General features: G+C 44.3%; 5 protein-coding genes across 5 annotated transcripts; 1 reads left to right on the forward strand and 4 right to left on the reverse strand.

Annotated features, from left to right (window-relative positions):
- The first annotated feature begins 10,216 nt into the window (after window positions 1–10,216).
- LOC120380117 (olfactory receptor 12D2-like) lies at window positions 10,217–11,164 on the forward strand. Its single transcript, XM_039497612.1, has one exon. The coding sequence runs from the start codon at window positions 10,217–10,219 to the stop codon at window positions 11,162–11,164; it is 948 nt and encodes a 315-aa protein (XP_039353546.1).
- A 14,546-nt stretch (window positions 11,165–25,710) lies between these two features.
- Window positions 25,711–26,664, reverse strand: LOC120380118 (olfactory receptor 6B1-like). The gene has a single exon (XM_039497613.1). It carries the CDS (start codon window positions 26,662–26,664, stop codon window positions 25,711–25,713), a length of 954 nt encoding a protein of 317 aa, XP_039353547.1.
- Window positions 26,665–33,322: 6,658 nt separating this feature from the next.
- On the reverse strand, window positions 33,323–34,267 carry LOC120380675 (olfactory receptor 12-like). Its single transcript, XM_039498634.1, has one exon. The coding sequence runs from the start codon at window positions 34,265–34,267 to the stop codon at window positions 33,323–33,325; it is 945 nt and encodes a 314-aa protein (XP_039354568.1).
- Window positions 34,268–42,720: 8,453 nt separating this feature from the next.
- On the reverse strand, window positions 42,721–43,659 carry LOC120380946 (olfactory receptor 12-like). Its single transcript, XM_039498887.1, has one exon. The coding sequence runs from the start codon at window positions 43,654–43,656 to the stop codon at window positions 42,721–42,723; it is 936 nt and encodes a 311-aa protein (XP_039354821.1). The 5' UTR covers window positions 43,657–43,659.
- A 9,569-nt stretch (window positions 43,660–53,228) lies between these two features.
- On the reverse strand, window positions 53,229–54,173 carry LOC120380925 (olfactory receptor 1009-like). The gene has a single exon (XM_039498842.1). The coding sequence runs from the start codon at window positions 54,171–54,173 to the stop codon at window positions 53,229–53,231; it is 945 nt and encodes a 314-aa protein (XP_039354776.1).
- Window positions 54,174–65,284: the final 11,111 nt, after the last annotated feature.

Here is a 65,284-nt window from a genome sequence, read left to right on the forward strand (position 1 = left end):
ATTGCTCAACAGTTTATGTTTTTCTATGTGTCTGACAATTTTATTCTTAACTACTGTTTCGACTAATTTGCCCGGTACTGATGTTAGACTTACCAGTCTGTAATTGCTCTAGAGCCCTTTTTAAATATTGGTATTACATTAGCTAACTTCCAGTCATTGGGTACCGAAGCCGATTTAAAGGACAGGTTACAAACCTTAGTCAATAGTTCTGCAACTTCACATTTGAGTTCTTTCAGAACTCTGGGGTGAACGCCATCTGGTCCCGGTGACTTGTTAATGTTGAGTTTATCAATTAATTCCAAAACCTCCTCTAGTGACACGTCAATCTGTGAGAGTTCCTCAGATTTGTCACCTACAAAAGCCGGCTCAGGTTTGGGAATCTCAGCCATGAAGACTGAAGCAAAGAATCCATTTAGTTTCTCCGTAATGACTTTATCGTCTTTAAGTGCTCCTTTTGTATCTCAATCATCATCAGACTGGGACTGTTCATCTTAGAAAAGAGACAACTAAGGGAAGATATGATAGAGGTCTATGAAATCATGAAAGGTGTAGAAATAATGAATAGGGAAGTATTTACCCCTTCACATAAAACAAGAAACAAGGTGCACCTAGTGAAATTAATAGGAAGCAGGTTTAAAATAAATAAAAGGAAGTACTTCCTCATACAATACACTGTGAATCTGTGAACCTCATTGATAGGGGATGTGGGGAAGGCCAAAAGTATAACTGGATTCAAAAAAAAATTAGATAATTTCGGGGAGAATAGGCCCATCAATGGCTATTTGTGGGCCCTACCAATTTCACGGGTGTGAAAAATGTGTTACGGACAATGAAATCTGCCCTTCCCTGTGAAATCTGGGGCTCCTAGCTGCTAGTCTGCTAGCTGCTAGTCTGGCCAGGCTGGGGAAGGAGAGGAGTTGTCCTTCTCCTGCATGGCCACTCTTGGTGAGAGATCAGACCCACCTCGAGAGGCAGTGATACACCCTCACTCCTTATTGAGGTTGCAGGAACAAACCATCCTGATGTGTAGGAAGAAAAGTAAATATGGCAGGCGACCAGCTTGGCTTAACAGTGAAATCCTTACTCGTCTTAAACACAAAAAAAACAGCTTACAAGAAGTGGAAGATTGGACAAATAACCAGGGAGGAGTATAAAAGTATTGCTCAGGCATGCAGGAGTGAAATTAGGAAGGCCAAATCACACTTGGAGTTGCAGCTAGACGGAGATGTTAGGAGTAACAAGAAGGGTTTCTTCAGGTATGTTAGCAACAAGAAGAAAGTCAAGGAAAGTGTGGGCCGCTTGCTGAATGAGGGAGGGAACCTAGTGACAGAGGATGTGGAGAAAGCTAGTGTACTCAATGCTTTTTTTGCCTCTGTCTTCAAGGACAAGGTCAGCTCCCAGACAGCTGCACTCTGCAGCACGGTATGGGCAGGAGGTGACCAGCTCTCTGTGGAGAAAGAAGTAGTTCGGGACTATTTAGAAAAGCTGGACGAGCACAAGTCCATGGGGCCGGATGCACTGCATCCGAGGGTACTAAAGGAGTTGGCCGATGATATTGCAGAGCCATTGGCCATTATCTTTGAAAAATCATGGCGATTGGGGGAGGTCCTGGATGACTGGAAAAAAGCTAATGTAGTACCCACCTTTAAAAAAGGGAAGAAGGAAGATCCAGGGAACTACAGGCCAGTCAGTCTCACCTCAGTCCCTGGAAAAATCATCGAACAGGTCCTCAAGGAATCAATTTTGAACCACTTAAAGGAGGGGAAAGTGATCAGGAACAGTCAGCATGGATTCACCAAGGGCAAGTCATGCCTGACTAACCTAATTGCCTTCTATGATGAGATAACTGGCTCTGTGGATGAGGGGAAAGCAGTGGATGTGCTATTTCTGGACTTTAGCAAAGCTTTTGATACAGTCTCCCACAGTATTCTTGCCAGCAAGTTAAGGAAGTCTGGGCTGGATGAATGGACGGTAAGGTGGATAGAAAACTGGCTAGATTGTCAGGCTCAACGGGTAGTGGTCAATGCTTCCATGTCTAGTTGGCAGCCGGTATCAAGTGGAGTGCCCCAAGGATCGGTGCTGGGGCCGGTTTTGTTCAATATCTTCATTAACGATCTGGAGGATGGTGTGGACTGCACCCTTAGCAAGTTTGCAGATGACACTAAACTGGGAGGAGTGGTTGATACGCTGGAGGGTAGGGATAGGATACAGAGGGACCTAGACAAATTAGAGGATTGGGCTAAAAGAAATATGATGAGGTTCAACAAGGACAAATGCAGAGTCCTGCACTTAGGACGGAAGAATCCCATGCACTGCTACAGACTAGGGACCGAATGGCTGGGCAGCAGTTCTGCAGAAAAGGACCTAGGGGTTACGGTGGACAAAAAGCTGAATATGAGTCAACCGTGTGCCCTTGTTGCCAAGAAGGCTAACAGCATTTTGGGTTGTATAAGTAGGGGCATTTCCAGCAGATTGAGGGATGTGATCATTCCCCTCTATTCAGCACTGGTGAGGCCTCATCTGGAGTACTGTGTCCAGTTTTGGGCCCCACACTACAAGAAGGATGTGGATAAATTGGAGAGAGTCCAGCGGAGGGCAACAAAAACGATTAGGAGGCTGGACCACATGACTTATGAGGAGAGGCTGAGGGAACTGGGATAGTTTAGCCTGCAGAAGAGAAGAATGAGGGGGGATTTGATAGCTGCTTTCAACTACCTGAAAGGGGGTTCCAAAGAGGATGGATCTAGACTGTTCTCAGTGGTAGAAGATGACAGAACAAGGATTAATGGTCTCAAGTTGCAGAGGGGGAGGTTTAGGTTGGACATTAGGAAAAACTTTTTCACTAGTAGGGTGGTGAAGAACTGGAATGGGTTACCTAGGGAGGTGGTGGAATCTCCTTCCTTAGAGGTTTTTAATGTCAGGCTTGACAAAGCCCTGGCTGGGATGATTTAGTTGGGAATTGGTCCTGCTTTGAGCAGGGGGTTGGACTGCTGAGGTCCCTTCCAACCCTGAGATTCTATGATTCTGCACTGAAGCAGCCCAGGCACTGGACTCCTGGCTTCTGCTCCCTGCTTTCCCTGGGCTCCTGCCATGGCTTGGGGTGCGGAGCTCAGGGCTTCCTCCCCCCAGTGGCTCCAGCTGGCTATGGGGCTTCTGTTCCTGGTAGCTGTAGCTGGGGTAAACCGAGCTCGGGGCTTCTACCACCGTGTCTCCAGCTGGGGCTTAGGGCTGCCCAGGCTCAAACTTTCCACCCCCAATGTCTCCAGCCGGGCTCAGTGCACCCAGACTCAGGACTTCTTCCCCCATAGCTCCTGATGGGACTTGTGGTGACCAGGTAGGGGGCTATAGCCTCTGGAGCTTCTTCCATGGCTGGGACACACATTTTTCATGGGGGCCCATAAATTGGCCATGGCCCCAGCCTTAATCTGCCACTGGACTGGACTAGCAGCTAGGAACCCTTGACACCTACCCACCTCCACCTACGGAAACCTTCTCTAGCCCAGCCCTGAAGGCAGCACAGAAGTGAGGGTGGCAATCTTGAGACCCCCTCCCCACAACAATTTTGCCCAACCCTCTCCGCTCCCCCTCCCCCTCATGATCTGATTTTTAGTCAGGAATCCCATGGTTAGAACACCCTGAAATTTCAGATGAATTGTGAAATTGACCAATTTGAAAACCTGCTGGCCATGAAATAGACCAGAATGGATGAGAATTTGGTAGGGCCCTAGCTATTAGCCAGACTGGGTAGCTCCATGTTCTGTGTCCCCCTACATCTCTGACTGTCAGATGCTAGGACTGAGTGCTAGGGGATGGATCACTCAAAAATTACCCTGTTCTGTCCTTTGCCTCTGAAGCATCGGGTGTTGATCATTGTCGGAAAACAGGATACTGGGCTAGATGGACCTTTGGTCTGACAGAGTATGGCCATTCTTATTTGTCTTTGCTGGGCTTGCCTTGGCCATCTCCCAGACCCAACACCTGGCCTCATCCACCCAGACCCATGATCTCTTGGATAAAACCCTTCTCCTGCATCCAGCTAATGTAATTAGTCCTGTAGTGGAAGCAGTAACAGGGTTTGCAGCAGTGCTCAGGGTTAAGCCCATTCTGATAACACATAATGTGAGGTTATTAAAACTAAACATGGTAGAATTTAAAAATAACATTTATGTAAATTGATCTTATTCAAGTTGCAAATTGAAACACTAACTCAGCAGTGAGAAAATGCCCGGTTTACAAGTAAGAACATAACAACATCCACATTGGGTCAGACCAATGGTCCATCTAGCCCGCTATTCTGTCTTCCAGCAGGGTCTGGTGTCAGGTGCTTCAGAGGGAATGAACTGGACAGGTCAATTCTTGAATGATCCATCCCCTGCAGAAAAACCTGAGCGTCTCTGGATTAAATTTAGATGTGTGAGCAACAAGGGTGATGTCGTGGTGGGAGTCTGCTATAGACCACCAGACCGGAGGATTAGGTGGACAAGGCTTTCTTCCGGCAACTAGCAGAAGTTACTAGATCACAGGCCCTGGTTCTCATGGGAGACTTTAATCACCCTAATATCTGCTCGGAGAGCAATACAGCAGTGCACAGACAATCCAGGAAGTTTTTGGAAAGTGTAGGAGACGATTTCCTGGTGCAAGTGCTAGAGAAACCAACTTGGGGCAGAACTCTGCTAGACCTGCTGCTCACAAACTGAGAAGAATTAGTAGGGGAAGCAAAAGTGGATGGGAACCTGTGAGGCAGTGACCAGGAGATGGTCGAGTTCAGGATCCTGACACAAGGAAGAAAGGAGAGCAGCAGAATACGGACCCTGGACTTCAGAAAAGCAGACTCTGACTCTTTCAGGGAACTGATGGGCAGGATCCCCTGTGAGAATAACATGAGGGGGAACGGAGTCCAGGAGAGCTGGCTGTATTTTAAAAAATCCTTATTGAGGTTGAACGAAAAAAACATTCCGATGTGTAGAAAGAATAGCAAATATGGCAGGTGAACAGTTTGGCTTAACAGTGAAATCCTTGCTGATCTTAAACACAAAAAAGAAGCTTACAAAAAGTGGAAGATTGAACAAATGACCAGGGAGGAGTATAAAAATATTGCTCAGGCATGCAGGAGTGAAATCAGGAAGGCCAAATCACACTTGGAGTTGCAGCTAGCAAGAGATGTTAAGAGTAACAAGAAGGGTTTCTTCAGATGTTAGCAACAAGAAGAAAGTTAAGGAAAGTGTGGGCCCCTTACTGAAAGAGGGAGGCAACCTAGTGACAGAGGATGTGGAAAAAGCTAATGTACTCAATGCTTTTTTTTCCTCTGTCTTCACAAACAAGGTCAGCTCCCAGACAGCTGCACTGGGCAGCACAGCATGGGGAGGAGGTGACCAGCCCTCTGTGAAGAAAGAAGTGGTTTGGGACTATTTAGAAAAACTGGATGAGCACAAGTCTATGAAGCCGGATGTGCTGCATCCGAGGGTGCTAAAGGAGTTGGCGGATGTGATTGCAGAGCCATTGGCTCATGGTGATTGGGGGAGGTCCCGGATGACTGGAAAAAAGCTATTGTAGTGCCCATCTTTAAAAATGGGAAGTAGGAGGATCTGGGGAACTACAGGCCAGTCAACCTCACCTCAGTCCCTGGAAAAATCATGGAGCAGGACCTCAAGGAATCAATTCTGAAGCACTTAGAGGAGAGGAAAGTAATCAGGAACAGTCAGCATGGATTCACCAAGGGCAAGTCATGCCTGACTAACCTAATTGCCTTCTATGAGGAGATAACTGGCTCTGTGGATGAGGGGAAAGCAGTGGATGTGTTATTCCTTGACTTTAGCAAATCTTTTGATACGATCTCCCACAGCGTTCTTGCCAGCAAGTTAAAGAAGTATGGTCTGGATGAATGGACTATCAGATGGATAGAAAGCTGGCTAGATCGTCAGGCTCAACGGGTAGTGAGCAATGGCTCCATGTCTAGTTGGCAGCCAGTTTCAAGAGGGATGCCCCAAGGGTCGGTCCTGGGGACGGTTTTGTTCAATATCTTCATTAATGATCTGGAGGATGGCGTAGACTGCACTCTCAGCAAGTTTGCAGATGACTTTAAACTGGGAAAAGTGGTATATATGCTGGAGGGTAGGGATAGGATACAGAGGGACCTAGACAAATTAGAGGATTGGGCCAAAAGAAACCTGATGAGGTTCAACAAGGACAAGTGCAGAGTCCTGCACTTAGGATGGAAGAATCCCATTTACTGTTACAGACTAGGCACTGAATGGCTAGGAAGCAGTTCTGCAGAAAAGGACCTAGAGGTTACAGTGAACGAGAAGCTGGATATGAGTCAACCGTGTGCCCTTGTTGCCAAGAAGGCTAACAGCATTTTGGGCTGTATAAGTAGGCGCATTGCCAGCAGATCGAGGGACGTGATCATTCCCCTCTATTCGACATTGGTGAGGCCTCATCTAGACTACTGTGTCCAGTTTTGGGCCCCACACTACAAGAAGGATGTAGAAAAAAATTGGAAAGAGTCCAGCGGAGGGCAACAAAAATGATTAGGGGGCTGGAGCACATGATTAATGGGGAGAGGCTGAGGGAACTGGGATTATTTAGTCTGCAGAGGAGAAGAATGAGGGGGAATTTGATAGCTCCTTTCAACTACCTGAAAGGGGGTTCCAAAGAAGGTGGATCTAGACTGTTCTCAGTGGTACCTGATGGCAAAACAAGGAGTAATACTCTCAAGTTGCAGTGGGGGAGGTTTAGGTTGGCTATTAGGAAAAACTTTTTCACTAGTAGGGTAGTGAAGCACTGGAATGGGTTACCTAAGGAGGTGGTGGAATTTCCTTCCTTAGAGGTTTTTAAGGTCAGGCTTGACAAATTCCTGTCTGGTATGATTTAACTGGGGATTGGTCCTGCTTTGAGCACGGAGTTGGACTAGATACCTCCTGAGGTCTCTTCCAACCCCGATATTCTATCATTCTATGATTCATTCACTCCCAGCTTCTGGCAGCCTGAGGTTTAGGAACCCACAGAGCATGGTGTTGAGTCCCTGACCCTCTTGGCTAACAGCCATTCATGGACTTAGCCTCTATCAACTTATCTAATTTTTAACCTAATTTAACCTTTGCTCTTCACAACATCCCCTGGCAATGAGTTCCACAGGTTGTCTGTGCACTGCGTGAAGCTGCCTGTGAAACCAGAATTCTGCACCATTGTGTGTGCACATTATGAGACAGTCTTTAATTACATCTACACTTGGAGCTGGCGGTGCAATTCCCAGCTCACCTAGACATCCTCACACTATCTCTGCTTCAGGTAACACTCTGAAATAGTAGTGTAGCTGCAGTAGCCTGGGCAGGGACAAGGAGCGGCATGGGCTTGCCTCCACTGATTCAATCCTGCCCGGACCCTTTTTATATGTTGTGACAAAGTGGGGATTTTCCCTTGTTATGTTGTATGTAAGTCTCTGTGGGTCTTACTGTTTTGCATAAATGCTGTGTGTGTCTCAGTTTCCCTGTGTATTGCACCAGTGTCTAGGTGGTGGGAATAAGGGTGTGTGACTTTTGTGGGGCTGCTCCAGTTGCCTTCATGGATGCTATGGCCGCCCCTTTGTAACCTGAGTTCCAGGAGGGGGATGCGATCCACTTCTGTGTGGCCTATCAGAAGCTCAATGCAATCAGCATGTCTGGTGCCTGCCCTATGCCTAGGCCTGATGAGATCCTAGACATGTTGTGGGGGACTCGGTACCCCATGAACAGTGATCTCACCAAAGTCTACTGGCAGGTGCCTTTGGATCCAGATGCCAGTTTGAAACCTGCTTTTGTCACCTCTGTGGGGTACAAATCCCTGGTCCTACCTTTCAGCCTCAAGGAAGCACCAGTCACTTGCCAGTGCCAGGGGGATCAGTTACTGAGGGGGAAGGAGAATTTTACCCTAACATACATTGATGATATTTGTGCCATTAGCCAGACCTGGGAGGACCGTGTGTCCCAGGTGAAGAAGGGCTGAGTCACCTCCAGGATGCAGGGCTGACTGTAAAAGCTGGGACGTGCCAGGATAGGGATGGCAGAGGTTGTACCTGAGCCACAAGGTGGAGAGTGGCTGCCGAAAGCCAGAGCCAGCCAAGGTGGGGGCGATCAGAGACCGGCCTTCTCCCCAGACTAAGAAACAGGCCCAGGCCTTTATTGGGAGGGGGGGCACTACCGGAGGTTTGTGCCCCACTTTAGCTCTGTGTCAGCTCCCATCACTGAGCTATGCAGGAAGGAGAAGCCAGACAAGCTCGTCTGGACCGGGCAGTGCCAGAGGGCTCTCTGCACACTGAAGGAAGATCTGGTCAAGGGCCTGGTGCTGGGAAACCCAGACTTTGACAAGAACTTTGTGGTGTTCACTGATGCCCCACACACAGGGCTGTATGCAGTGCCATGGCAGGCCGATTCAAAGGGTGGCGGGGAGAAATATCCCATCCTGTAACTAAGCAGGAAGCTGCTGCCCCAGGAGCAGGGCTATGCAGCCATAAAGAAGGAATGTCTGGCCATGGAGTGGGCTCTTAAAAGGCTGCAGCTGGATCTATTTGGGCGGCGCTTCACTGTGTATCTGGACCACTCGCCCTGCTGTGGCTGCACCAGATGAGAGGGGCCAATGCCGAGCTCCTGAGGTGGAGTCTGTCCTTCCTGGATTATGAGATGGAGGGGGCCACGTTAAGGGGAGTTCAAATGTTATAGCTGATGCATTGTCCCAGAGAGGGAGGCCTGAACTTCCCCAGGTCACTGGCTAAAGCGACTCCGCTCAGTTCGGTCTCGAAGGGAGAAGAGATATGAAGTGGGGCTTTTCCCTTGTTATGTTGTATGTGAGCCTATGTGAGTCTTACTGTTTTGCATGAATGCTGTGTGTGCCTCAGTTTCCCTGTGTATTGCACCAATGTCTAGGTGGCGGGAATAAGGGAGTTTGACTGTTGTGGGGGCTGATCAACTGGTGGTAAAGGTGGGATCTGAACCCATGCCCTGAGTTGTTATGGAGTCACTGGGGCAATGCTCTGGAATTACTCCATATGAAGCCAGTCAGGACTCTAGGGGAGCCTCCTCTCTCTGAGCAGACTGTCTTCAGGGCAAGAAGCTTACGCAGCTTCGACCTTCCTGGGTCTGATCTTGGAGAATTCAGCATCCCCTTCCACACCGTGCACTTCCCACAGCGAGTCTGCCCGGGCGGGGCTTCTTGGGAAGCCAGAGGGCCCTGCACCCCCACTAAGCAGTCAGATGTGACTCTCAGCCAGCTGATAAAACAGAAGGTTTATTAATTGACAGGAACAAAGTGTAGAACAGAGCTTGTTAGTACAGAAATCAGTGACTTTCAGCCAAGTCCATCTTGGGGGGAGGGGAACCCAAAACCAGAGCTCTGGTCCTCCCCCTGCACCCCAAGCAGAGACTGACTCGCTTCCAGCTGCCTGGCCCTTGCCCTGTCCTACCCGTTACTCGTCCTCTGGCCTTTGTCTCACTTCCTGGGCCAAGAGTCACCTGGTCGCAGCCCCCTCCTGGGTCTCAGGTTATGAAGGGGCGGCGATAGCGTTCATACAGGCAGCTGGAGCAGCCCCTCAACAGTCAAACACCCTTATTCTCACCACCTAGACATTGGTGCAATACAGATGGAAACTGAGGCACACACAGCATTCATGCAAAACCGTAAGACTCACATAGGCTCACATACAACATAAAAAAGGAAAATCCCCACTTTGTCACATATGTACTTGGGGCAGCTAGCTCATACTGCTGTTTGCCCCTACCTGTGCTACCATGGCTACAGTGCTATTTTTAGCATGCTAGTTTAAGCAGAGCTAGCATGGATATGCAAGTTGGGAATAGTACCCCCCAGCTCCAAGCACAGAAGGAGCCCTTCTGTTTTCTTCCATGAGATCCTTGCTTTGTTGAGTGCACAGGACAGCTGCACAAGGGGCAGAATTAAGATTGCATGGGCAACTGTACCTTATCTGCCATCTCCTTACATTCAAGTGTTCACCTGTGCAACCAATGCACTTTTATAGCTATAGCTATGTAGATAACATATCGCCCCTCTCCAGCTCCATTTCCCCAACTGTAAAATGAGGGTGCTAACCCGCAGCAGCACTGGAAAGGTTAAATTAATGACTCACAGGCACTCTGAGACTTTGGGTGGAAGGTGCTTACAGAAATACAAACTGCAAGGAGAGTTGCAACTCTTTTTGCTCCAACACAGCTCCCATTCCTCCCCAGTGATGGAGAACCAGACAGAGGCGAGCAATTTCATCCTTCTCGGCCTGACCAATCTCCAAGGACTGCAGCACTTCCTCTTCCCTCTCTTCCTCCTCCTCTACATGACCAGCCTGCTGGGTAATGGGGCCATCTTGGCTGTGGTGCTGGCTGAGCCCCGGCTCCACACCCCCATGTACTTTTTCCTGGGTAATCTCTCCTGCCTGGACATCTGCTACTCCACAGTCACCATGCCCAAGATGCTGTCTGGTTTCCTGTCAGAGCACCAGACCATCTCCTTTGCCGGCTGCCTGGCCCAGCTCCACTTCTTCCACCTCCTGGGCAGCAGTGAGGCCATACTTCTGGCCGTCATGGCCTATGACCGCTATGTGGCCATCTGCAACCCGCTGCGCTACAGGCTGGTCATGAGCCCAAGGGCCTGCTTGCTCCTGGCAGCAGCCACCTGGTCCACCGGCTTCCTGCATGCCCTGATGACCACCGTCTTGGCATCCAGGCTGCCCTTCTGTGGCCACAATCATGTCCCCCACTTCTTCTGTGACATCAAGCCCCTGTTGAACCTGGCCTGCGGCAGCACCCGCCTCAACCTGATCCTCGTCAACGTAGATGCTGCAGTCCTCGGTCTGAGTTCCTTCATCCTCACACTCCTCTCCTACGTGTACATCATTTCCTTCCTCCTCCTGAAGGTCCAGTCTCGAGAAGGCAGGAGAAAGGCCTTCTCGACCTGCGCCTCCCACCTCACCGTGGTGTCTCTTTTCTATATACCAGTTCTTGGCAACTACATAGCTGCCGCCCCTGGGGTCTCCTCTGAAAGAGACATGATACCCACCCTCATGTACAGCATTGCCACCCCAGTCCTGAACCCCCTGATCTACACCCTGAGAAATGAGGAGGTGAAATCTTCCCTGAAGAAATTCCTGAACAGAAAACCCTGTTCCTGGAAGGACATGCATTAAATGAATCCAAAATGTCCACAATTATGTTTAAGGCATTTCAGTCTTTGTAGATCCACAGATTTTTTAAAACATTTTTTGTCGCTCATTTTGTCACTCTAGGTCAGCTTTCTCTACCTGTGTGTCTGTCCTCACTGGGTTGACTTTTCTCTATCTGCTCCTTCTCTTTGGTTTCATGCCACCACCTTTGGAAAGCCACTGTGAGAGGGAGATGATAGTCATCTTCATGTACAGGATCTTCATCCCAGTGCTGAACCCCTGATCTACATCCTAAGGAACCAGGAAGTGAAATCCACCTTGAGGGAAGCAGTGAGGATAAACCTCTTCCATAGGAAATAGAAAGTCAAGTGGAGAGAATTCTCATAAAGTGAATGTTCTGTCTCTGATGTTGTCATGGGAAGTGGAAAAATAGACAACATAGTGTAAAAATCACAGACTTGATAAAGTCACCGGATATGGCTCATTGCAACAATCTGTAACCCACTAACCCGCCTTTGTCCTGGGACCATAGAGGTGTTAACTTCTCACTTCACCTTGAATGGTCTCTTGCAACATGTATTCACTTCTTATGCTTAAGAATCTGTTCCAGCTTATATTTAGCTGTCACTCTCTGAGTATCTGTCCCAGAGCTGAAGAAGAGCTCTGTGTAAATTCAAAAGCTTGTCTCTTTCACCAACAGAAATTGGTCCAATAAAAGATATTACCTCTTATCTCTCTAATGTACTGTAAGGGAAAATCCTGCTTGGGACACTTGAAAATACACTCTAGGGAACCATATTAACTATGATTATAATTTTTTTATTAAAGTAGTGCTAAGAAATTACACTGTAATTCATCATTCTTATTGCTATTTGTATTACAGCTGTAATTAGGAAATAGACCACTGGCAACCGTTCTGAGTATCACTGCTATCAATATTTTTGTTGCATCAGTGCATAAATAAAACACGATTCCCCTCCCCCTCCTCCCCCAGGAAAGGACCAGTTGGTCAAAACTGAACTTTTCATGGGAAAGAGTTGGACTTGAGAAATGTTTCTAGTAGAAAAAGTTGAAAAGCATGTCCAAAATTGTTGAAACATTTTGTTTTGACATTTTTTAAAATGAAAAATGCCAATTTTCCATAGTTTAAAATGCCTTTTCTTTCAGAAATTTATTCTAATTAGGGCACTTTTAAAAAAGTCAACAATGGCTAAAATGTTTCTAAGTTATGTTGGTCTAAGGTAGAAAGTTATACTGATTTAATGGTGTTTTATGCCACTGTAGCTTATTCAAGTACAGGAAGAGGAATGAGTAATACTACTAATATAAAGCATCTTTATACCAATATAGCATCATCCATACTGTGGTATCAGTATAATTATTCCAGTCAAAACAAAAGCAAACAAACAAACAAACAATCCATGCCCAAGATCATTATAAAGACAGAAAACACCATGTGTAGATCAGTGTTGACATTTTGAGCTTGAGTAAATCACTTGACCCATTTCCTTTCACCTTCTGTTTGACTTGTCCATTCTGATTGCAAACTCTCTGTGTTACAGCTGATGGGGAATTTCTTAATATATATTTTTAAATCAGAAAATGCTGGTTTGTCAAGATCCAAACTGTTTGCCAAACAGGGTCAGGTATGACAATTTTAAAATGGTCAGAGTGAAACATTCTGATACTTTTAAAATCAAATTTTCCAGTTTGAAACAAAAATTGGTTTTCAAGAGAAGTGGGAGGAAAAATGCAAGTGGTGAATTTGCATTGACTAGATGCTGACCTGGGATAAAAAAACCCGCAAACCCATAACTATTATAGTTGCCAGATGCACACCTAAGATTAGTATACATAAAAAAGTATTTAGGGTGAATTGTCTTTTCCTCTATTGATTCACTTTGTCTAATACATGCATTGGATCACACTTTGGATGAAATTCACCCAGGCTGGGATTTTCAGTTAAGATATCCATTCACATCCTAATGAAATGGTCAACATGTTTTTTGTAAAGGGAAATCATGCCTCACCAATCTACTAGAATTCTTTAAGGGGGGTCAACAAGCATGCGGACAAAGGAGATCCCGTGGATATAGTATATTTAGATTTTCAGAAAGCCTTTGACAAGGCTCTTAAGCAAAATAAGCTGTAATTGGTAAGAGGGAAGGTTCTCTCATGGATTGGTAACTGGTTAAAAGATAGGAATATAAATGGTCAGTTTTCAGAATGGAGAGAGGTAAATAGTGGTGTCCCTGAGGGGTCTGTACTGGGCCCAGTCCTATTTAACATATTCATAAATGATCTGGAAAAAGGGGTAAACGGTGAGGTGGCAAAATTTGCAGATGATACCAAACTACTCAAGATAGTTAAGTCCAGGCAGACTGCGAAGAGCTACAAAATGATCTCACAAAACTGAGTGACCGGGCAACAAAATAGCAGATGAAATTTAATGTTGATAAATGCAAAGTAACGCACATTGGAAAACAGAATCCCAACTATACATATACAATGATGGGGTCTAAATTAGCTGTTACCATTCAAGAAAGTGATCTTGGAGTCATCGTGGATAGTTCTCTGAAATCATCCATTTAATGTGTGGCGGCAATCAAAAAAACAAAAAGAATGTTGGGAATCATCAAGAAAGGGATAGATAATAAGACAGAACATATCATATTGCCTCTATATAAATCCTTGGTACGCCCACATCTTGAATATTGAGTGCAGATGTGGTCGCCCCGTCTCAAAAAAGATATATTGGAATTGGAAAAGGTTCAGAAAAGGGCAACAAAAATGATTAGGGGTATAGAACAGCTTCCATATGAGGAGAGATTAATAAGACTGGGACTTTTCAGCTTGAAAAAGGTGACTAAGGGGGGATATGATAGAGATCTATAAAATCATGGGTGGTATAGAGAAAGTAAATAAGGAAGTGTTATTTACTCCTTCTCATAATACAAGATCAAGGGGCCACCAAATGAAATTAATAGGTAGCAGGTTTAAAACAAACACAAGAAAGTATTTTTTTCATGCAACGCACTGACAACCTCTGGAACTCCTTGCCAGAGGGTGCTATGAAGGCCAATACTATAAGGGGTTCAAAAGGGAGCTAGATAGATTCATGGAAGATAGGTCCATCAAAGGGCTATTAGCCAGGATGGGCAGGGATTGTGTCCCTAGCCTCTGTTTGCCAGAAGCTGAGATCGATGAACTCCTGTCTGCTCATTCCCTTTGGGTCACCTGCCATTGGCCACTGTCAGAGGACAGGATACTGGGCTAGATGGACCTTTGGTCTGACCCAGTATGGCCGTTCTTATGTTCCTAATATCAACAAGAGTAGCACATCTAACTCCCTTAGGCCCCTTTGAAAAGTTCAGCCCTTGTGCAGAGGGCCGACACAATTCCAATACACCACTCAAATCCTTCCTCAGCTGTCAAAATAGGAGTGAAGCATTGTATAGGCCTTTATTAGGATAATAATAATAATAATAATAATAATAATAATAATAATGTATTGATATTTTAATTGATATTGTCACATATAATGCTGTATATTTGTGGTTTTGTTTATTATTACACAGTTCATTGGTATTAATGATAACAGGGAATTAGCATGTTTTCATATTTCTGTTCTTACACAAGAGGCTAATAATAATAATAATAATAATAATAATGTCAAGGTAAGAAGGTGAATGTGAACATATGATAATTTCCTATTATCCTCTGAGCTAACCAAATGAATGTGAATAAGAAGCTGGAGAGAGACTCTTATTCTATGAAACCAGTTTATTGTGTAATAATAAAAATAAAAGACTTATGTTTGTATTCTGCCTACTCTCCTGCTTTCACCCAGCATATAGCACAGACATGCACATAGAGACTCATTTCTCTGCTGTCTTTTGTAATTTGGGAACCCAAGTCTGATAAGAAAAAAAAAGAATCTGAAGCCAATGTTTTTGGCTGAGAGTTTATTGATGTGGAGGCTTTTCTTGCTTCTAACGCCATGGGAGCACAGCCAGGCTGTTAGAGCCCTGCTAGTAATTGCCTCTGTGCCGATGAAGAAAGGAAGCAGCAGTGCAGGAGCAGCGAGGCTGCACATGTCCAGTGGGATCTCATTAGACTAGCTGAGCAAGCTGCTCCCCAGCTGGGGACCCCGGAGGCAAAGCTGTGTGCACCTTTGCTGTGGCTGGCACTCCAATGCCTGATACTCCCGTTGCTTGTCATTTTGAATCTAATCATCCCCTTGCTTTGGGTCTCACGTCTCTGGCCAGAGTCTGTAACTGAATCCAATCTGAAACCACAACCCAAACCCGATGAATCCCCTATGTTCTGAGTTGAACTCGGTCATTCGTTTCAGTCATTAGCAGCGTTTTAAATTTACACAAGTGCTGGGAAATCCCAGGGGATGGGGGGACTCTGCCAAAGAGCTAGCAGCTGAGGTTTGCAAGGCATGAGAGTTCAATAGGAAAATCCCTGCATCTGAGCCAGGCCGAGCCCAGTGAATTAGGATTTATTTGTATTGGGGTCCTGCCTGGGAGCTCCAGTCACCACCAGGAGCCCCATTGCAGTGGGCACTTGATCAGGGGTTTAACAAGTAAAACTTTCAAAAGCATCACAGGATTTAGGAGCCTAAAGGGAAGATTTTATGAGCATTTAGGCTCCTAAATTCCATTGACTTCAGGTGCTCAGGGCCAAGAGTCTCAAAGGCATTTAGGCGCTTTATTCCCGTTGATATTGATGGGAGTTTGGTGCCTAATATTTTTCGAGATCTGGGCCATAGGCACTTTTGGAAATCCCACCAAGCACTTAGCTGCTTCTTTAGGCCCCTAAATACCTTTGAACATCTGGCCCTTAGGTGGCTAGTCCAATTGACTTTCAATAAGTCTTAGGCTCATAAGTGCCTAAGTCACTTAACTCCATATTTTAAAAGCATTTAGGTGCCTAACTCATATTTATTTCATTGGGATTTAGGTGTCTAAATACTTGGCGGACCTGGGCCTGAGGCCTTGCCACACTGAATGTAGCAATACATAAATACATTTGAAAAACTGGGTTCAAATTCTTTTGAAAGTCAACAGGACTTTGGCCCTGCCACAGGGAAACTGGTACTGATAGAACTGGGGGTGCAATTTTATACTGATTTAGCTGAACTAGTGCAACTTTGTATGCAGAGACACTTACATCTGGACTTGGAAGGATTAGATTTTAGTCAATAAATATCAGTAAACATTGACTTCACCATACACACTCACACTGATGAAAGCATATTTCCATCAGCGTAACAGAAGAACATACAAACGGCCATACTGAGTTAGACCAAAGGTCCATCCATAGTAATCAAAATTTACAGACAGACAAAGTAAGAAAAATTCTGCTTGAGAACATATTAGAGTTTGATTTAAGACTATTTACTTTGTATATTTTGACATGTGATGCTGACTATTTGTCTTTTAATGGCTACAAAGTGTTAACATTTTGAATCTCGGCATCTATTGATATTAAATAATAATTTTCTAATCCCCCATAATTTCATGCTTACCTATAATTTTGCACAACCGTGAACATTTAAATCAATAAAAATAGGGAAAAATGCTTTAAAATAAACATTGATATTATCTGTCAAAATTATATTAAAAAAAACCAACAAATTCAGTGTCATTATGGCACATAAACATTTGGCATAAGCCCACAAAGGTACAGGCACAACAAAGAACCAGTTGTGAACCAATGTGTGCGCGTTCACACTTAAAAATTGCACTGGTTTAATAAAATTGATTGAAGTTCAACTGATGCAATTGTGTGTTAGATGACCCCTCAGGGATGATGCACAGAGGATATGAGTTGTTACTGTCAGCTGCTATACAATTTTAGCTCAAGCTGCAGCGACTTTTGTATTTAGTTCTGGAGATTCCTACTTCAATCCCCAGTGTGCTGGTCAAAAGGGGGATCATCACTTAATGTCTGTGAACAGATAAACCCTTAGGCCTCATCTGCACCCAAGTCTTGTACTGCTGTAACTATGTTAGTGCCAGGGATTTTTTTTTTACAAAGATAGCTATACCAGTACAACCACTACAATGGATACAGGTCTATTGACATAAAGGTACGTTAAAACAGTATTACTAGCCCCCTTTCCTATACATGAATAGATAGAATAGAGATGGTAGGGCTGCATTTAACCTGTATAGTCACTCAGTTAGGCCCTGTTTTTTCCAGCATTTAAATGCAGGCACATCTTTACCTTAATGTCTGCAGAACTGGGGCCTTAGGGAATATCTACACTACGGAATTACTCCAATTTTACAGAATTCGATTTTTGGCAACAGATTGCATAAAGTCGAGTGCATGTGTCCATACTAAGCATATTAATTGGCGGTGTGCGTCCATAGTGCCGAGGCTAGCGTCAACTTAGGGAGCGTTGCGCTGTGGTAACTACTCCATAGCTATCCCATAGTTCCCGCAGTCTCCCCCACCCATTGGACTTCTGGGTTGAGATCCCAATGCCTGATGGGGCAAAAAACATTGTCTTCTGCCGAGCACCTAGGAGATGATGATGGCTATCAGTCGTAATGCAGCGTCTTCTGCCGAGCACCAAGGAGATGACAATGGCTAGCAGTCGTACTGCACCATCTGCTGCCAGCCTAAGATTTAAAAGATAGATGGAGTGGATCAAAACAAGAAATAGACCCGATTTGTTTTGTATTCATTTGCTCTTCCCCTCCTTCCATGAAATCAATGGCCTGCTAAACCCAGGGTTTTGACTTCAATCCTTGAGGGGGCCATTCTGTGTGACAGTAGTCTGTGTTTCTCCTTGATGCAAAGCCACCCCCTTTTCTAATTTAAATTCCTTGTAAGCCATGTCGTCAGTCGCCCCTCCCGAGAGCACTGGCAGACAATCATTTTGCGCCTTTTTTCAGTGCAGACTCCATACCATGGCAAGCATGGAGCCCCCTCATCTCAACGCAGCAGTCATGAACAGTGTAAACATCTCATGCATTATCATAGTTTATGCAGAACCAGAACCTGAAAAACCAAGCGAGGAGGAGGCGACGGCAGCGCGGTGACGAGCGCAATGAAGACATGGACACAGAATTTTCTCAAAGCACGGGCCCCGGCGCTTTGGAGATCATGGTGTTAATGGGGCAGGTTCATACCGTGGAACGCCGATTCTGGGCCTGGGAAACAAGCACAGACTGGTGGGACCACATAGTGTTGCAGGTGTGGGACGATTCCCAGTGGCTGCGAAACTTTCTCATGAGTAAGGGCACTTTCATGGAACTTTGTGACTTGCTTTCCCCTGCCCTGAAGCACCAGAATACCAAGATGAGAGCAGCCCTCACAGTTGAGAAGCGAGTGGCGATAGCCCTCTGGAAGCTTGCAATGCCTGACAGCTACCAGTCAGTCGGGAATCAATTTGGAGTGGGCAAATCTACTGTGGGGGCTGCTGTGATGCAAGTAGCCAAAGCAATCACTGAGCTGCTGCTATCAAAGGTAGTGACTCTGGGAAATGTGCAGGTCATAGCAGATGGCTTTGCTGCAATGGGATTCCTTAACTGTAGTGGGGCGATAGATGGAACCCATATCCCGATCTTGGCACCAGACCACCAGTACATAAACCACAAGGGGTACTTTTCAATGGTGCTGCAAGCCCTGGTGGATCACAAGGGATGTTTCACCAACATCAACATGGGATGCCCGGGAAGGGTTCATGACACTCATGTCTTCAGGAACACTAGTCTATTTAAATGGCTGCAGCAAGAGATTTACTTCCCAGACCAGAAAATAACTGTTGGGGATGTTGGCATGCCTATAGTTGTCCTTGGGGACCCAGCCTACCCCTTAATGCCATGGCTTATGAAGCCATACACAGGCAGCCTGGACAGTAGTCGGGAGCTGTTCAACTATAGTCTGAGCAAGTGCAGAATGGTGGTAGAATGTGCATTTGGATGTTTAAAGGGACACTGGTGCACTTTACCAACTCGCTCAGACAATGCTGTGTGCTCCACAATCTCTGTGAGAGTAAGGGGGAGACGTTTAGGGGAGGTTGAGGCAAATCACCTGGGCAATTAGAAGAGCACACCAGGAAGCGCTGCGCATCAGAGAAGCTTTGAAAACCAGTTTCATGACTGGCCAGGCTACAGTGTAAAAGTTCTGTTTGTTTCTCCTTGATGAAAACCCGCCCCCTTGATTGACTCATTCCCTGTAAGCAACCCACCCTCCCCTTCAATCACAGCTTGCTTTCTAAGGAAATAAAGTCACTATCGTTTAAAAATAACGTATTCTGTATTAATTGATTATAAAAGTAGGGAGATAACTGCCAAGGTAGCCCGGGTGGGGTGGGGGAGGAGGGAAGGACAAGGCCACACTTCACTTCAAAACTTGTTGAATGCCAACCTTCTGTTGCTTGGGCTGTCCACTGGGGTGGAGTGGTTGGGTCCCCGGAGCCTCCCCCAACCCATTCTTGGGCGTCTGGGTGAGGAGGCTATGGAACTTGGGGAGGAGGGAGGGCAGTGAAACAGGGGCTGCAGTGGCACTCTGTGATCCTGCTGCCATTCCTGAAGCTCCACCAGACACTGGAGCATGTCCGTTTGATCCCACAATAGCCCAGCACTGCATCCTGCCTCCTCTGATATTCCTGCCGCCACCTCTTATCTCGATCGTCCCTCCTGTCCTCATGTTCGTCCCTCCTGTCCTCACGGTCATTGGCCACCTTCCTATACTGTGATACTGTGTCCTTCCACTCATTCAGATGAGCTCTTTCATTCTGGGTCGATTGCATAGAAGCGGCATGTCTGCGGCTCTGCCCCGGAGCATCTGTTTGATTATTTGGTTTTCTGGTACACTTGTCTGAGCTCCTTAACTTTCACACGGCACTGTATTGAGTCCCTGTTGTGGCCTCTCTCCATCATGCCCTTGGAGATTTTTTCAAATGTTTTGGCATTTCGTCTTTTGTAACGTAGTTCTGATAGCACAGAATCGTCTCCCCATACAGCGATCAGATCCAGTATCTCCCATACGGTCCACGCTGAAGCTCTTTTTCAATTCTCAGACTGCATGGTTACCTGTGCTGATGATCTTGACTGGCCAAACAGGAAATGAGATTCAAAAGTTTGCAGGGCTTTTCCTGTACACCTGGCAAGTGCATCTGAGTTGAAAGTGCTGTCCAGAGCGGTCATAATGGTACACTGGGGATAGCTCCCGGAGGCCAATACTGTCTAATTGCTTCCGCACTAACCCTAATGCGAACAGGCAATATCAATTTCAGCACTAATCCCCTCATCGGGGAAGAGTACAAGAATTGATTTTAAGAGCCCTTTATGTTGAAGTAAATGGCTTCGTAGTGTGGATGGGTGCAGGGTTAATTAGATTTAACGCTGCTAAATTCGACATAAACTTGTAGTGTAGACCAGACCTTAGTTTTCTTCCGGTCTGAAAATACCATTACACTTCAGCCACAGGAGAGCAGAAAAATACTTAAACTGAGATTTTCAAAGAAGCCTAAGTGATTTAGGTTTCCACAGCTCTTAGCTCCTTTGGATATCACAGATTTCATATCTGTGTGGTGTTCATATACTGGGCAGATTAAAAGATAATTAAGCAGTGGAACCCTAGTCTGGTCAGTAATATTCCTAGTCACAGAAGAAATAACTTGTAATCAGAGTGGGTTGGAATTCAGAACTTCAGTCCCACAGGAAATTCCGAGATTTTAAATTTGGTTTTGTCCTGAAATGTGCCAAAGATTTGGAATTTTTCATTAAGTGAAATATTCCAAAAAGTATTTCCTTTTAAAACTATCAAAACATTTCACTGCAATAAGGTTGAAAAGGTTTCGTTTTGATATTATATTATATTATATTATATTATATTATATTATATTATATTATATTATATTATATTATATTATATTGCCAAAATTGTAAAATTAAAGTTAAATATTTCAATATTTCCTGTGAAAATAAGAACAGCCATACTGTCTCAGACCAAAGGTCCATCTAGCCCAGTGTCCTGTCTTCCAACAGTGGCCAATGCCAGGTGCTTCAGAGGGAATGAACAGAGCAGGTAATCAAAGTGATCCATACCATCACCCATTCCCAGCTTCTGGCAAATAGAGGCTAGGGAGACCATCCCTGCTCATCCTGTTTAATAGTCCATAAATGTATCTAGTTCCTTCATAAACTTATCTAGTTCTTTTTTGAACCTGTTATAGGCTTGGCCTTCACAACATCCTCTGGCAAGGAGTTCCACAGGTTGACAATGTGTTGTGTGAAGAAATACTTCCTTTCATTTGTTTAAAACCTGCTGCCTATTAATTTCATGTAGTGACCCCTGGTGCTTGTGTTATGAGAAGGAGTAAATAACCCCCTTCTTATTTACTTTCTCCACACTTGTCATGACTGTACAAAATAGCAGTACAGGCCCCTGAGAAATTTGAACTCATGAACCCTGGTTTATAAGGCCAATGTGCTAACACTGAAGCTATGAAAGCAGTTGTCAAAAAGCTACGAAATAGGTATAATGTCATAAAATATTTCAATTGGCTCAAATCAGCATTTTCCTTTGAGGAACTGTTCTGCTGGAAAATTTTCAACCTGCTTTACATGTGCTAAGTGATAGGCAGAAACAACAACACCGATGAAATCTCTCTATCATTCCATGCACACACTATTACCAAATGCAGAGTGCACACTTAAGGTTCTGATACAGTCCATCCCTTGCAGCAAATTCTGTTGCAGCTAGGACAATTCCAGTGGCAGTGAAAATGATTCAAAGCACTTCTGGATCGGAAGCAAAGCTGCCCCTTTGCTAAGCCGCCATCTGCTAGCCATTCATTCTACTTCACAATAATAATTAAAATCATAGCGGATTTCTAATTTCTCCTTCTCTGGAAGCTGCTACTTAGAAATGACCTTTTTTCTCACACTGGCAATACTATTGTTGATTTTGGTGAGCGTTTGTCAGGAATTTTCAAAGGAGCCTAAAGAAGTCAGATTGATGATCACTTAGATTTGGGGGGGGCTCATTCCTTAAGGTACATACATGAATTTTAAGCCTAGAAGGGACCATTATGATAATGTAGTCTGACCACCTGTGAAACACAGGCCCTTTGAAAACACCCACCTAAGGAAAAGCTGCATAAAGCCATCAGAATTTGCTCCACATTTTATTAAAATGATTAGTCGGGAACAGATTATCCTGCATCAGTGATTTGACATCTTGTACTTCAGAATTTAAACTTATATTTCAGCTTTTGTACGTTAAGGCAGGGATTTTCAAAAAATGTCTTAGGCTGGCAGGTGCCCTTAGGATCCTTTGAAAATCTGTATCTGCCATATAGATTCATAGATTATAAAGTCAGAAATGAACACTGTGAGCATCTCATCCACCCTCCTGTATTTCATAGGTAGGCGGGCCATTCGTCTGGTTTTAGGACAGACAGTCCTGCTTTTCTAAGATTTGTCCACCATCTGGTAGTGAGACAAAAGTTGAATGTGGTTTTGCCTGGTATCGGACAAGGAATGACATTTTGAAGAGCATGCCACGCCCATGGACACATTCTTCAAAATCGTGTCCCATGTATGGCACAGACTCAAGCACACCATGAGGAAGTATCGGAATGTCCAGTACGTTGGGGATCTGTCAGTGGATACCCTAGTCATGAGAATTCCCTGCATTTATTGCTGTTGAAACTAGAACTGCTCCAGTATTTATTTTTAAATTGCCGGTGATGGAGAATCCATCATGACACTTGGTAAATTGTGCCTGTGGTTAACTACACTCTAGCCTTCATGGGATCAGGACTTGAGTATAAGCAACACCGTGGTGTCTGCCTGTCTGCAGAGAACCTGTCACAGTGACTCTGGGGTAGGCAGGAACTGCTCCTACCCGTTGCAATAAACAGAGCTCATTAAAAAAGGTTTTGCTTTGGTTTTGTTTTTCCTGCACTAAAAAAATTGGCTTTAGTTACAAAACAGAAGGCCCTGAAATTTGAAAGTGTTGTTGTTGTTGTTGAAAATGAAAAGAAATTCCATTTTTGGTGTGATATTGTTCAAATTTTTGGCTTCTTGATGGAAAATCACCATTTTTTGGAAGAAAGTATCTATATCGATATCGATATCGATATTGATATTGATATATATGTATTTCGGGGGGGAAACAACTTGCTTTGTGGCTAACCCATTTCCTTATTTTGTTGGTGGTCAAATCCAGCAAGGAAGAAGATGGGCTGTTTGGTGTGAGTGGCATTTTGTTTTCAGTTGTGGAGCTTAGATTGTGGATTGAGCCAGGAAGAGTAAACCCACCATTTTGTTTCCAGTCTCACTCTTGGGACATTCAAATTAAAAGGCTTTACAAGGGATATGTAGCTAGCCAGCCCTAGCAAAACTTTATTTTCATAAGCTTCATCTTCTGGTGTGGGAAGGTGGGTAGAAAAGACACCTCAGAGTTAGATTCTTTCCTCAGATCTCAGGGTAACTTTCAGATATTCTAAAAAAACACATCCTTTTTGGCCTTCTTTATGAGTTTATTGCAGTATAAATGCCAAGTCATGTAAATCTGCCATAGCTCCACCCAGTCAATGGGGCCAGATCCTCAGCTGGTGGAAATCAGTGGCAGCTCCACTGTTGTTACTGGATCTATGCTGATTAACCCCATCAGAGGATCCAGCTTCTAGATCTAATAAAGCTATATTCTGCTACTGAAGTGAATGCCTTCTTCCCCAGAATCATTCTTAGTTGATGCAAGGAACATGAGCCTGTCTTCCCATTGATGGGGCTGAGGCCCTATTGAATTTCAATGAAAGTCAGGTGCCCAGATCCTTTAGGTCCTTGGAGAATCTCAGCTTAAGTGACTGAAAACTCCACAATTGTTTAGGGCTCAATCCTGCCAGGTCCTGGGAACTGCCCTTAAAGGTCAGTTCCCACTGAGACCTCTGAAGTCACTGGGATGTGAGGACACAGGGGCTGTGATTTCCTATAGAAGTTCCTAGCTCCCATTGAATTTGCAAGGGTCTTGGCTGCCTAACTCCCTTCGGCTTCTTGAGAATCCCAGCTACTCTAATGTACAGAATCAGGTCTTGGGAATGGGAGTCAATGCATCATGGGAGTCCCATGGCTGCAGTACATTATGGGAGATGAAGTCCAGCTAGGGAGGCTAGCTTACAGAGGAAACTCCTATGAGGCACTGCTGCAGGATTTCAGAATCAAAATATCTCAATTTAAGGATACAAGATTTCACTCTTTGGCCAGAATATTCCACGGTGTTGGCTGAAAATTAAAAAAAAAAAGTTCTATGGTTTTGGGGGTTTCAGGTTATTTTAAACTCAATTTTATATAGAAAGAAGTTATTTCATTGAATATCCTATTTTTGGTTAACAGAAGTCTGAGTCACAAAACGCCAATTTATCCTAAAAGCAAAAAGGCACTCAATGGAATAAAACAATAGAAAACATGATTAAAGGGGAATAAGTGAAATCCATTTCTTCTCAATACATCCTTAATTGTGGATGTTACATAGGCAGTGGCTTATCAATATGATAAGAAATATGCTTAGAGGTGGGAATGAGCAGGAATAGCACCTGAAGTGGAACAAACGTATTTAGGAGATATCAACCCACATGCTTCAGGGAATGGGGAAATAGGGGTCAGGAATATTTTTCCCCTTCCTATAGAAGAGATGGAACTGACACAAAATTACTATTAATCCCAACTGAGATCAGGGCCCCATTGTGCTAGGCAACATATAGACATATAATGGGATACAGAGCCTGCCCAAGGAGCTTACATTCTACGGTAATTATATGCACATCTCTCATTGAATTTCAGTGGAATTTGGGCATCAAACATCTTTGAAAATCTCAGCATAAATAGACAAGTCAGCCAAACAGCTGGCAAAAGAGGTATAGTTATTACTGTTTCACAGATCGGGAACGAAGGGACCACCTCACCCATAGTCCAACAGGAATTTCATGGCAGGGTTGGTAGTTGATCCCAGATCTGTTGTATCCCATGTCTTTTCATCCTGTGCCTGCACCTGGTGGCTACAGCACTTGGTTTATAAGCAGGAGTTTTAAAGATATCTAGGACATTTGGGTGACCAATTCCCATTCCTTTCTGACAGTCCCCAAATCTTGTAGTGGCTTTGAAAAATCTCAGCCTATGGCTGGGATTTCAAAGGAGCCTAAGGGAGTTAGGCCCCCAAGCCCATATTGAAATTCACCAGGAATTATCTGCCTACCAAGATATTTATATGGCCCTTATCCCCATAGCATCAGATGGCTACACAAGCAGTTATGGATTTAATCCTCACAACTTTCCTGTATGGTAGGGAATTATTATTCCTATTTTATAGATGGGGAAACATCCATACAGTAGATCAAGGTCCAAGGTCACACAGAGAATCAGTGACTGAGCCAGGAATTAAACCCAGGTCTCAGGAATCCAATTTTACTTCTCTATCTGCTAGACCAACTTTCTAATCTTAAAAAACTGGATTTAGACCCCTGAGGGAATCCCAGACTACTTGCTTCCCTGCCTCAGACTTGATGACTTCTTGATATCCCCTTCAACCCTCCATTGCTATGATTCCATGCCTATCTGATTGGTCAGGGAGCAGTTCCTGTCCAGGGTTTTCCTCAGGACTTCTTTCACTTCCTTGTTCCTCAGGCAGTAGATCAGAGGGTTCAGTGCTGGGGTGACCACGGCGTAAAAGATAGACACCACCTTGTTGAGGTTGAAAGGGTGGATCCTCCTGGGCCGGGCATACATGAAGACAGTGGCTGAGAAGAAGATGATGACCACAGTGAGGTGGGAGGCGCAAGTGGAGAAGGCTTTCTTCTTGCCCTGGGTGGTGGGGATGTGCAGGATGGTGGCGATAATGCACAGGTAGGAGAGGGTGGTGACAGCAAGTGGGAGCAGCAGGATGACCAAGGCCAGGGCAAAGTCCACCATCTCTGCCACAGACATGTCGGTGCAGGCCAGGTTGAGCACTGGGGAGATGTCACAGAAGAAGTGGTTGATGACCCCAGGACCACAAAACGTTAACCGAGAGATGAAGTACACCTTGACCAGGGAGATGGAGAAGCCACCCGCCCAGGAGAGAGCTGCCAGCTGTAAGCAGAGCCGGTGGGTCATGATGGCTGGGTAGCGCAGTGGGTGGCAGATGGCCATGTAGCGGTCGTAGGCCATGACAGCCAGGAGGACGCATTCAGTGCACATGAGAGAGATGAAGAAGTAGAGCTGGGCCATGCAGCTGGGGAAGGAGATGCTCTTGTTCTGAGACCAGAAGCCCACCAGCAGCTTGGGCAGGGTGACCGAGACGTACCAGATCTCCAGGAAGGACAGGTTCCCCAGGAAGTAGTACATGGGCTTGTGGAGCTTGTGGTTCTGTTTCACCACCAGGATGATGACCACGTTCTCTGTGACCGTCAGTACGTAGATAAGCAAAAAGACCAGGAAGAGCAAGGCCTGGAGCTCCAGTTGGGTAGGGAATCCCAGAAGGATGAATTCCCTGAGGCCGGTTTGGTTCTCCATCCTGGCTTGGGTTTCAAATTCGTTATCTGCAGATGTGAAAGGAATGGAAAAAGCAGCTCAGTGAACTCGTGCTTTGTGCAATGGATCGAGAACGTGAATCCATCCATCTAAGTAATTATAGGGGCCATATCAGTAGAGTAGCTGACCACCTCACAATCATACATGGATTAAGGGGCTACTTCATCATCATGTGCAAGTACTTATGTGGGTGATGATGATGCACATAATTGCCATCATGACCCTCATGTGCTAGTGCTAGGCAGACCTGTGTGGTATTTTTTGTCTGAAATGTTTTTCATCAAAAATGTGGATTCTTCAATTCCAAAATATTTTGCAAATTTGTCAGTTTTGCCAAGTTATTTTGGGTGAAAAGACCTAATATATATATATACATTTTATTCTGACATTTTTGTAAACAAATTGTTTTGATACTTTGGTTCAAAATGACTTGTGTTTCAAAATTTCCCTTGATTTTATTAACAAACAAAACCATTCTAAAATGGTCAAAGCTACAATGAAACTTTTTTTTTTACCCAAAACTTTTTTTTTATTTTTTGATTTGTTGAAAGTTTTGAAAAAGAAAAGAAGTTTTTGTTTCAACTCCAAATGATTTTTTTCTAATTTTTTGGAACTGCCAGTGCACTGAAAAATCCATTATTCTTACAGCTGTTGTGCTGAGTTTTTCCCCAGAGAGCTTAAAAGATCTTTATAGACCTTCTTGAACATTCCTTTTGATCAAAACAGAAGGAAATCACCAAAAAAATGTTCACTTTTGTTGAAACATTTAGTTTTTTGAGGAAAATTTTGTAAATGAAAAATGTTGAAAGTTGTCAAGTGTTTTGTTTAAACAGAAACAACTCCCCATATTTTCTCATCATTTCCCCTCCATAAAGGATAATCTAGTCTGACCCTTAGTATAACATGGGACATTACATTTCACTAGTTGCCCTTGGATGCCCATAATTTAGGAACTTAAGAACAGCCATAGTGGATCAGACCAACGGTTCATCTTTCCCCATATCCTGTCTCTGACATTGGTCAGTGTCAGTTGCTTCTGACAGTTGGAGGTTTAGGGACTTCTGTACCATGTGGTTGCATCCTTGACCATCTTGGATAATAGCCATTGACGGACCTATTCGCCATGAACTTACCTATTTTTTTTAACCCAGTTATACTTTTGGCCCTCACACCATCCCCAGGCAATGAGTTCCACAAGTTGACTGTGCACTGGGTGAAGAAGTACTTCCTTATGTTTGTTTTAAACCTTCTGTCTATTCATTCCATTGGATGACTCCTGGTTCTTGTGCTATGTGAAGGGATAAACAACACTTCCTTATTTACTTTCTCCACACCAGTCATGATTTTATATACTGCTATCATATCACTCATTAGTCATCTCTTTTCTAAGTTGGACAGTCCCCGTCTTTTTAATCTCTCCTCGTTTGGAAGCTGTTCCATCCCTCTAGCCATTTTTCTTGCCATTCTCACTACATTTTCCAATTCTAATATATCTTTTTTTGAGATGGGGCAACCGGAACTGCAGGCAGTACTCAAGGTGTGGGTGTACTATGGATTTATATAGCAGTATTATGATATTTTTGTTCTATTATCTATCCTTTTCCTAATGGTTCTTAATATTCATTATCTATTTTGACTGCTGCTCCACATTCAGCAGATGTTTCAGAGAACTAACCACAATAACTCCATGATCTCTTTCTTGTCAGGTAACAGGTAATTTAGATCCTATCATTTTGTATATATAGAGGGGATTATATTTTCCAATGTGCATTTCTTTTCACTTATCAGCACTGAATTTCATCTGCTATTTTGTTGCCCAGTCACCCAGGTTTGTCAGATCCCTTTGTAACTTCAGAATCAGCTTTGGACTTATCTTGAGTAATTTTGTATTGTCTGCAAACTTTGCCACCTCACTGTTCTCCCCCTTTTCCAGATCATTTATGAAGATGTTGAACAACACTGGTCCCAGTACAGATCCTTGAGGAAACCTGCAACTTATCTCTCCATTGTTAAAACTGACCATTTATTCCTACCCTTTGTTTCCTACCTTTTAGCCAGTTACTGATCCATGAGGACCTTTCCTCTTATCCCATGACAGCTTATGGTGCTTAAGAGCCTTTGCTGTGGGACCTTGTCAAAGGTTTTCTGAAAGTCCAAATACACTATATCCACTGGATCCCCCTTGTCCACATGCTTGTTGACCCCCTTAAAGAATTCTAATAGATTAGTGAGGGATGATTTCCCTTTATAAAAGCCATACTGACTCTTTCCCACAAAACCCTGTTTATATATGTATTGGCTAATTTTGTTCTTTAGTACAGTAACTCCTCACTTAAAGTTATCCTGGTTAACGTTCTTTTGTTTTTACGTTGCTGATTGATTAGGGGACCTGCTCAGTTAAAGTTCTGCAATGCTCCCTTATAGCATTGTTTGGCATTTTCTACTTTATTCCTTTTTTTTTCATGAAATGTACTTATCTTTTTTTTCCCCAAAAAAGGCTGTGTTCTTTCATAGAGCAGCCCCAGGTGTAATGATATCAAATGATTGGAAACATGCTAGATTAACCTTAACTGGAAATGGAGAGCAAGGATTTTTTAATAGTGAGAGTAAGTAACCACTGGTTATGGGTGCCACTAGAAAAACATAGACAGGTATTTAGTGCTATTATAAATATTAATCTTTTAAAAAACCCTAAAAAGCATGGCTGGTAGATGATGTTACAAACCTTGACTCAGGAGCAATCTTTATTCACAGTACTCATCATACTGAAGTCAATATTTTTTTTCACATGATAGATAGATAGATAGATAGATAGATAGATAGATAGATAGATAGATAGATAGATAGATAGATAGACTGACTTGGTAAACTTTGAACTCACCTTTCACTGCTACAAAAAGTTCTGCAGTATCAGGGTGGATGATGAGAAGGTGCAGATATGTGGGACAACTTGCAAAAATTTTCAGCTCTCAAGAAGTCAGTCTAGCAACTTAAACCAGATCTATCTAACCATCTATCTATCTATCTAAGAAATTTCTGTCTACTTACTAATTAGAATTTCCAAATTGCTAGCGACCATGGTACCTAGGCGTTGCACAGGAGTTGTTAAAACAAACAATCAAGCTGGCTACAAGGTCAGTCAATAGTCTATCCAAGTGTGGAAATTAGTCATATGTCTCAACCTTAGCACACACCCTGAGTAGATTTTCTGCCCTTCCTGTGGTGTGGTAAGTCCTCCAGTGAGACCTGAGGTTGGCAAGGGAGGACTTTTTAAAAATGATTGCAGTTGCTGACAAGAAGAAAAACCCCTGGTGTTAATCACCATTGTGTTGTCTTTAAAGCACGGTGAGCATTTTCCCCAGGTGTTAATTAATGGGTCTAAACTTTTTAGGTGGGTTAGGAATTTCAGAAGGAGCTTTATATAGGACAATTGTCATTAAGGGAACTTAATAAAAATAAATAAGAGCAGGACACCTATGTATGAACTCCTTTCCCTGTCATGTTATTCTCCCAGGGGACCTTGCCCATCAGTTCCCTGAGGGAGTCGAAGTCTGCTTTTCTGAAGTCCAGGGTCTCTGTTCTACTGCTCTCCTTTCTTCCTTGTGTCAGGATCCTGAACTCGACCATCTCATGGTCACTGCCTCCCAGGTTCCCATCCACTATTGCTTCCTCTACTATTTCTTCCCTGTTTGTGAGCAGCAGGTCAGCAGGTCAAGAAGAGCTTTTCCCCTAGTTGGTTCCTCCAGCACTTGCACCAGGAAATTGTCCCCTACACTTTCCAGAAACTTCCTGGATTGTCTGTCTCCTCTCCATGTCTCTGTGTCATCTTCCACCTCTTGTTTTTTTCAGATAGGGGCAGGGACTGTCTTCTCCCCTTTGCCTTACCAACAAGTGAGCATATTAGAACCCCAAACTCAGGGGAGGCTTGCAGGTACTACTCTTAACACAAATAATAGTAGATGCTGGGACAAATGTGGGGATTTTGGTAATATTTTTATAATTCCTATGCACATTTCTGTTTCTCTGTGTGCTTTGTACCACTATACGGTAAGGTCTGGTCTACACTTGTCATAGGTTTCTCCCCCACTTGGAGCTTTTGGGTTCACAAGATGGGGACCTGCATGGACTCCCCTAAACTAAAATCCTAGTTTAGATCTGATACGCTGCCACCAGTCAGTTTTCTAAGTGTCTGACACACTGCCTGTCCCCGCAACTTTCTCTGGGGAAAGACAGATTCAATCTCCTTGACTCTCTACACACAGGGAAGCAGCCCACTTCCCCCCTCCCTCTCTCCTAGCCACTCTGGAGACATATACACCGATTCAACTCTGTGAATCAATCTCAGGAGGAACTCACTCTTCCCCCCTCCCCTTCCCTTGAATCTCCACAAGAGAAGGAATTAACCAAGTCCAAAGAAAAGAAAAGAATTTATTAAAAAGAACAAAAAAAGAAAGTACACTATCTCTGTCATACCAGGATGGAACAATACACAGAGTCTAAATTATAAACCTGGAGAGAACTCCCCCTCCCCCTTTCTTTCTCAGTAAAAGCAAAGTACAGTAATAGAAATAAAGAGATTACTTCAGCAAAACACACAACTGCCAATGCAGAAATAAAAGAAAAAAATACTAGTTCGCCTTTCTAATACTCACTAGACTGAATAGATGAAAAGAATTGCAGAAACCTGGGAGGACTTGATTAAGATGTCTGGACTCCCTTAACTCCCAAGAGAGACTCTCTAAAACAAAAGAACAGAAAAAAAAACTTCCCTCCACAGAGATTTGAAAATATCTTGTCCCTGATTGGTCCTCTGGTCAGGTGGTCATCAGGTACTGCTTGTTAACCCTTTACAGGTAAAAGAGACCTTAACCCTTAAGTAACTGTTTATGACAACACTACAGACCTATGTCGGTACAACTATGTCTCCCAGGGGTGTGAAAAACACAGTTACAATGACCTAACACCTGGTGTAGACAGCACTATGTGGATAGGAGAGCTTCTCCCGCCAGCATCGCTACTTCCTCTCGGGGAGGTGGATTAACTACGCTCCTTCCCAAGGTTCATAGAGCATCTTCATTAAAGTGCTACAGCAGCGCAGCTGCATCAGTGAATCATTTGAAGTGTAGATGTGCCCTACATCTCAAGGGAAGGGACGAGATGTTGGACTCACAGAGATGTCTGGTTGAAGACCCAGCGTCACTGAGAAATTGAATGTAAATGGAGGTTCTGAAAGAGGCAATGGAAACACCTAGCACAGCAAAGGCCCTGAGCTGGGGAACAAAGGAGAAAGGTGTCTGATGATGACTGTGATAAGAACTGGGCTCACAGAGACTCAGGAGCTGTCACCTAGGACTGACAGACAAAGAGACGGGGCAGAGCCAAGATGGATTCTCCAGCAGCTTGGCCTGGGGGGAGCCCTGGCCTTGGCCTGTCTGAGCTTTGAACCACCAAGGGACTGTTTAAAAGCAGATCTATGACAGAATCACTGGGACAGGCCCAACTGAATGATTACTTGGCATATTAATGCCCTAGGATTCCCACCAGATAAACCACGGTAGAAGCAGCAAGATGGCCATTAGATGCTGTGATTGATCTCCCATTCAACTGTTATCACACCTCTTCTTCTGCAGTTGCACCGGCTATTGACTTCAGTGAGAGCAAATGGTGTTCAGAACCACTGAGGGTGAGAAGAGTAGTTCACACTTGTACTATGCCACCTGTGTCTGAAATACCCATGTATGTAGCTGTGAAAATAACCAACTTTTCTACTCACTGGCTAAATTTAAAATATGAAAGTAAGTGTTTTAGATGATGATGATGATGATGATGATGATGATGATTCAGTGAACCAAACAAGTTGAAAACAAAAAGTTTAGCCAGATTTCCCAAACACAATATTTTGCTTTTCTTATTTTGAAGTTCTTAACCACTCTTAAAAAAAATTGCAGTAAATTTCTAAACGAAAACACATTTTTTAATGAAACAATTGAAATATTTCTTTTTAAAAAGGTTGAAAGGAACAGTTTTGATTTAAAAACAAATCTGGTTTATTTTCTGTCCAACTGACAAAAATTTGGCAAACTCAACTCCAATTTGCCAAATGTTTTGATTTTTCCATCCCCAAACGTTTTGTCATTAACTACAACATGCAGTGCTTCAGAAAATCCTAAATTACCTCCTTTGGCAAATAGCATGGAGATTAGTCACTCGGGTCAGCCAGTAAAGTGTGATATAACCACACACACACACACACACACATACACTAAGCCAGAGGACTATTCTTGAATTCCAGTGTGTGGATCAGCATTGATAGACAGTGGTGAAATTCCGACACAGATCTCAAACACTCCCTAAGATACATGAACAGATAACATTGTGAAAAAATGTGACATAGATACACAGAGGGTTGATCAATTTATTTTTAAATCACTCTTATTATGTCATACTCCAGTGTTGGGAGTGGTATACAAATTTAGAGAGAGAGATGAGTACAAATGGGAAGTGCTAGTTTAGCTACTGAGCTAGATTAGATAGATAGATAGATAGATAGATAGATAGATAGATAGATAGATTATGAGTGTTACAGTACTGGTCTTACCAGAACCCAAGGATTATCTAGATTAATGTTCATAGAGAAGGTTCATTTTAAAAACACTGAGCTGATGGTTCTTCCCAAAGCTTCTTTCACATCCTTGTTCCTCAGGCTGTAGATGAGGGGATTCAACATAGGGATGACCAGGGTATAAAACACAGACACCACTTTGTTCTGAGCTGGAGCAGATAGTGAACTGGGCTGAGCATACATGAACGTAAGAGTACCATAAAATAAACTCACAGACATCATGTGGGAGGCGCAGGTGGAGAAGGCTCTGTGTCTGCCCTCAGCAGAGCGAATCCTGAGAATGGCAGAGATGATGTAGGCATAGGAGATGAGAATGACCATGGAGGTGCTCACGATGATGAGGCTGGATAAAGTGAACAGCACCAGTTCATTGATGTCTGTGTTGGTGCATGAGAGGCTTAGCAGGGGTGGAATGTCACAGAAGAAGTGATCGATCTCATTGGACCCACAGAAACACAGTGTAAAGGTGAAAACTGTTTGCACCATGGAATTTACACCACCACAAACATAGGAACCCACCAGTAGTTGAACGCAAACCTGTTTGGACATGGCGATGGGATACCGGAGCGGGTTGCAGATGGCGGTGTATCGATCATATGCCATGGCTGCCAGGATGAATGTCTCAGTGGTGACAAAGACACCAAAGAAGAAGAATTGGGTGGCACATCCAATGAAGGAAATGGTTTTGCCGCCTGCTAGGAAGCTCGCCATGGCTTTGGGGGCAATGGTAGAGGAGTAGAAGAGGTCTAAGAGTGACAGGTTCATGAGGAAGAAATACATGGGCGTGTGCAGACGAGAGCTCGCTCTAATGAGGAAGACCATGATGATGTTCCCCAGCACAGTTGTCATGTAAATTGCTAGAAACACCACAAAGGGGCCCACCTTGAGCCCCGGACCAGTTCCAAACCCCAGCAGGATGAATTCTGTCAGTGCTGTGTGGTTTCTCTCTTTCATTGTCTCCATTTCCTTCGGAAAAGGAATGAAATAAGCATTAAAAAAGAACCAAAGGGCTAAAGAGACTGCATCAGGCTACAGGCCCCATTTGTAGCTCACTCTCATTGAAAATAAAGGCATGGCTCTCGTTGGCTTTGATAAAAGTGGACTTAATCCTTAGAAATTTCATAGAGCATCAATTTGTTAACTTTCCCCTTGATAATTATTTACAAGAGAGTAATTTGCCCATAGAGGGCAAGCTTCTGCTACTCTTACTCATGCCCTTACTCACTGAGATCCATGGGACTCCCCGTGGAGTGAAGGAATACTTGACATGAGCTGGTGTGGTGAAATGTGGCCATCAGTCCACACAGTCCTTTATTTTAAGTCTAGAAGGGAGCAAGATGAGGATTTAGTACGCATCAAGCCCAAGAGTTTGTGACTGAACTAGAGCATAACTCTGTCTCTCTCAAAGTTAGGAAATGCCAGGATTAAAGTTGCCCGTGCAACTTTCATTCACCTCCCAGTACTTGCACATTATGATTAGACGTGGACCAACTGGATTTTTAGAGGTACTCGACAGCAAACACACACATTGATGAAAAAACATTTCCATCAATAACCATTGAAATTTACAGACAGGCAAAGTTACTCTGCTTGAGAACTTACTAGAGTTTGATTTAAAGATATTTATTTTGTACATGATGACATGTGACACTCACAATTTGTGTTTTAGCAGTTATAAAGCTTTAACTTTTATATTTCAATGTGTATTGTCATTAAATAATTGGAATCTAACACCCTTTCTTTAAGCTCCCCGTAGTTTACCATAATTGCGAAAATTTCAATTGTTAACAATTGAAAAAAGGCTTAAAAATAAACATTGATATTCTCTGTTGAAATTATATTAAAACATTGAATTATGCCAAGCTTAATTATGATAGAGTCTTTAATTACCTAATCACACATTATTATTTTCACAGTACTCCTGCCTCCTGGTAGATGGGACTCAACTACTGAACATCTATTGAATATTTTGTTTTGTCTCCATTGTTCTATGGGTGACCCCAAGGTTTACATATTGCACACTATTCAATCCCAGCTCTGGAGAGGGAATGATTAATTCCTCCAGGGGCTTTCCCACAGTATCTGAGTGCTTCATAAACATCAATGATTTTGTTTTCACAGCACTGGAGATAAGAGATTTTTATTCTGCCCCAACCTTTCCCTTTCCCTTTCCCAGTCCTGGCTCTTCCTCAAGCCTGGCTCCTTGTCTCATCCTAGTATCCTCACCGAGCTAATCCAAGTCCCCTCTCCTCAGGCTTCTCATATCAGTCACAGTCTCCTTCAACATCCAGAGTCACTGACCACTTTGTCTAAGTTCCCCTTTCCCACTGACTCCCAGACCCAGTCTCCCTCTCCAGGCTTCTCATCCAATTTCACAATCTTCCCCCTGTCCCCAACTCAGTTCCTTTTCCTAGTGTCTTTGTCCAGCCAGTGCTGGTTCTGCCCCTTCACCCTGGATCCTCATTGGATTTGTCTACCATACCTCCCCACCTTCTCCACCCAGAATTGAAAGAAAAGTCTTCTGTATTCCTTGCCACCATCATATTATAGGCAACACTACTGATAATTCACCATGACATTCCATAAGCCTTTCAGATTGATCTCCAACAGAAGCCTGAAATCAGTACATACCCCAGCTTCATTCAACTTGCAGAAACTTAACAGTGACCTCATGCTCTCTTCTCTCAATGGATCGGCACATCTGCCTATCACACAGCTCAAGTAATTTCAATGTCCGTCTGCTTTAACGTTCCTAAGAGGCGGAATTTGAAAATGTTGCCCCAGACTCAAGGTCAAGAATATTGCGGCTGTTAGGGTTCTATCAACAGCCTGGAAAGTCACTTTTATCACCAGCAATATCTCCTCCTCACTGATGCCTCAATAATCAGCACTGACCTCATTGATGAGTCTTTCTGCTTCGTTCAAGGACCCACTGGGACATGGTCCCTGGGTGCTTCATAAAGTTCAAACTTCACGCAAGATTAGTTTTTTTTAATGTTGCTTTGTTTTGGGACTAAAGTGATTTCCCAGACTAAAATATTGGGCTCACATGAACTAAGTGCGTTTTTAGTCTTCTTTCCATAAAGATGATGGTTACCCTCCTCAAATTAACACGCCCAGTGAAAACAACTGTGTGACCAGTTCCACAACCCTTAGGGTATGTTTGCACTACCCACCGTAGTGATTGATCTATTGGGGATCGATTTATTGTGTCTAGTGTAGATCAGATAAATTGATTCCCAATCGCTCTGCCGTCAACTCCGGAACTCCACCATGGTGAGAGGTGGAAACGGAGTCGACGGGGGAGCGGTGGCTGTAGATCCCGCACCGCGAGGATGCAAAATAAGTGAGTCTAAGATGATCTAAGATATGTTGACTTCAGCTATGCTAATCTCATAGCTGAAGTTGTGTATCTTAGATCGATTCCCACCCCCGTGTAGAGCAGGCCTTACTCTCATTGAGTAGCACTTACAGATGCAAGTACTTCTGCTGAATAAGGGGTGTGGAATTAAATCCAATCTGAATAACAATTCCTTTTTCTCTGTTCTTTTTTTTTTTTTTTTAATTTAATAATTTCCCCTGGAATGGAAATTTGAGTTCTAAACCAGCTCTACCATGGACAAAACTAATTCAACAGAATGAATTCATATTCTGTGAATTGTAGTACTGCCTTGTATCCACACAGCACCAGGTTGTATCGGGAAGAGATGTGTTGTACTCTGGGTAGGAATTCCAGTGTCCAGTGGAACCTTCTAGCATGTTACCTAGTGGGAGATTTTCATAGTGAATTGTGGAATACCCTTATGTCTCTCAGAGACTTTAGGGAATCCAGGGGCAAATGTTAACAATTCCCTCCATGCCATCCCAAAGCCTGCTATTCTCATTCCTTGTGTATGAATTGTCCACTGCAAAGATGCATGCAGTGGTGAGAAACACAGCAATCTTCTCCATTTTATGTATAGACCAAAGAATTCTGGTTTATTTCCAAGGCCCCAGTGTTCAGATAGAGTAACCTGAGGTTGAGCGAACTGAAACTCCCGCAGATACACCCGTACAACTTCCAAGACCAGGTGCACCCAGCAGTGAGGTGGTTTAGGGCCCATTCAATGATCATCAAGTGGAGGGACTTGGTTACGATGCAAACCTGGGATGACCAGCAGTGGCTCCAGGACTTTCAGATGTAGAAAGCCACATTCCTGGAGTGGAGGGCCAAGCAGGGCCAGCTCTAGGCACCAGCGGTCCAAGCATGTGCTTGGGGGAGAACTTTCCAAGGGGCGGCACTCCCGCCCCCCCCCTTTTTTTCCTGGGGGAGCAAAAAGACGGGAGCCGGCCCTGAACCAACATGTTCCCTGTCAACTGAGGCTTTCAGGCTGAGCTGGAACTGACACTGCAGTTCTGGCTTCAGCAGCTAGATGGCGCTCATGGCAGCCTGAGTCGCACAGGCTGGACTGCAGTTCAGGCTGCCCTGATGCTGGGGAGCCCCAGCATCCTCCCCTGGAGCGGAGCCCGGGCTGCTGTGCACCTCCCCCGCCTCAGCCCCATGCTGCCTGCCCTGGGTGGGGAGAGGCAGAGCCTAGCTCCGAGTGGGGCAGCAGGGGGTACTGCCCTGCTGGGGGACCCCCACAGCTCGGGCACCTGGGGGTCAGTGTCCGTCCTCTCGGCTTTGCCTGCATGGGGCTGCAGAGGCAGCTGTCAGCACCTGCCCCTCTCAGCCCTTGCACCCCCCATCCTGCTCTCAGCCCCTCCACTTGTACCTCCCCCCATCGCTCCTTCGCCACACCCCTTCCCCTTGTACTCTCCCTTCACCCACATCTCTCCCCTTGTACTCTCCCCCAGCCCTCTCCTCCCGCACCTCCCCCCTTCCCCTGCACTTCTTCTCCCGCAACCCTCCTGATACTCGCTGTCCTCCTCTGCGAGCACATCACACCCCGCTTCTCTGCCAGTGTAGAGCCCCCAAGCGCCCCCACACTCGCTCCGCTGCCTGAACCCTCTTTACTAGATCCCCATCCCTTTCGGGGTACAAGGTTTGACGGTTAGTCCCTATGCCTTCCATGTGCATTTGGATCTCTAAAGATGGGGTTGCGGGGGACAGGGGGGGGTGAGATTTATACTAAAGTGAAATAAAAATAGGAGAAACAGTTTGATCCCCACTGCAAGTGTAAACGGGGATTGCTGTGGTAAACGAGGAGATCACGTTTGTGGAGGGGAGCCCAGAGCTGGGGTGGCAGGGAGTGTGTGTGGGGGGAAGAGAGAGCCCAGGGCTGGGGCGGCGGGGGTGCGGGTGGGGGAGGGCACTGGTGGCGGGGAAGAGCCTAGGGCTGGGGTGGGGGGCAGCCAAAAAAGATAGAGCCAGGCCTGGGGCCAACCTCACCCAAACCCTGCAGTGCACAGACACCGAGATGAGCACTGTCTCGACAGTGAAGAAAGGAATTCCCATTGCCACATGGAATCATGCAACTTCATATCTCTATCGGTCAGTGAGGAATCAATTTGATGCCAGAAAATCAGTTTTGGGATGGGTCATCATGTAGGCATGCCAGGTGAGAAATAATATCTTGCTGTTCTGGTTAGAAAACCGAGGCAATGTGCAGGAAATAATAGATGAATTCAATCACTTCCCTAACAATGCTGAGTCCTTATTGTGTGCCCCTTTCCCCAGATAGGCTTTGAGTACATAAACCACAAGGGTTACTGCTCTATAGTACAGAGGCCTTGGTGAACCCTAGTGGGTGGTTTACTGAAATGGATGTTGGCTGGTTGGGAAAAGTCCACACCTCTCAAAGTTTTAGGAATACAAGGCTTTTTGAAAGGTTGAAAGCTAGGGTGTTCTCCCCAGACTGTCCAGCTGACTTTAACAGGGTTTGTGTGTCAGCTCCGCTTCGCTTTTGGTGGCTCGGCCCACCCTTTCCTTCTCTGGAAGCCGTACGACAACAACCTGGAAAGACGCAATGAGAGGTTTAGCGATCACCTGGGCAGGTTCAGGATGACTAGGAAGTGGACTTTGAAGGGTAGGTGAAAGTGTCTCATGAAAAGTATCAATCTCTAAGGAGGAAAACATTCCAGCAGCCGCTGATGCATGCTGTGCAGTGCATAATATCGGTGAGACCCAACTACTAGGCTAGATGAGTGAGGTGGACCAACTGTAAAAATGTTACTGCTCCTAAGCCTACAGTTGCAGTAGCATTCCCATTCTGTTCAGTGGCAAGAGAAGAGAGGGTAGAAGTTGATAATGTACAGTTTGGAGCAGAAGAGAAATGGTCAAATGAACAACGTCCCATTCAATTACATCACAAGAAGGCAGACAAATCAATATTGACCCATTTTATAAGTGCTTATACACAAGTGTTCGAAGTTGAAATGCTAAGATGGGTAAGCTTGAGGGGCTGATATTAAAGGAGGATATTGAAATCGTAAGCATCATAGAAACTTGGTGGAATGATGATAATCAATGGGACATGGTAATAGCAGGCACAGAATATATAGGAATGATAGAATAGGTCATGCTGTTGGGGGATAGGAACTATTGTGAATGAAGGCATAGACTGAAATATAGCTGGGTGTGGACAACAAAGAGGATGGATCACTCAATGATCGCTCTTGTCTGTTTGTTTCCTCTCAAGCATCTAGCACTGGTCACTGTCTGAAGAGAGGACACTGGACTACACGGACCATTGATCTGACGCTGTATGGACATTTCTATATTCTCATAGAAATGCAAGTAATAGTTTGACAGAAATTTGCCAAACAAGACAAACCTACCAATAATATTTTCTGAACTTTTAAAGCTGGACAGAAAAGGTGTTCTCCCCACCCACTAGAAAATGAAAATGTATTTTTCAAAAAAATCTTCAAATTTCCATGAAAAATAATTATTTTTGATTGCCCCCAATTTTCAGTGAATATGAGATCATGCTCAAAGGAAAGTGGAAGACAAGTGGTCAAACCCAACACCTAATTTTCAGAGTTAAATTAATCCATTGCGGGAATAGAGAAACCATACTATGTGCATCAGTAGCCCAATTAATCTAATTTGATAAACACCCTCAGAGAACGTCTCAGGGTCAGGCTGCAGACTGAGAGTCTGATTCTCCTCTGATGGGTGTAAACCACTCTCCAAGCATCCTGATTTTCCTACAGCTATCTGAATGTAACCCTGTTGATTGCAAAGCCCGGTGACTCTGGGGGGAATGCTTAGTTTGGATTTGTCCTGAGGCTCCTGGGTGGAGACATGGGAGGGAGGGGAAATCAAAGACAGTGGACTTTACGAAGCTTTGTTAAGGAAGAGTCACCACCCTATGCTACTACACCTTCGTCTGCAGAAGCCACGGGACTGGATGAAAGAGCACTTCCCCCTCCCCGGCAGCCAGCCACCAATGGGACTTGTCAAGGTTCCTTCCCCACTCTGAACTTTAGAGTACAGATGTGAGGGACCTGCATGAGAAGCTCTAAGCTCAATTACCAGCTTAGATCTGGTCTGGCTGCCACCACCCCCAAGCACTAATTTCCTTCCCTGGGTAGCCTTGAGAGACTTCACCAATTTCCTGGTGAACACAGATCTAAACCCCTTGGATCTTAAAATAAGGATAAATTAACCATCCCCCTTCCTTTCTCCCACCAGCTCCTAGTGGATCCAGATCCAACCCCCTTGGATCTAAAAACAAGGAAAAATCAATCAGATATAAAAAAGGCTTTTAATTAAAGAAAAGAAAGGTAAAAGACAACCCTCTGGGAGAGATTAGCATACCAGCTACTCTCACAGACAACAGATTCAAAACACAGGGGATGTTCCCCTGGGCAAAAACTTAATTACACCATGAAAATACCCAAATACCCAATTTGATTCTTCCTCTAATTGCACAAGACAGGTTACAAAGAAATAAACATAAACCTATTTATTCCTTTCTAAACTTAATACTCTGATAAGAGGCTGGTTCCTTGATCTTTTTCAGTCTGGCTGAAACTGAAAAACTGACTAAACAAAGGAAACTTCCCTCCTTCCTTTTGAAACATCTTGTTCCCCATTGGTTCCTCTGGTCAGGTGTCAGCTAGGCTAGGTGAACTTCTTAACCCTTTACAGGTAAAAGAGGCATTAACCCTTAACTGTTTATGACAGGACTGATGGAACCTGCTGCTTGTCGGCGGCATTTCAGCGGATGCTCATCCACCAGCCAGTACACGAGCACAGTTAGATGCTCCGACGGGTGCCATTGCACCAGCGGGCACCGCATTGGGGACCCCTGGTTTACATTAACCAATTACCCAGCCCACAGGGAGAGGATGCAACCCCTTGCTTTGAGTGTCCCTTGCTTCTCTTTGCCAGAAGCTGGAAATGGGGAACAGGGGATGGATCACTTGATGTTTCTCTGTTCTGTTCATTGCCTCTGAAGCACCTGGGATTGGCCACGGTCAGAAGACAGGATTCTGGGTTAGATGGGCCATTGGTCTGACCCATTATAGCCGTTCGTATGTTCTTAAGATGAGATTTTACACATACTTTAATCGGTGAGAGGTCAGCCCCCCCAAGATCGACTACACTAGAGAGGTTATGAATAAGTGGGGTACTCCATGGTGCAGAGCAGAGACTACACAGCACTTCTCCTATAATCATTACTTTTCTCAGCTATCCGAACAATATACAAAACACAAGCTGATAAAAGAGAGCGAGAGAGACCAATATTAGGGTAAGAAGTCCTGGGATATTAGCACCAAGACTGGGATTTTCAAAGGGGCCAAAGGGATTTTATCACCCATCTCCCATTGAATGACAGTGGGAACTGGGCACCAATAGCACATACCCCTGTCATCTGAACTGAAAGTAAAAGAGGCTGTTTTCAAAAATGCATGCACACACACACACACACAAACACACTCTCACACACACAAACACACTCACACACACACACACTCTCACACACATATATTAAGCCACGGGACTATTCTTGAGTTCCAGTGTGCGGATCAGCATTGATAGAGCAGCGGTCAAATTCCAACACAGATCTCAAACACTCCCGTAAAGTTCAGGTGTGTTTGAATCCATATTTCCAAATCAGATGCATTTCTAAGGTACATGAACAGATAACAATGTGAAAAAATGTAATATAAATACACAAAGGTTTGATAGATTTATTTTAAATCACTCTTATAATGGCATACACCCGTGTTGGGAGTGACATACACATTTATAGAGAGAGACGAGTACAAATGGGAACTGCAAATTTAGATAGATAGATAGATAGATAGATAGATAGATAGATAGATAGATAGATAGATAGATGGGTTGTATGGGGATAAACAGGTAGATCAATAGATAGATCGATACAGGGGTTGAAAGGAGAGAGAGAGAGAGAGAGAGAGAGATTTTGACTGTTACTGTCCTGAACCCAAAGGATTATTATCTCAGTGTTCATAGAGAAGGTTCATTTTAGAAGCACTGAGCTGATGGTTCTTCCCAAAGCTTCTTTCACATCCTTGTTCCTCAGGCTATAGATGAGGGGATTCAACATAGGGATGACCAGGGTATAAAACACAGACACCATTTTGCTCTGAGCTGGAGCAGATAGAGAACTGGGCTGGGTATACATAAAGGTAACAGTGCCATAAAATAAACTCACAGACATCATGTGGGAGGTGCAAGTGGAGAAGGCTCTGCGTCTACCCTCAGCAGAGCGAATCCTGAGGATGGCAGAGATGATGCAGGCATAGGATACAAGAATGACCATGGAGGTGCTCACGATGATGAGGCTAGATAAAGTGAACATCACCAGTTCATTGATGTCTGTGTTGGTGCATGAGAGGCTTAGTAGGGGTGGAATGTCACAGAAGAAGTGATCAATCTCATTGGACCCACAGAAACACAGTGTAAAGGTGAAGACTGTTTGCACCATTGCGTTTACACCACCACAAACATAGGAACCCACCAGCAGTTGAACATAAACTTGCTTGGACATGGCAATGGGATACAGGAGCGGGTTGCAGATGGCGGTGTATCGATCATACGCCATGGCTGCCAGGATGAACGCCTCAGTACTGGCAAAGAGACTAAAGAAGAATAATTGGGTGGCACATCCAATGAAGGAAATGGTTTTGCTGCCTGCTAGGAAGCTGATCATGGCTTTGGGAGCAATGGTCGAAGAGTAGCAGAGGTCTAAGAGTGACAGGTTCATGAGGAAGAAGTACATGGGGGTGTGCAGGGGAGAGTTGGCGCTAATGAGGAAGACCATGATGGTGTTTATCAGCATCGTTGTCATGTAAATCCCCAGAAACACCACAAAGGGGCCCTCCTTGAGCCCCGGACCACTTCCAAACCCCAGCAGGATGAATTCCGTCAGTGCTGTGTGGTTTCTCTCTTTCATTGTCTCTATTTACCTGGTAAAAGGAATAAGATAAACATTTTAAAAAAGAACAAAAGGGCTAAGGAGAATGCAGAGGGCTGCAGGTCCCTTTTGCATCTCACTCCCATTGAAAATAAAGGCACATCTCCTGTTCGCTCAGATAAAAGTGGACTCAACCCTTAAAAATGTCATTACATTGCTTCTTAATAAATCTCCAGAAGTTCTGTTAGAAATTTTGACTTTTCTGCAGTAGAAAACCAGTTTATTAACTTTCCCATATAACTATTTACAAGAGGGAAATTTTCCCATAGAGGTCAAGATTCTGCTCCTTTTATCATGATCTTACTCACTGAGATCCATGGGACTCCCCGTGGAGTGAAGGAATACTTGACATGAGTTATTGTGGTGAAATGTGGCCATCAGTCCACACAGTCCTTTATTTAAAGGCTAGAAGGGAGCAAGATGAGGATTTAGTACACATCAAGCCCAAGAGTTTGTGACTGAACTAGAGCATAACTCTGTCTCTCTCAAAGTTAGGAAATGCCAGGACTAAAGTTGCCCGTGCAACTTTCATTCACTTCCCTGTACTTACACATTATGATTAGACGTGGACTGGCTGGATATTTAGAGGTACTTGACAGCAAACACACACGTTGATGAAAAAACATTTCCATCAATAACTACTAAAATCTACAGACAGGAAAAGCCATAAAAACTTGTCTTGAGAACTTACTAGAGTTTGATTTAAGGATGTTTATTTTGTACATGTTGACATGCGATACTCACAATTTGTGTTTTAGCAGTTATAAAGCTTTAACTTTTTATATCTCAATGTGTACTGTCATTAAATATTTAGCATCTAACTCCCTTTATTTGAGCCCCCCCCCATAATTTCCTATAATTGTGAAAATTTCAATTGATAACAATTGAAAAAAGGCTTAAAAATAAACATCGGTATGCTCTGTTGAAATTATATTAAAACACTGAATTATTCCAAGCTTAATTATGATAGAGTCCTTAATTACCTGATCACACATTATTATTTCCCCTTACTGAGCAGCTATTGAATATTTTGTTTTGTCTTCATCATTCTGCGGGTGACCCTAAAGCTTACTTACTGCACACTATGCAAACCCAGCTCTGGAGAGAGAATTATTAATTCACCCAGGGGCTTTCCTATAGTGCCCCTCACTATAGTATCTGAGCGCTTCACAAACGTCAGTGAATTTGTTTTCACAGCTCTGGAGATGAGGGATTATTATTCTGCCCTCAACCTCTCCCTGTCCCAGTCCTGGCTCTTTCCCAAACCTTGCTCCTTGTCTCATTTTATTCTCCTCACCGAGTCAGTCCCCACTCCCCAGGCTTCTCATACCAGTCCCAGTATCCCCTTCCACAGCGAGTTTCACTCACTCCCTCCATCCAAAATCCCCCTTCCCACTTGCTCGCAGTCCCAATCTACCTCATAAAATCTCGCTATCTTCCCTCCGCCACCATCTCACTTCCTTCTCCCAGTCTCTTTCCCCAGCCAGTGCTGGTTCTGCCCCTTCACCCAGATACTCATTGGATTTGTCCACCATGCCTTCTCATCTCCTCCACACTTTTCTACAGGTTCTCAGCCCCAGTCTTCCTGTTCTGATAATCCCAGTATCTCCCCCAGCTCCTCATCTGATCTCAGTCTCCCCGTCACCTACTGGCTAGCAACACCTCTCCCCTTCATGTCCCTCTCTGACATCCAGTCCTACTCTCTTTGCCCATGTAGTCTCCCTCCCAACTCTCAGCACTAGTTTTATTGACCAGTTAGTCCCAGTCTACTTCCAAAGCTCCCAGTTTCCTTGTCCAGTCTCCTCTCCATGCCAGCTTCCAGTTTTTCTCCTTTCACCTTAGTAAAAAAAAAATCCCCCTTGACTTAATCTGGAGACCTTCTTTCTATTTATATGCAGATCCTAGCACAATGTGACCCTGAGCCTTGATTCTGGTGCTACTGTAACAATTATAATAATTAAAGCCAGTCATACTTTTTTTTCAGCAGAATAGCATAGTTTAAATTAAATGAAAATATTCACATAAAGTGTCTTCTTTCCTCAATTCATTTTTTCCTTGGAAAACCATTCTCCCGCCTCAGTTTGTAATTAATTTTCAACTGAACATTTTTAGTTTTTCAATTAAAACTGAAAACTTTCGGTAGGGGAAAAATGTTCAGAGCGGCTCTTATAATAACAAACACAATAAGGGTACTCCTCACCAACCAGAATCTAAAAGCACTGAAATCAGAATTGAAAGAAAAGTCTTCTGTATTCCTTGCCACCATCATATTAGAGACAACACTGTTGATAATTCATTCTGGCATTCCATAAGGCTATCGGATCGATCTCCAACAGTGGCCTGAAATCAATACATACCCGAGCTTCATTCTTCTTGCAGAACCTTAACAGAGACCTCATGCTTTCTTCTGTCAAGGGATCAGCACCTCTGCCTGTCACACAGCTCATATACTTGCAGTGTTCATCTGCTTTAATATTGCTGAGTGATGGAATTTGAAAATGTCACCCCAGACTAAAGGACCACAAATATTGTGGCTGTTAGGTTCTATCAACAGCCAGAAAAGTCACTTTTACCCCTGGCAATATCGCCTCCTCACTGACCTCTGAACAATGAGCATTGACGTCATTGATGAGTCTTTCTGCTTCATTACAGAACCCTCTGGGACATGGTCCTCAGGTTCTTCATAAGGTTCATAAATTCAAGCAAGATATTATTTTTAATGTTGCTTTGTTATGGGATTACAGTGATTTCCCAGACTGAAATGAACTGTGTGTGTTTTTAGTCTTTTTTCCATAAAGATGTTGGTTACCTTCCTCAAAATAACATGCCCAGTGAAGCCAACCGTGTGATCAGTTCCACAACCCTTACTCTCATTGAGTAGCACTTACTGATGCAAGTAGTTCTGCTGAGCAAGGGGTGTGGAATTGGCCCACAAGCGAGTAACAATTCCTTTTTTCTTTTTTCTTCTTTTTTTAAATATCAGAATTTCTTACAAAATGGGAATTTGAGTTCAAAGCCAGCTGGACCATAGACAAAACTAATTGAACAGAGTTCATTCATATTTGATCAATTGTGCTGGTGCCTTGTGTCCACACAGCATTAGGATGTATTGGGAAAAGATGTGTTGTAATCTGGATAGGAACCCTATTGTCCCCTAACAACACCTTTTAGCATGTTACCTTGTGGGAGATTTTCTCAGTGCATTGTGGAATACCCTTATGTCTCTGAGACTAGAGGGAATCCAGGGGGAAATGTTGACAATTCCCTCCGTTTCATCCAATAGCCTGCTGCTCTCATGCCCAGTGTATGAATTGTCCACTGCAAAGATGCATGCAGTGCAGAGGAACACAGCACTCTTACCCATTTTATGTATAGAGAAAATAATTCTGTTTTATTTGCAAGGCCCTTGTGCTCAGATAGAGTCACCTGAGGATGAGCGAACAGACAGTCCTGTGGATACACCCATACAACTTTCCAAGATCAGGTGCACCCAGCAGAGAGGTTGTTTGGAGCCCATCCAGTGAGCACCAAGTGCAGGGACTGGGTTATGATGCACACCTGGGATGACCAGAAGTTGCTCCAGCACTTTCACTTGTAGAAAACCACATTCCTGGAGCTGAGGTCCAAGCTTACCAAAAATCTGCAGTGCACAGACACTGAGATGAGCACTATCCCAACAGTGAAGAAAGGAATTCCCATTGCCACATGGAATTGTGCAACCTCGTATCTCTATCGGTCAGTGGGGAATCAATTTGATGCTAGAAAATCATTATGGGGTTGGTCATCATGCAGGTATGCAAGGTGTGAAATAATGTCTTGCTGTTCTGGGTACAAAACCGGGGCAATGTGCAGGAAATAATAGATGAATTCAATGACTTCCCTAACAATGCTGAGTCCTTATTGTGTGCCCTTTCCCCAGTTAGACTTTGAGTACACAAACTACAAGGGTAACTGCTCCACAGTACAGAGGCTTTGGTGAAACCTAGTGGATGATTTACTGACATGAATGGTGGCTTGTTGGGAAAAGTCCACACTCCTTAAAGTTTTAGAAATGCAGGGCTTTTTGAAAGGCTGAAAGCTAGGGTGTTCTCCCCAGACTGTCCAACTGACTTTAACAGGGTTTGTGTGTCAGCTCTGCCTCTCTGTTGGTGACTTGGCCCATTCTTTCCTTCTCTGGAAGCCATATGACAACAACCTAGAGAGAATCAAGGAGAGGTTTATCGATCACCTGGGCAGGTTCAGGATGACTAGCAAGTGGACTTTGAAGGGCAGGTGAAAGTGTCTCATGAAAAGGATCAATCTCTGAGGAGGAAAACATTCCAGCAGCCATTGATTCATGCTGTGTGGTGCATAATATTGTGCGACCAATGGTGAAACCCAACTACTAGGCTGGATGAGTGAGGTGGACCGACTAGAACTGTACAAAATGTTTCTTCCCCGAGGCCTACAGTTGCAGTAGCATTCCCATTCTGTTCAGTGGCAAGAGAAGAGAGGGTAGAAGTTGATAAAGTACAGTCGGAGCTGAAGAGAAATGGTCAAATGAAAAAGAGCCCCATTCAAATACATCACATTAAGGCAGACAACTAAGGGTTTGGCTACACTTGCAGGTGTGCAGCGCTGGGAGTTAAAGCTGTCTTCGGACAGCTGTGTAGGGAAAGCGCTGGAGTGTGGCCACGCAGACAGCTACCAGCGCTGCAGTGTGGCCACATTTTCAGCATTTGCAGCGGTGTTGGGAGTGGTGCATTATGGGCAGCTATCCCACAGAGCACCTCGTCCCATTTTGGCGCCGTGGGTTGTGGGAAGGGGGCAGAGGGGGCGGGTCATTCTGCTTCCTGTCCCAACACCCCGTGAAGCATTGCTTCACATCCCAGCAATCCCTGTTTTTCCATCCATGTTTGGCGCCACCTTGACTCTCTCAACGGTTTCTGTGCAGCGCGATTTCTGTGGGAAATGGAGTCTAGCCAGCAGATCAAGTTTGGCAGTTGAGCTATTCTTTAACATCCAAAGTGATGAGGAGTCCGACGATGATAGTGAGTCGCCTGACGCTTATGACACTAAATTGCTTCTGGCATTCACGGAAATGCTCAGCACCGTGGAACGCCGCTTTTGGGCTGGGGAAACAAGCACTAAGTGGTGGGATCACATCGTCATGGAAGTCTGGGATGACGAGCAGTGGCTGCAGAACTTTCGGATGAGAAAAGCCACTTTCATGGGACTGTGTGCTGAGCTCGCCCCCACCCAGCGGTGCAAGGACACAAGATTGAGAGCTGCCCTGCCGGTGGAGAAGAGGGTGGCTATTGCAATCTGGAAGCTGGCAACTCCAGACAGCTACCGATCGGTCGGGAACCAGTTTGGAGTGGGAAAGTCAACCATTGGAATCATGTTGATGCAAGTTTGCAGGGCCATCCTGCTAAGAAGAACTGTGACTCTGGGGAACGTGCAGGACATTGTGGATGGCTTTGCACAAATGGGTTTCCCTAACTGTGGAGGGGCGATAGATGGGACACATATACCTATTCTGGCACCACCCCACCTACCATCCGAGTACATTAATCGGAAGGGGTATTTCTCTATGGTTCTCCAGGTGCTTGTGGATCACCATGGGTGTTTCATTGACATTAACACAGGCTGGCCTGGAAAGGTGCATGATGTACGAATCTTTTGGAACACTGGCCTGTTCAGGAAGCTGCAGGCAGGGACATTTTTCCCTGACCAGAAGATCACAGCAGGGGACGTCGAAATGCCCATTGTGATCCTTGGAGACCCCGCTTACCCGTTAATGCCTTGGCTCATGAAACCATATACAGGGAAGCTTGACAGGAGCAAGGACCGGTTCAACTACAGGCTGAGCCGGTGCCGAATGACTGTGGAGTGTGCTTTTGGCCATTTAAAGGGGTGCTGGTGATCTCTGTATGGGAAGCTAGACTTGGGGGAAAGCAGCATCCCCACGGTTATATCCACATGCAGTACCCTCCATAATATTTGTGAAGGGAAGGGTGAAAGATTCAGTCAGGCATGGACCTCTGAGGTTCAATGCCTGGAGGCTGAATTTGCATAGCCAAAGAGCAGGGCTACTAGAGAGGCCCAGCACAGGGCTGCAAGGATTAGGGATGCCTTGAGAGAGGAATTTGAGGCTGAAAACCAACAGTAATGTTTGGTGCCTTGCATGGGAGTGAAGTGCAGTGGTTACAATGTTAGTAGGAATCTGTGTTTCCTAAGCTGATTTGCAGTGCCTGTTTCTTTCCTGGGCTAAGATATCTTTGGCTTTCTGCAATAATAAAGACTGTTTTCAAAGCCAATAATTCATTTATTGAAAAGAAAATAACTTTATTGACAGACACACAACATTTTGGGAACCTAAAAGGGCAGAGGGGTGGGGTGGGAAACTGTACAATCACAGGTTTGAATATGTCCTGTCTGGAGTGCTGTGCAATGACTGCTGTACTTCAGGATGCCTATACTGCATGGTGATGGGGGTTGAGTGCAGAGGGTAAGGGTTGTAGTTCTCAGGGCTGGTTGGTGAACGTACAGGTGTTGGAGGCAGCTGGTGGTGGTAAGAACCTGGATGCTGGGGAAGGGGGTTTTGAGCTGACATTGGGGCACAAGGGAAAGAGCTTTGGGATGGGGGGTGGGGTGGCCGGCACGGTAGTGCTCTGCATGGCTACAAGCGCCTGGATAGAGTCCGCATGGCGCGCCAGGATGCTTATCAGCTGCTTTGTGCTTTTCTTCCTGGCCGCTGAGCTTTTCTGGCGGATCCTGCTTTCCCTTTCCCTCCAGTCCTGCACTTTTTGATTCTCTGTGACAGAATGATCCATAACTGCTTGCAGCAGGTCTTCTTTGCTTTTTTCACGTCTTCTTCTGGAGGTTTTGGAGTCTTTGAGCTGTTGATAACACGGGCAGCCGAGATCTCAAGGTTGCTTGTGGAAATGCAAAAAAGGCAACACTTAACAGAGGCAGCATTGTTTATGTCAGACAGTTATTCACACACAGTGAAGGAGTTTACAGTCTTCACAATAGCATAATTTTCCCATCCCAAAGAGAGCACACAGAACCCACAGGAGCCCCAAAATGAGTAAAGGGGGACTGATTGCTTCAGGGCTGTACTGTCCTCGGGGTTTCTGTGCATTGGGGAAAGCAAACAGCTGCAGGGGGCACCTACACTGAACACTCTCCCAACATTTTCCACAGGAGTTGATCCTGGAAGATATCTCGCTGCTGCAGGTCACCTGGGAAGAGCGAGAGGGTCTTCTACAGCAATGCGCGTCCCGGTCATGGCCCCTTTCCAGCATGGCCCTTGATATCTGCCCATAGGTATTGTAATTCCTACGGCTGGAGCGCAGCTGGGACTGCACAGCTTCCTCCCCTCAAACACTGATGAGGTCCAGTAACTCGCCATTGCTCCATCCTGGGGCTCGTTTGGCGTGTGGAGGCATAGTCACCTGGAAAGATTCACTGATTGCACTCCACACCTGGCTGAGCAAACAGGAAGGGGATTTTTAAAATTCCCGGGGCATTTAAAGGGCGGGTCACCTGAGGCCAGGGCAGTAGAGTTCAAACAGATGAGCAGAGTGGCTTAACAGGCATTCTGGGATACCTCCGAATACCTCTGGAGGCCAATAACAGCGCTTTTGGTGGCCACACTGGCGGAGCAGGGCTGCATCACCAGCGCTGCAGTCGTTATTCCCCAGGCCGAGGTGGAGTACAGCCAGCGCTGTAGCTAGGGAGATACAGTGCTGTATGTGCCTTGCAAGTGTGGACGGTGAGTGAATTGCAGCGCTGTAAAGCCACCACCAGCACTGCAACTCTCCAGTGTAGCCAAGGCCTAAATATTGACCCACTTTATAAGTGCTTGTACACAAATGCTAGAAGTCAAAATACTACCATGGGTGGGCTTGAGTGATTGATATTAAAGGAGAATATTGACATAATAAGCATCACAGAAACTTGGTGGAATGATGATAATTAATGTTAAGATTTAATCACGGGTATTTTTAATAAAAGTCATGTACAGGTCACGGGCAAGAAACAAAAAATCAGGGACCGGTGACCTTTTCAAGACTTATATCATAAATACCCCTGCTTGAATCATGGTGGGGGGGGATGCTGTGATGGGAGGCACTGTGTGGGGAAGGTCCTGGTACCAACTGCAGGGAGAAGCCTGGGGGGCCCACTGCAGCTCCCACCACCACTGGGAAGGGGAGCTCTGGGGGGGCTTCTGTCGCTCCAACCGCCACTGGGGGCGGAGCGGGGCAGGGAAGTCCTGGGGGACAATGGCTGTTCTGGCCATGGCTGGGGGGAAGCCCAGGGGATCAGGCACTGCTCCAACCAACCCAAGACCACTGTGCTGTGGCTGTTCCCACTGCTCCCACTACTCAGGCAGCCCCTGGGGCCCTCTGAATCGGCTGCTGCTTGGACAGTCCTAGGGGCTAGTTGCCTGGGGATGCCAGAGCAAGGGCTGGTGTGGCTAGCTGTGCGGTCGTCCGAGTTGCTAGCTGCAGAGGCACTCCGACAGAGCCAGTGTGTCTCCCATCCAACTGTTAGCATGTCTCTTCCTCTGCAGGTGCAGACTTCAGTGAGAGCAAATGGTGTTCAGAACCACTGAGGGCGAGAAGAGAAGTTCACACTTGTACGATGCCTCCTGTGTCTGAAATACCCATGTATGTAGCTGTGAAAATAATCAGCTTTCCTAATCGCTGACTTAATTAAAATGAATGTGGTTTGGATTGACACAAAATTATGTTTTATACGATGATGATGGCACTTTTTCTATAATAACTTTCGTTTGGCCATCCAAACAATATACACACCACAAGCTGGGAAAGGAGAGAGAGAGAACAATATTAATGTAACAAGTACGGGTATTTCAGCACCAAGGTTGGGATTTTCAAAGGGACCAACAGTATTTTATCACCCATCTCCCATTGAATGACAGTGAGAACTGGGCACCAATAGCACATACCCCTGTCATTTGAACTGAAAATAAAAGGGTGCTATTTAGAAGTGCTCATTGTTGGTTTAACACTGCCCCTTCTCCCACATTGAAACCAGAGATATAATGGCCATTGACTGCAACACTGAGTGCTTCTGAAAATACTACCTTACCTCCTTTCGGCGCGCGCACGCGCACGCACACACATTAAGCCAAGAGACTATTCTTGAGTTCCAGTGTGTGGATCAGCGCTGATAGACCAGTGGTGAAATTCCGACACAGATCTCAAACACTCCCCAAGGTTCAGGGGTGTTTGAATCTATATTTCCAAATCAGATGAATTTATAAGGTACAGGAATATATAACAGTGTGAAAAAATGTAACATTGAAACACAGAGGGTTGATGGATTTATTTTTTAAATCATTCTTATAATGGCATACACCAGTGTTGGGAGTGGTGTACAAATTTAGAGAGACAGACAAATACAAATGGGAACTGCTAGTTTAGATCAATATATAGGTAAATTGATAGATAGCTAGAGGGGGTGTATGGGGCTAGCTAGCTAGTACTCATCTTTCCATAACCCAAAGGATTATTTAGCTCAGTGTTCATAGAGAAGGTTCATTTTAGAAACACTGAGCTGATGGTTCTTCCCAAAGCTTCTTTCACATCCTTGTTCCTAAGGCTGTAGATGAGAGGATTCAACATAGGGATGACCAGGGTATAAAACACAGACACCACTTTGTTCTGAGCTGGAGCAGATAGCGGACTGGGCTGGGTATACATAAAGGTAACAGTGCCATAAAATAAACTCACGGACATCATGTGGGAAGTGCAGGTGGAAAAGGCTCTGCGTCTGCCCTCAGCAGAGCGAATCCTGAGGATGGCAGATATGATGTAGGCATAAGAGACAAGAATGACCATGGAGGTGCTCACGATGATGAGGCCAGATAAAGTGAACATCACCAGTTCATTGATGTCTGTGTTGGTGCATGACAGGCTTAGCAGGGCTGGAATGTCACAGAAGAAGTGATTTATCTCATTGGACCCACAGAAACACAGTGTAAAGGTGAAGACTGTTTGCACCAGGGAGTTTACACCACTGCAAACATAGGAACCCACAAGCAGCTGAATGCAAACCTGCTTGGACATGGTGATGGGATACAGGAGCGGGTTGCAGATGGCGGTGTATCGATCATACGCCATGGCTGCCAGGATGAACGCCTCGGTAGCAGCAAAGAGACCGAAGAAGAAGAATTGGGTGGCACATCCAATGAAGGAAATGGTTTTGCTGCCTGCTAGGAAGTTCATCATGGCTTTGGGGGCAATGGTGGAGGAGTAGCAGAGGTCTAAGAGTGACAGATTCATGAGGAAGAAGTACATGGGGGTGTGAAGGCGAGAGTTGACTCTAATGAGGAAGACCATGATGGTGTTTATCAGCACGGTTGTCATGTAAAACACCAGAAACACCACAAAGGGGCCCACCTTGAGCCCCAGACCACTTCCAAACCCCAGCAGGATGAATTCCGTCAGTGCTGTGTGGTTTCTCTCTTTCATTGTCTCCATTTCCTTGGGGAAAGTAATGAGATATGCATTAAAATAAGAATAAAATGTCTAAGGAGTATACAACAGGCTACAAGCCCCATTTGTAGCTCACTTCCATTGAAAATGAATGCAAGTTTCCCCTTGCCTTAGATAAAAGTGGACTGAGCCACAGGAAATGTCATTAATTTCTGTTAGAAATGTTGACTTTTCTGCAATAGAACACCAATTTATTAACTTTCTCATATATCAATTATTTACAAGAGGGGATTTTTCCCACAAAGGTCAAGATTCTGCTACTTTTATCATGATTTCAGTCACTGAGATCCCTGGGACTCCCCGTGGACTGAAGGAATACTCAACATGAGCTAGTGTGGTGAAATGTGGCCATCAGTCCACACAATCCTTTATTTTAAGGCTAAAAGGGAGCAAGATGAGGATTTAGTATGCATCAAGCCCAAGAGTTTGTGACTGAACTAGAGCACAACTGTCTTATTCAACGTTATGAAATGCCAGGATTAAAGTTGCCCATGCAACTTTCATTCACCACCCTGTACTTACCCATTATGATTAGACGTGGACTGACTGGATTTTTAGAGGTACTCGACAGCAAACACACACGTTGATGAAAAAACATTTCCATCAATAACCATTGCAATTTACAGACAGAAAAAGTCAGAAAAGCACTGCTGGAGAACCTACTAGAGTTTGATTTAAGGATATATTTTTTTGTACACGTTGACATGTGACACTCACAATTTGTGTTTTAGCGGTTATAAAGCTTTAACTTTTTATATCTCAATGTGTTCTGTCATTAAATAATTAGTTTCTAACCCTCATTCTTTGAGCCTCTATAATTTCACTTAACTGTGAAAATTTAAATTGATAATTGAAAAAAGGCTTATAAATAAACATTGATAATATCCAATGAAATGATATTAAAAAATTATATTTTCTGCCAAGGCTAATTATGATAGAGTCTTTAATAACCTGATTAGATATTATTATTTCCATAGTACCTCTCCCTCATCCAGTGCACAGGATGGATGGGGCTCACTTACTGGACTGTTATTCAATATTTTATTTTGTCTTTATTGTTCAGTGAGTGGCCACAAGACTTGCTAACTGCACACGATTCTAACCTTGCTCTGGAGAGAGAATTAATTCCCCCAGGAGCTTTCCTGTAGTGCCCATCACTATAGTATCTGAGTGCTTCACAATCATCAGTGAATTTGTTTTCACAGCACTGGAGATGAGGGATTTTTATTCTGCCCCAACCTCTCCCTGTCCCAACCCTGACGCTTCCCCAAGTCTGGCTCTTTGTCTCATCCTATTCTCCTCATCGAGCCAGTCTAAGTCCCCTCTCCTCAGGCTTCTCAGCCCAGTTCAGTCTCCTACCAAAACCAATTTCGCTCAACCCTTTGTCTAAGTTCCCCTTTCCCACTAGCTCCCAGTCCCAGTCTCCCTCTCCAGGCTCCTCATCCAATCTCACTATCTTCCCTCTGCCCCCCATCTCATTTCTTCTGCCTGTCTCTTTGCCCAGCCAGTGCTGGTTCTGCCCTTTCACCCAGAATCCTCATTGGATTTCTCTATCTTGCCTCTTCCAGCCTGCTGTACTGGTTCTCAGCCCCAGTCTTCCTGCTCTGCTAGTCCCAGTATCTCCCCAGCTCCTCATCTGATCCCCACACCTACCGGCTAGCAACACCTGCCCCACCCTTCCCTTCATGTCCCTCTCTGGCATCCAGTCCTACTCTCTTTGCCCATGTAGTCTCCCTCCCAACTCTCTGCACTAGTTTTATTGCCCAGTTAGTCTCAGTTTACCTCTCAGCTCCCGGTTTCCTTGTCCAGTCTCCTCTCCATGCCAGCTTCCAGTTTTTCTCCTCTCACTTTAGTTTAAAAAATCCCCCTTGAATTCATCAGGAGAATTCTTTCTTTCTTATTTTCACACAGAGCCTAGCACAATGTGACCCTGCGCCTTGATTCTGGTGCTATTGTAACAATTGTAATAATTAAGCCTAGTCATCATTTTTTATCAGCAGAATAGTGGACTTTCAATTAAATTAAAATATTCACATAAATGTCTGCTTTCCTCAAAACAATTCAATTTTTCTTTAGAAAACCATTCTCCCTCTCCCAGTTTGCAATTAAGTTTTCAACTGAACATTTTCAGTATTTCAATGAAAACTGTAAACTTTCAGTAGGTGAAAAAATTCAGAGTGGCTCTTATAATAACAAACACAATAAAAAATTAAGTTTGTGAAACTTCAAGTTGCGTGAGGGCGCTCCCCACCAACCAGAACCTAAAAGCATTGAAATCAGAATTGAAAGAAAAGTCTTCTGTATTCCTTGCTATTATCACATTACAGACAACACTGTTGATAATTGACTATGACATTCCATAAGGCTTTTAGATTGATCTCCAACAGAAGCCTGAAATCAATACATACCCCAGCTTCATTCAACTTGCAGAACCTTAATAGTGACCTCATGCTCTCTTCTCTCAATGGATTAGCAGAGCTACATATAACACAGCTCAAGTATTTCCAAATTAATTTGCTTTAAAGTTGCTGAAAGCTGGAATTTAAAAATTTCACCTCAGACTCAAGGACCAAAACTATTGTGGCTGTTAGGGTTCTATCAAAAGCCAGTAAAGTCACTTTTATCCCGGCAATATCTCCTCCTCACTGACCTCTGAACAATGAATATTGACTTCAAAGATGAGTATTTCTGCTTGGTTCCTGGAACCTCTGGGACATGGTCCCCAGGTACTTCATTATGTTCAAAACTTCAAGAGAGATTTTTTTATTGTTGCTTTGTTCTGGGATTACAATGATTCCCCAGACTGAAATATAGGGCTCATGTGAACTGAATGTGTTTTTAGTCTTCTTTCCATAAAGATGCTGGCTACTCTCCTCAAATGAACATGCCTGGTGAAACCAACTGTGTGACCAGTTCCACAACTCTTACTCCCATCGAGTAGGACTTATTGATGCAAGTAGTTCTGATGAGTAAGGGGTGTGGAATTGGCCCACAAGCAAGTAACAATTCCTTTTTTTCTTCTTTTTTTAAATTTCAGAATTTCTCACAGAATGGGAATTCAAGTTCTACACCAGCTCTACCATGAACAAAACTAATTGAACAAAGTGTATTCATGTTTGGTCAATTGTTTTGGTGCCTTCTGTCGACACAGCATTAGGGTGTATCGAGAAAAGATGTGTTGTACTCTGGGTAGGAACCCCAGTGTCTCCCATGCCACCTTCTAGCATGTTATCTTGTGGGAGATTTTCACAGTGAATTGTGGAATACCCTTATATCTCTCATAGACTTGAGTAGGGGCGGCTCCAGGCCCCAGCACGCCAAGCGCGTGATTGGGGTGGCAAGCCAATGGGAGCGCTCTGCCGGTCGGAAGGCAGGCTGCCTTTGGCAGCTTGCCTGTGGAGGGTCCGTTGGTCTCGCGGCTTCGGTGGACCTCCCCTGCAGGCAAGCCACCAAAGGCTGCCTGCCTGCCGTGCTTGGGGCGGCAAAATGCCTAGAGCCATCTCTGGACTTCAGGGAATCCAGGGGAAATGATGACAATTCCCTCTGTGCCATAAAATAGCCTGCTGCTCTCATGCCCAGTGTATGAACTGTCCACTGCAAAGATGCATGCAGTGCAGAGAAACACAGCACTCTTCCCCATTTTATGTATAGAGAAAACAATTCTGTTTTATTTGCAAGGCCCTTGTGCTCAGATAGAGTCACCTGAGGATGAGCGGACAGTCCTGTGGATACACCCATACAACTTTCCAAGACCAGGTGCACTCAACAGAGAGTTGTTTTGGGGCCCATCCAGTGAGCACCAAGTGCAGGGACTGTGTTATGATTCACACCTGGGATGACCAGCAGTTGCTCCAGGACTTTCAGATGTAGAAAGCCACATTCCTGGAGCTAAGGTTCAAGCTCACCAAAAATCTGCAGTGCACAGACATGAGATGAGCATTGTCCAGACCGTGGAGAAAGGAATGCATGTTGCCACGTGAAATTGTGCAACCTCATATTTCTATCGGTCAGTGGGGAATCAATTTGACACTGAAAAATCAGTTTTGGGTTAAATATCAGAGGGGTAGCCGTGTTAGTCTGCATCCGCCATGCATCTGACGAAGTGGGTATTCACCCACGACAGCTCATGCTGCAAAACGTCTGTTAGTCTATAAGGTGCCACAGGATTCTTTGCTAGTTTTGGGTTACATCATCATGCAGGTATGCAAGGTGTCATAGGTTTATTCCCCACTTTGAACTTTAGCGTTCACAAGATGGGGACCTGCATGGACTCCTCTAAACTAAAATCCTAGTTTAGATCTGGTTCTCGCTGCCACCAGTCAGTTTTTAAGTGTCTGACACACTCCCTGATCCCCCAAAACTTTCCCTGGGGAACACAGATTCAAACCTGAATCTCAACACAAAGGGAAACAAACCATTTCCCTCCTCCCCTCTCCTAGTGCTTAGGAGAGATACCTGATTCAAACTCCTTGAATCAACCAAAGAGGGATTCACTTTTCCCCTCCTTCCCTGAAAATCCAAACAAGGGAAGAAATCAATCAAGTTCTAAAAAGAAAAGATTTTATTAAAGAAAGAAAAAAAAGTACACTCTCTCTGTATTACCAGGATGCAAAAATACAGGGTCTAACTTATAAAAACTAGAGAGACTTCCCCCTCCCTCCTCCTCAGAATAATCAGTAACAGCAACAGAAATAAAGAATTATTCCAGCAAACACACAATTGCAAATATAGAAAGCAACTCAAAAGACTAATCCGCCTTTTTAACTAATACTCACTATACTGGATAGTAGGAAATACTCCAGGAGAACATGGAGACATGTCTGGCCTCTCTTAGATCCAAAGAGAGCACACAGAGCAAACAAGGAACACAGACAAAGCCTTCCCTCCACAGAGATTTGAAATTATCCTGTCCCTTGATTGGTCCTCTGGTCAGGTGTTCCTCAGGTTACTGAGCTCGTTAACCCTTTACAGGTAAAAGAGACTTTAACCCTTAACTATCTGTTTATGACACAAGGTGAGAAATAATGTCTTAATGTTCTGGGTAGAAAACCTGGGCAATGTCCGGAAATAATAGATGAATTCTAAGACTCCATGTAGTGGAGTGGTCACCTGCACCTGCCCTGAAGGGCTTAAAACAGCCCTGGGAGAGCTGTGGCAGGGCATAGCAGCAAGCAAAGGCTGATTGAGGAAGCAGCACAGCTTGGCGCCACACCCCAAACAGACCACAGCTGGCCCTTATAAAAGGGCTCTAAGCCAGACAGTCAGTTACAGTCTCCTCTAGCTGTGGAGGGAGATAGGCCTGGCTGATGGGGAGCTAGAGGAGGTACCTGGAGTGCAGCAGGGCTGGGGGAAGGCCACGGGAGCTGGGGAGCTCAGGCCTGGAATATCCCAGGCTGCGGCCTAGTGGAAGGCCAAACAGGTACTGGGGTTGCAGAAGACAACCCAAGGCTAGACAGAGGCAGCAGATCCAAACCCAACCTTGCCTGTGATGAGTGGATTATACTGCAGTCTGCCCCAGGGAGCGAGGGCTAGTTGGTGACTGGAAGTAGCCTACGACTGAGGCAAGGTGGGTATAGGGGGTGGGAGTGTTTCCTGGGGAGGGGAGACTCTGAAACTGAAGGGTGTGCTGCCAGGGGGCAGCACCCCAGATAACAGGGCACTGGAGTCCAGGGAGGGACACGGGGGCCAAGCAGCAGTGAGACACCGGCCTGCAGAGGGTGCTCCAAGGCTGTAAGAAGAGCTAATTCCCAGGACGCCAGCAGGAGGCGCCGCAGGGGTGAGTACCCCACCACTACACTCCACTAAAAATGCTGAGTCATTATTGTGTATCCCTTTCCCCAAGTAGACTTTGAGTACATAAACGACAAGGGTTACTGCTCCATACTACAGAGGATGTGGTGAACCCTACTGGGTGATTTACTGACATGAACGTTAGCTGGTTGGGAAAAGTCCACACCCCTCAAAGTTATAGCAATTCAGGGCTTTTTGAAAGGCTGAAAGCTAGGGTGTTCGCCCCAGATTGTCCAACTGACTTCAACAGGGTTTCTGTGCCAGCTCTGCCTCTCTGTTGATGGCTCGGCCCATCCTTTCCTTCTCTGGAAGCCGTACAACAGCAACCTGGAAAGAAGCAACAAGAGGTTTAGCGATCACCTGGGCAGGTTCAGGATGACTCGGGAGTGGACTTTGAAGAGCAAGTGAAAGTGTGTCATGAAAAGAATCAATCTCTGAGGAGGAAAACATTCCAGCAGCCACTGATGCATGCTGAGCAGTGCATAATATCGGTGAGACCCAACTACTAGGCTGGATGAGTGAGGTGGACCAATTAGAGCTTTAAAAATGTTACTGCTCCTAAGCCTACAGTTGCCGTAGCATTCCCATTCTGTTCAGTGGCAAGAGAAGAGAGGGTGGGAGTTGATAAAGTACAGTTCAGAGCTGAAGAGAAATGGTCAAATGAACAACGTCCCATTCAATTACATCACATGAAGGCAGACAACTAAATATTGATCAATTTTATAAGTGCTTGTACAGAAATGCTAGAAGTCAAAATACTAAGATGTGTGAGCTTGAGGGGGTGGTATTAAAGGAGGATATTGACATAATAATCATCACGGAAACTTGGTGGAATGATGATAATCAATGGGACATGGTAATACCAGGCACAGAATATATAGGATCGACAGAATAGGTCATGCTGTTGGGTGAGAGGAAAGAAGGCTGTCATAAATATAAAGGGAAGGGTAACAACCTTTATGTATGCTGTAACATAAATCCCTCCTGGTCAGAGGTACAGAATTGCTTGCCTGTAGGGGGTTAATCCGTTCCATTAACCTAGTTAGCACCTGATCAGAAGAACCAATGGGGAAAGAAGATACTTTAAAATCGGGGGGGGGGGGGAGGTTTTGTTTGTGCTCTTTGTTGGTTCCCTCTCGGGACAAAGAGAGACCAAGCGGGTAACCCAGCTCCTAAAAAGATCCTGAACTAATGCATCTAAAATTTACAGAAATTGTAAGTAATGGCAAAGAAATGTGTTAGATTATCTTTTCTTTTATCTTGTGAATTTTCCCTATGCTAAGAGGGAGGTTTATTCCTGTTTTTGTAACTTTGAAGTTGAGCCTAGAGGAGAATCCTCTGTGTTTAAAATATTTTTATTTACCCTTTAAAGTTAGCTTCCATCCTGATTTTACAGATTTAAGAACCTGATTGATTTCAGTGTCCTAAAAAACAGGGATTTGGTCTGTGATCACTTTGTTAACCTTTCAGTTGATATATTATTCTCAAGACCCCCTCCTCAAAAAAGGGGTAAAGGGACTTGGGGGGATATTTGGGGGAGGGAGGGAATAGGGCTGCAAGTGGTCCCTCCCTGAATGTTTGTTTAAATCACTTGGTGGTTGCAGCAATACCATCCAAGGACAAGGAAAGGAATTTGTGCCTTGGGGAAGTTTTTAACGTAAGCTGGTGGAATATAAGCTTGGGGGGTCTTTCATGCAGGTCCCCACATCTCTACCCCAGAGTTCAGAGTGGGGAGGGAACCCTGACAAAGACATAGACTGAAATATATCTGGGAGTGGATAACAAAGAGGATGGATCACTCGATAATTGCTCTGTTCTGTTCATTTCCTCTGAAGAACTGGCACTGTCCACTGTCTGAAGACAGGACACGGGGCTACAGGGACCATTGAGCTGATCCAGTATAGCCATTTTATATTCTTATAGAAATGCAAATCATACTTTGAATGAAATTTGCCAAACAAGACAATCCTACACATCATATTCTCTGGACTATTAAAGCTGGACATAAAAGGTTTTCCCCTCACCCCCGAGAAAATTGGTGAATGTTCATTGAAAAACTGAGAGCCAAATTTTTCAATTTAAGACTACTGAAAAGCAAAATGTATTTTAAAAAAAAACTTCAAATTTTCCATGGAAAATAATTTTTTTTAATTGTCCCCGGTTTTCAGTGAATATGTGATCATGCTCAATGGAGACAAGGAAGACAAGTTGTCAAACTCAACACCTAATTCTCAGAGTTAAATTCATCCATTCTGGGAATAGAAAAACGAATCCAATTAATCTAATTGGACAAACACCCTCAGAGACTGTCTCAGGGTCAGGCTGCAGACTGAGTGTCTGATTCTTCTCCGATGGGTGTAAACCACTCTCCAACCCTCCTGATTTTAATACACGTCTGAATGTAACCCTGTTGAATGCAAAGCCCAGTGACTCTGGGGGGAATGCTTAGTTTGGATTTATCCTGGTGCTCCTGGGTGGGAGGGGAAAGCAAAGACAATGGACTTTAAGAAGCCTTGTTAGGGATGAGTCACTGCACTATGCTACTACACCTTTGTCTGCAGAAGCCACAGGGCCGGATGAAAGAGCACTTCTCCTTCCCTGGCAGCCAGCCACCAATGAGACTGACAGAACCCAGAGACATCAGCAATAGCTAAGAATTGCTATAGTCCAGCAGATCGTCACTCAGGAAATGAGCCAGCTAGTGAAAAAAAGCAGCTATCTGAAACCAACACCAGCACGGCAAACAATAACCATAAATACTGTAAGAGTCAAGAAGTTAGAAAGACCGTCTTACATGTCAACCCTTTCTTTCATTTAGTTCTTAATTCTTCGCCCTTAGAATCTGTGAATCTAAGAAATTAAATAACCCTCCACTGTAACAAAACCACAGAGATTCACAAATTTCAAGGCCAGAATGGACTATTTGATCTTCTAACCTGACCTCCTGTATAATGCCAGCCAGACAATTTCACCCCATTAACCCTGTTCTGTGCCCAAAAAGTTGTGTTTTATTAAAGTATTTTCAAGAAAGGCACTCTGTCTTTATTTAGACAGATGCCACCATTTCCCTGGCCACTTCGTCCCAACCGTTAAGCACTCTCACTGTCAAAAGCATGTGCCTGATTTTTAATTTGAATTTGTCTGGTTTCTCTTCCAGACACTGGCTCTTGATATGCCTTTCTCTGCAAAAATAAAGATGCCTTTCATATCCAGAATATTCTCTGTGTTTATAGTCTGTGATCAAGTCACCCGCCTCCCCTTCTCCCCACCCCCACATGATCTTCTTTTTGATAAAAAAAACAGATTGTGTTCTCTACGTCTGGCACACTCAGGCATTTTTTCCAGCTCCGACATGATTTTTGTGGCTCTTCTCTGCCATGTCTCCAGCTTTTTGACATGAGTTGAGGGTAACTGTGGGGTCACGAATTCTCAGTGTGATGTCAAAAAAAAGACTAATGACCTCTGCTACCAGGCTTTTACAGACATGATTAAACCATCTCTTAACCCTCTCTCGAATAAACTAAATAAATGTACACTAAATAAACAAAATCTCCCTTATTTCACAGTGAAACGTGAAATCAATCTTTTATCTCTTCTCTGCACCATTTTCTCCAGTGCCATATACAGAGATAATTAACTTCCCTATTCAGAGCTAGCCATTTAATACAATCTTGTATTTACTGTGTTCACAACAGCAAATTCATTAATAGCTCTGAGGTCTTTGAGGAGAGAGGTTGGACTGGGGAGCTTGGAGCTGAAATGGAGGAAAGACAGAATTCAAGGAGAAAACCGGAAGGTTTTGTCTCTCATAATACCTCCAGGACTCGGCAGAGTCTGCGAATTGCTAGCTCAGTCACTTCAATGGGATTTGGGCACCAGTGGAAGTCACAGCTCTGATAATATAGTCCAATGCAGAATTAACTCTTAAGCAGAACCAGAGAACTGCAGATATTTCTGCCTCATCACAGAATTACCTGAATATCATTAGGTGTTGTCTCGGCTTCCAGTGACCAAACCCCATCTACCTTTCATCTGATGGAAGAGATTCATATCTGTGGTGACAATCTGGAAATGCCCTTACAATTCTAAGCATAATACAGTCGAAACGAAAAAATCTACTGTTATCAGTGGGACTGGGAATAACGTGCTCCATGATGTAAGGGTGACAGAATCGGTTACTAAATGTGAATATCTAACTACTGTCAAAATAGCTTTTAGTTCAAAGAAAATACCTAGTCCTACATTTCTTATTAAGACTTTACTACATTCTTATTCAGGCAAAAGTCCCTTTAATTTGACCTGCATTAAGACAGATAATATTCTATATAAAGGTAAAAGCTCTCAAATGTAACCCCTGCAATCTTCCAAGAAAAGAAATGAAGAAATAATTCATATATATTCATCCATAGACTGATATAATTTATATTTAAGGCACTAATTGTCCCCTTTAATTTTTAAGGCACTTTAATTTGATCTGCATTAAGACAGATAATATTCTATATAAAGGTAAAAGCTCTCAAATGTAACCCCTGCAATCTTCCAAGAAAAGAAATGAAGAAATAATTCATATATATTCATCCATAGACTGATATAATTTATATTTAAGGCACTAATTGTCCCCTTTAATTTTTAAGGCACTTTAATTTGACCTGCATTAAGACAGATAATATTCTATATAAAGGTAAAAGCTCTCAAATGTAACCCCTGCAATCTTCCAAGAAAAGAAATGAAGAAATAATTCATATATATTCATCCATAGACTGATATAATTTATATTTAAGGCACTAATTCTTCCACCCATTTTATAAATCACTGGGATTACTCATGGAAAGAGAGATTCTGTCATTCCTGCCTTTTATTACAGCCATACAAAAATTGACTAGGATCTCAAAAAATCACCTCCCAAAATAAATACATAAAACAGCTTCAATTTTATTATGAATGGGTTGAACATGGATTACGAGGAATCAATCTGCTTACAGTGAAGCCAAAGTCTGTTTTGCCATCAAGTTCATCTCTCAAGGCTGGGATTTCCACAGAACTGCAGTGACTTAAGGAGTCATCTGACTAATTCTGAAAATCTCTCCAAATGTACTTTCCTATTCCTCCCCACGAGATTTGAGCATTTCCAAAACATTCATGGATTTATCTTCTCAACCTCCTCTGGGATAGGGAAACAATGACAACTTAATTTTCAGGCAGGAGAGACAGAAATATTATAGCTGGGAGTTTTCCCAAGAGCATGAGGGTTAAGTGACCAAAACCTTTTGAAATTCAATGAGAGACCCTTTGACTGCTTCGAAAAT

This window comes from Mauremys reevesii, linkage group 13 (genome assembly GCF_016161935.1).
Source record: "Mauremys reevesii isolate NIE-2019 linkage group 13, ASM1616193v1, whole genome shotgun sequence".
NCBI classification, from domain to species: domain Eukaryota; kingdom Metazoa; phylum Chordata; order Testudines; family Geoemydidae; genus Mauremys; species Mauremys reevesii.

Bases quoted from the DNA above. Each gene is read 5' to 3' on its own strand.
- LOC120380675 (XM_039498634.1), bottom strand. From the start codon at position 34,267: ATGGAGACAATGAAAGAGAGAAACCACACAGCACTGACAGAATTCATC.
- LOC120380118 (XM_039497613.1), bottom strand. From the start codon at position 26,664: ATGGAGAACCAAACCGGCCTCAGGGAATTCATCCTTCTGGGATTCCCT.
- LOC120380925 (XM_039498842.1), bottom strand. From the start codon at position 54,173: ATGGAGACAATGAAAGAGAGAAACCACACAGCACTGACGGAATTCATC.
- LOC120380117 (XM_039497612.1), top strand. From the start codon at position 10,217: ATGGAGAACCAGACAGAGGCGAGCAATTTCATCCTTCTCGGCCTGACC.
- LOC120380946 (XM_039498887.1), bottom strand. From the start codon at position 43,656: ATGAAAGAGAGAAACCACACAGCACTGACGGAATTCATCCTGCTGGGG.